At 63.6% G+C, this 67,362-nt stretch overlaps 5 protein-coding genes across 7 annotated transcripts; 3 read left to right on the top strand and 2 right to left on the bottom strand.

Moving 5' to 3' along the window:
• Positions 1–15,421: 15,421 nt before the first annotated feature.
• SAMD11 (sterile alpha motif domain containing 11) lies at positions 15,422–34,888 on the top strand (the record flags this gene model as incomplete). Its single annotated transcript, XM_082834633.1, has 14 exons — positions 15,422–15,938; positions 17,036–17,127; positions 20,644–20,822; positions 22,407–22,457; positions 26,408–26,532; positions 29,520–29,609; positions 29,788–29,922; positions 31,643–31,805; positions 32,757–32,872; positions 33,098–33,176; positions 33,265–33,761; positions 33,986–34,110; positions 34,417–34,527; positions 34,643–34,888. The coding sequence occupies 14 exons, from the start codon at positions 15,422–15,424 to the stop codon at positions 34,886–34,888; spliced, it is 2,526 nt and encodes an 841-aa protein (XP_082690759.1).
• A 131-nt stretch (positions 34,889–35,019) lies between these two features.
• On the bottom strand, positions 35,020–47,342 carry NOC2L (NOC2 like nucleolar associated transcriptional repressor). Of its 3 annotated transcripts, none has more exons than XM_082832923.1 (19): positions 47,282–47,342; positions 46,986–47,138; positions 45,625–45,799; positions 45,420–45,536; positions 44,704–44,824; positions 44,527–44,617; positions 42,733–42,811; positions 42,512–42,622; positions 42,035–42,148; positions 41,149–41,337; positions 40,835–40,974; positions 39,900–40,011; positions 39,008–39,121; positions 38,655–38,756; positions 37,351–37,494; positions 37,132–37,245; positions 36,193–36,340; positions 35,938–35,994; positions 35,020–35,635 (listed from the first exon to the last, which is right to left on the bottom strand). In XM_082832923.1, the coding sequence occupies exons 1-19, from the start codon at positions 47,305–47,307 to the stop codon at positions 35,523–35,525; spliced, it is 2,220 nt and encodes a 739-aa protein (XP_082689049.1). In that variant the 5' UTR covers positions 47,308–47,342; the 3' UTR covers positions 35,020–35,522. The 3 variants fall into 3 exon arrangements, with proteins under 3 accessions (XP_082689049.1, XP_082689050.1, XP_082689051.1); XM_082832924.1 differs by having other exon boundaries at positions 44,704–44,821; XM_082832925.1 differs by lacking the exon at positions 35,938–35,994.
• A 1,568-nt stretch (positions 47,343–48,910) lies between these two features.
• Positions 48,911–53,996, top strand: KLHL17 (kelch like family member 17; the record flags this gene model as incomplete). The annotated part of the gene is made up of 12 exons (XM_082832926.1): positions 48,911–49,023; positions 49,876–50,135; positions 50,223–50,344; positions 50,505–50,726; positions 51,204–51,320; positions 51,501–51,714; positions 51,988–52,132; positions 52,217–52,384; positions 52,804–52,892; positions 52,975–53,048; positions 53,248–53,429; positions 53,768–53,996. The coding sequence occupies exons 1-12, from the start codon at positions 48,914–48,916 to the stop codon at positions 53,994–53,996; spliced, it is 1,932 nt and encodes a 643-aa protein (XP_082689052.1). The 5' UTR covers positions 48,911–48,913.
• A 1,487-nt stretch (positions 53,997–55,483) lies between these two features.
• PLEKHN1 (pleckstrin homology domain containing N1) lies at positions 55,484–62,366 on the top strand (the record flags this gene model as incomplete). Its single annotated transcript, XM_082832323.1, has 15 exons — positions 55,484–55,566; positions 55,666–55,765; positions 58,134–58,280; positions 58,367–58,447; positions 58,570–58,642; positions 58,941–59,269; positions 59,380–59,460; positions 60,229–60,304; positions 60,423–60,571; positions 60,696–60,833; positions 61,030–61,170; positions 61,334–61,465; positions 61,649–61,858; positions 62,120–62,168; positions 62,251–62,366. 15 exons carry the CDS (start codon positions 55,484–55,486, stop codon positions 62,364–62,366), a joined length of 1,905 nt encoding a protein of 634 aa, XP_082688449.1.
• Positions 62,367–63,791: 1,425 nt separating this feature from the next.
• Positions 63,792–66,830, bottom strand: PERM1 (PPARGC1 and ESRR induced regulator, muscle 1; the record flags this gene model as incomplete). The annotated part of the gene is made up of 2 exons (XM_082865696.1): positions 63,792–64,264; positions 64,823–66,830. 2 exons carry the CDS (start codon positions 66,828–66,830, stop codon positions 63,792–63,794), a joined length of 2,481 nt encoding a protein of 826 aa, XP_082721822.1.
• Between the last annotated feature and the right edge of the window lie 532 nt (positions 66,831–67,362).

The raw sequence follows: 67,362 nt of genomic DNA, 5'->3' as shown, positions 1-67,362 counted from the left end.
AGGAAGTGGCGTTTGAAATCGGCATCAAAAGATGAGTAGGGAGCAGATGGAGGGGACTGGCGTCAAAGTGCTGTTCTGGGATGCGGGGGATCCCGCAGCTCCTGGGTTGTGTCCTGCAGGGGCTCTGAGAGGTGGGTCTGCCCAGTCCAGGAGGTGGGTCGGAGCCTCTTCTCCAGCTCCCACACCAGGAAGGAGGGACCGTGTGAGCCGCCCACCTTGTCCCAGGTGTGCAACACTGTGCCTGGCGCAGAGGCAGGCTCAGTGCTAGTTGAACAAATCACGGAGAAAGGATAACTGTGTGCTTGTCCTTCTGGCAGTGGGGCCGTGGAGTTAATGAGTCGGGAAATGACAGGCTGAACGCTCCAAGCAGCACCAGAGAGGCCAGCGGGGCAACAGCAGGGGCCTAGGGGGGCTGCCCGGCAAGGGAGGCCTGAGCCTCTAACAGGGGGCAAGTGCGGGGCAAGTGGCGGGGGCGGTGGAGGGGGGTTCCCACCTGAGATCCAGCCCGGGGCTGGAAGAAACGGCTGCTCAGGCACTGAGCTTCCCAAAGCCACCGACTCTGAGGACAGTGCCTCCCAAACGAGCACTGGGCTTCAAGCTCCCCTAGGGCTGCGTCGAAGCAGCACCCTCCCCACATCGGCCTCTGACTTGGGGTTCCCAGAGGCTCTAGCTTGCTGCTGGCTGTGTTGAAGGTGGGTGGCATTTTGAACTAGGCCCTTTTCCCAGGCTCTCTCTGGGAAAGTTTTACCTGCCACTTAAAGAATGCCTGGCTCCTTGAAGCCTGTGGGTCTCACCCGCCCCACAAACAGAAGAAACATAGCGCAGTTCAAGACCAAGATTCATACGGATGACACCCTCACTTCCCCTCCGCTTTGTCCACCATCCCCACCCTGCTCAGGAAGAGCCCATCCACCTGCAGAGCTAGGGGCCAAGGCCCAGGTCTGCCTGCAGGTCAGACGTCTGCCTCCTCTGGGTACCATGCCCCAGGTTGCTCCTGTGGCCAGAGGGCCAGCCCTAGAGAATCCTCCGCGAGCGCCCCATGTCAGCAGCACCCTGTCCTTGGAGCCCCTGGGCAGTGACAGGCTGAGATCTGAACCCACCTCTGTTTCAGACAGTGTCCACTCCAAGCCAAAGCCTGATGCCGCCAGCCCTGCCTGTGTCCCGTGTGTGACATGTCTGTGTCCATGACCGAGGCTGCTGCTCACACAGTCTACAGAGTGTACTTGCAGGAGATAAGACGAACCAGGGGCTTTCCAAGATTAAATTTCTTCTCCCAGTGACTGTCAGCGGGGCACCGATGACAAAGCTTTCCCCACTGATGGATGGAACCCCGGTCCCGGGCCCACTGGGCTCTCCCCAGAGTGGACTCAGGCTCCGTCCCAGCTCTCGCTGCTGCACGCATGGGGAGCACTTTCGCCTCTAATGTGCCGTGGCCCTCGCTCCCTGCTCCCATGCCCCCCTGGTCCCCATAGTAAAGCCACCAGCCGCCCTGGGCAGCAGGGATGGGCCTAAGGGCCTGGAGGTGGAAGTGGCCAACAGAGGACATGCTGGGGTGCTGCAGAGAGCACGTCTTCCAGGCCCTTGACCATGGAGCCCCCTCTGACGCCCCCTCCCTGGGATGGAGTTCAGGATGTCCCGCCTTTACCAGGCTGTGGTGAACTGGCAAGTGATGGGGCTGAGAGTCTGCTGTGAGGCAGACCGTGGGGCCCAGAAAACGCCTGCCGAGGGACTTCCCTGGCGGCGCCATGGCTAAGACTCCGTGCTCCCAATGCAGGGGGCCCAGGTTCGATCCCTGGTCGGGGAACTAGATCCCGCACGCCACAAGGAAGATCCCGCACACAGATACGAGGATCCCATGTGCCACAACTAAGACCCGGCGCAGCCAAATAAATAAATATTCTTTAAAAGAAAAAACGAAAATACCTGCTGAGAGCCTCCTCTATGCCTGGACCTGTACCAGGTATGGGGCAACTTGTGAGCTCGTGGGACAGGCACTCTGACAAGACAGAGCAACCAGGCCTACTCTCCTGCCAGAACAACTCAAACACCAGGCAAAATACAGGAAACAATGGCCCTCGAGACAGCACATCAGATGTCAAGGGACGGGGAACCATGACGCTGAAGCATCGGGATGAGCCCTTGGGGTGAGCCCTCGGGTCCCCCAGCGCGCTGCCTCCGGGGTCTCCAGCTGTGGCGCAGGCAGGGGACCCAGGCGGGCTCAGGGATGCCCCGGCGGGGAGACACGGAGCTGGGAGGCCCGGAAAGCCGAGGCGGCAAGAGTTCGCAGCACAGAGAGGAGAGAGCCCCAGAGTCTGCAGAGCACGGATCAGCCCGTGCAAGTGAGGATCGTGCCAGAGGCCAGGAGAGACCCACCAAGAAGGTTAAAGGGAGTCGGGTCCAGAGCTCACACGGGCTGTGAAAAGTGCGGGCTCGTTCCAACAGCCGGGCCAGAAGACCTGAAAATGGGGCAGAGGATCAAGTGGGTCTTGCCACAGTAAAATGGGACAGAATTGGCCCAAGACTAAAGGCTGCTCTGGCTCTCCCAGCAAAGCTTAAAAGCAAGACCTGAAGGGACCAAACTGCTACCAAGTAACTTCCTGGTGTCCGGAGCAAAGTGCAAGGATGTTTATGAAAATATTCAGCTCCCAACAAAACTCACAGTCCTGATTACCCAACCAAAAACCAAGAGGCACACACGGAGGCAGGAGGATACAGCCCAGCAACAACTGGGATGAAAGCACGGGTGCTCCAGGACATGGAAACTTTTCCTACAACCGCATCCAGGTGTTCGCGAGGCCAGAGGACACACTAAATGTGTCTGGAGCAAAAATGAATGCTGCTGTGGGGTGGGGCTCAGAGCCAGACCCTGCGGAGGCCGGCGGCACACGTACCCCGCCCCACACAGGCCTGGGATGCCTGGCACAGACTAGGTGCTCAAGGCATATACTTTCATCTTGTTTAATTCTTACTCCCTTTTTACAGATTCAGGCTCAGAGAGGGTGAAGTTTGTCCCAGGGCCATGCAGCCAGTAAGTGGGGGGTGCAGCGGCCCGGGCATGTGGCCTTGGGCACTCTGCGCTGCACACCACTGACCCCCAGGTCTTGCCAACCTGGCGGGTTCAAGGTAGGCTTAGGGTAAGCAAGCCGGGACAGGGAAGCCCATCAGCGTTCAGGTCCAACATTAGCTGGCAGGAGAGAGGTGTCGGTGCCTGCGTCTGATCCTGCCACATTCTCCGTCCGGGACGGCTGGAGCCCAGAGCCCCCACCCCAACTTCAACCTGGCCTCAGCCTCGGCCTCCTCAGCTTGGGGGTGGGAGCCCGGTCTGAGGGTGCTCATTTCTGTAATTCTGTAATTACCATAATTGCCTTAACCACCACTCAGGCTGGAGCACGCTGGGGTCTGTGGCCTCGGCGTTCAGCCCCCACGTCTGTGCACTTCAGTAGCTCCACCTGGGGGCACAGACGCACAGCCCAGGGGACAGCCCCGGGCCACCCCCCTCCCCCGGCTCCACCCCGCCGCGGCTCAGGGCACTTCCGTCAGACCAACCACGGATCTAGACTGTTTTCTCGCAGCCCGCCTGCCTGACCAGGAGCCCAGTGCTGGACACAGGAGGACAGGATGAGCCAGGGGGTGAGTGCCATGCCTGCAGGTACGCACACCTGGGACAGGTGCCTGCGCTGAGTCCCACCCAGGGAGGCACCACAGACGCACCTGGAAGAGGCCACACAAACCCAGACACCAATCCTTCCTTCGCCCTGGGTGGGGCATTGTGGGGAGGGGTGTGGGGGCCTCTGTTGTGCTGGTGATGGTGACCTCGGCACTGACCGGGCAAGTACCAGGGGCCAGGCGTGGGAGGCCGCTTCAGCAACCTCCAGTGATGGGGCTTCGCCGGCGGGGGCGGGAGGGGGGGCGCTGTGTTGAGGTCCAGAGCACAAGAGCGAAACCCCACAGCCCTGCCTGCTCCAGAGTCGGCCTTGGCACCAGCCGCAGACTCTAAGCCAAGGCCGAGGCTCCAGGGGTCCCGCCATTAAGGGAGGGAGGATGAGGGGCCCCCCAGAGTCTCCACAGCAAGCAGCAGCTGAGAGCCAGGCCCAGGCAGGCGGGGGGACTGCCGCCGGCTCCTGCCAGGCCCCTGGCAGCATGAGCGATGGCGGGCTGAGCGATAAGAAACTAATAATTTATGTTTCCAGCTCCCGCGGCCCAGGCGCCGAGGGAAGGCTGGGCCACAGCCTTCTGCTCCCCGAGCGGCCGCGATCCTTTATTGCACAAATTATTAACGACCAGAGAATGAATGACTCTGTAATCAGATCAGTGCTGCCAGCACTTTTCATTTTGTTTATTTGTATAAATTCTGAAGTCAGGGTCTAGCCTGAGCTCCAAAGCCAGCCTCACGCGGGCCAGTGCCCAGGCCCCCACCTGGCCAGAGGACACCCCTCCCTCACCCTCACCCTCACCCAGGACTCCAAGGGGGGTATTGACAGAGCGGGTTGCGGAGGGGGCAGGGAGGGGGGCCTGAGCTGCAGCACGCCCACCGAAACCTCCTCAGACAATGGGTCCCGGGCCAGGGTCAGAACTCTGTCCTTCAACCCACCGTAGGGCCCTCTGCTACCTGTTCTCAGGGCCAGGGCCTTCCCCTGGCCCTAAGGGAGCCCCTCTGCGCCCCCTGTCCTTCTACTCCCCAGGTCCCTGCTCCAGGCCAGCCTCGCCGCCTCTGGCCCCAGCCCTGCGCCGCACTGCGTCAGCTTCTCCTGCCGCCCCCCGCACCGCCCCCCCCACCCGGCGGTGGCGTCGCCTGCCTCCTGGGCTGCTCTCTCTCCTGCCCTTCCTGTTCCTGCCCTGCCGCTCCCCGGGTGCAGGGGCTGCTGGAGGCTTTCTGCGGCAGCGCTGAGGAGTGAGCTGTCCACGGTCCTCTCGCGAGCCCACTTTTAATCTCATTGACCCCTCGTTATACTGCAGCACATAAACTCAGATGTGGAGAGCTTCTGTTCCATCATAAACGGGGCTGGCAGACTTCCGATCAACAAGATAAAGCTGTCTCCTGTGAGGCTGGGGGTTTTATTAGTCTTGGCCTCAGTGCTGCAGGCAGGGGAGGTGGGGTGGGGGACGGAGGTCTCTGGAATCCTCCCGCGCTGTTCAGAGGGGCCTGATGGTTCCTCCTGTTGTCATGGGCAGACCCCAGGGACACGGGCATCTCCTAGACCCCTATCCCCACGGCAGCAGAATGAGCAGCCACTGCTGGACCCCCAGGCTAGGCACCGGAATGTCAAGAGGGAGACCCCATGTGCGCCTAGGCCTGGGTCGGTGTCTGCCTCTCCCCCGTGGTGGGGCTTTGTGAGCCTGGACAGAGCCAGAGTGGGGTTCAGGGGTGGGGGAGGCAGCTGGACCTGCCTGGGCATCCTGAGGGCCAAAGGGCTGGAGGAGGGGCCCAGAGGGAGGGCGTTCAGGCCCCAGCTCCAGAGATATGGTGGCCTGGCACAGCTCTGTCTGCAGGCGCAGGTGCATCCCGCCGGGATCCCCAGAGATGGACATGGGGAGGTCTTGGCATCTATGGGCCACCGTGTACCTGGGCTCCTACTGCCCACCCAGAATTGGGGGTGATGTCTGCTGACCTTGCCTGCCCCTCCCTGAAGGTCAGGTTCTTCTTCAAGAACTCAGTCTCGGGACTTCCCTGGTTGTCCAGTGGTTAAGAATCCGCCTTCCAATGCAGGGGACGCAGGTTTAATACCTGGTTGGGGAACTAAGATCCCACATGCCATGGGGCAACTAAGCCCGTGCACTCTAGCGCCCGCACGCCACAACTAGAGAGAAGCCTGCATACCACAGCAAAAGATCCTACATGCCACAACGAAGAGCCTGCCTGCTGCAAGTAAGACCCAATGCAGCCAAATAAATAAATACATATTAAAAAAAAAAAAACCCTCAGTCTCTGCCAACACTCCCTTCCCCTGCTCCTAGCACTTCTGGACCAGCTTCTGGACCAGGCTGCCAGCACCACCTCTCATTGAAGCCACCCAAATCAGCACCCCCAAGGGGGCACCACCTGACCCTTGTAAGCCACCAGCACCCTGTTCCTCACCCACTCTGGGTTCAGTTTGGTTGGAGCACCTCTGAGCACCCGGGCCTGCCCACGGCTTTGGCAGCACAGCAGGAAACCTGTGGGACTAGGGTATGTGCTGCTGTTCTGGACACAGCGGGGCCCTAACAGGGGAGGAGGGTGATCCTGGGAGGCTTTTGGAGGAGGGGATGCTGCCGCAGGTATTGAAGGTGAGTAGGGAGTAGCAGGGCCGATGTCACCACCAGGCACTGAGGGTATAGCACCTGGACCCCTGGTACTTTTAAGGATCACAAAAACATTTTTATTTTAATTTCCTTTAAAGTCAGAAGGAAAAAAGAATATAATAATAGTGAATAATGAATCTAGCATGGATTATATTCGTCTTTAATGGAGGAGGTGGCCCACAAAGGCAAAAGGTGGTATGCAAGTCGGAATGGGACCCTGGGTGGCTACAGAGTAGTAGTATTGGGAAGTGGGGCTCCTGGACAGAGGAAACCACTCAGCTGTGCTCTGACATTGAGGGAGGGCAGGGAGACCAAAAGCTGGGCCCTGGAGCAGAGGCAGGGCCTGGAGTGCAGGCAGCCTGGGCTGTTCCCCGAGCAGCCCGGAGAGCAGTGTGGCCAGACGTGCCCATCAGGCGCCGGACAAGCTGGGGCGGAGTCTGGGGTGTCATGGAAATAATGATGGGTGAGAGGGGCCAGGTAGGTCACCAGGAGGGAGAGGGATCTAGGCGGGAGCACAGATGAGGCTTGCCACTCGGCTAACGGGGAGGAGTCTAGGGTGGTCTCTGGGTGACTGAAAGCCAGACGGTGATGACAACACAGTGGTGGGAAAGGGGCTCCAGGGACTGTGAAGTGGACACATATGGTGAGCTGTAGACTCTTTAGTATCTGGACTGAAGCTAGATCTGGGGTCATAATCTATAAAGGAAACCACAGAAGTACACAAGAAAGAGAAGAGCACCTAGGGCGGAACCCACCCACCCATCATCCACTCAATCACCCGCCCATCCACCCATCCCTCCATCAGCCATCCACCCATCCACTCATCCAGCCATCCATCATCCACTCATCCAGCCAGCCATCATCCCTCCATCATCCATCCATCCATCCATCATCCATCCACCCATCCACCCATCCCGCCATCAGCCATCCACCCATCCACTCATCTACACATCCACCCATCCCTCCATCATCCACTCATCCAGCCAGCCAGCCATCACCCATCCATCCAGCCAGCCAGCCATCACTCAGCCAGCCAGCCAGCCCATGTTTAAGGAGTGGGTGAAGCAGAAGGATCGGGAAGGAAGGAATGAGGAGTGAGAGAATGGGAGGCTGATCTGAGAGGAGGGTCTCGGGGCATGCGCCCACAAGCGGAGCTCATCTAATATACATTCACCAGCTAAAAGCAATAAGAAAAACCCCAATGTGTCAAGGCCAGCCTGCGGCAGAAACAGGAAGCAGAACGTCAGCCCGGAGCAGAAGCTGACAAGTTTGCTGAGGGCCGTGTTCCTGGCTGAAGGTGGGATGACCCAGCCCAAGTCCTAGGTTTGCCCTTTACCAGTTTTTTGGGGTTTTTGTTCTTTTTAAAAAAATATTTATTTATTTATTTTGGCTGCACCAGGTCCTAGGTGCGGCTCACGGGATCTTCGCTGCGGCATGTTTAGTTGTGGCATGCAGGCTTCTTAGTTGCAGCATGCAAACTCTTAGTCGCGGCATGCTCGAGGGATCTAGTTCCCTGACCAGAGACCGAACCCAGGCCCCCTGCATTGGGAGCACAGAGTCTTCCCCACGGGACCACCAGGGAAGTCCCCCTTTACCAGTTTTCAATCACCTGTCACATCTCTGAGGACTCAGGGGCTCAGGAACCCACACATTCCCACTGGATCTCAGACACAAAATTACTCAACTGCTGACATGGGGCAAACTCTCAGATTTTGACAGTGCCACCGAGTCCAGGCGAATGACCTGTCTGTTCTGGCAAGAGAGTCTGTTGGCATCTGCATGTACACAGAGCATCAAAAGTTGGGCTCCTCTGACCTGGCAGCACAGGAGAACCCCACACTTGGAGATGCCTGCACTTCTCTATAGAGAGGTGCAAATACCTCAAACCAGCCCCAGCCCTGCCAACTGCCTCTTCTCCTCCCACTTCTCAGTGGCCTCTGAGCAGTCTTCCCAGTTCCCCAGTCTGCAGGCGGGAAGCCCCCAGTGCCAACCTGGGACTTTGTTAAGTGCCCTGGGAAAAGTGTCAGGTTGTGGCCTTGGACACAGGCATGGAGCTGCTGCCCTCCCATGTCTGTGGTAGGTCTGGTCTGGCCTCTGCACACGGGCTCCACTCAGGGTCTCAGCTAGTACGAAGCTGTACCCTCCAGCCAACCCACTTCTGGGTGCCGTGCATAACTCCAGGGGCGTGCGCATCCCAGGGCTGCCCATTGTGACACCCCAGACATCAGCACAGAGGACTGGATGGCCTCGTGGAGAGCTCAGCAGGTCACACCCAAACAGCGCCCACAAAGACATCAAGGCGCCCCACAAGGATGTCACTGACTCAACCTGCCCTGGAGGGATAGGATCGTTGGCAATGGGAGTCCAAGACTTGGCCTTGGATGGGGTCCGTCTAAGTCCGTGACCTCAGAAGGCCAGGCTGGGCCAGAGTTGTGAGGATAAACAGTAAAACTCACTGTCCACCTCAGCTTTCCTCTTCTGAAAATCCCTGACGGACAAATCAGTGCTGACAAAGTGACCGTTGGCCCTCCAGGTGACCCTGTGGGCGGAACTGTGTTCAAGAGACTCAGACCACCCACCCCTCCTCCTGCTGCAGTCAGGTGCAGAGCACAGGTGGATGAGTTCCTAAAATATACAGCCAACTGTACGGTGAAGCCCTGTAAATTGTTGGGGTGCAGCTGCGGTTTACGTGATGTTCTTCAACAGCCCTGGCCGCCCTTAATGGCCGTGAGGTGGGCACCTGTGTGCAGGGGGGCGGGGGGGGCGGGGGTGATGTTCTGCGTTGTACACCCACGTGCATGGTCCCATTGTGTTGTGTGCCCATGTGCACTTTGCTATTCTGTGTCACGTGCTACGTGTACCCAGGCCACACTGGCGCAAGGGCAAGTGCCCATGTGAGGAGCTCTACGTGTGTGCTGGGACCTGCACCTGCGCCGCTGCATCCCCACCATCTGTGTCAGGCTCTCCAGGGCTGCTTCTTAACAAGGAGCTCATTACCCAGGACAGAGTGGAGGCCATTTCCAGGTAACTGGCTGTTTTTCTTTATTTTGAGGTTCCACTCTGCTTCCCCTGTGCCTGAGTTCTGCCCTCTAAGGCCCCAGAGACCTTGTCACATGCTCGTGACCCCTCCATGTAGCACAGAGAAGGCACTTTGTGGGAGGAACATGAGGTCAGGAGGCCTCAGGTAGCCACAGCCTGTACCAGGGGTGCAGTATCTCGGAGACCCCTCCAAGGTCTGCATCTGCTTCTTCACGCAGGAGCAGGTGCAAGCCCTTGCCCACTGCTGCTGGGTGGGATCCATCATGGGGCCTCTGTGCCACCCCCAGGTCACCGGCAGGGACCTCGGAACAGACCACCACCCCTGTCCCTGGACTCTGATCTCCCCCCTCAGTGTGGGCAACACCTGCCAACAATCAAGGGTGCCCACCCTGACCCCTGCCGGGAGGGTCTCCCAGGCTCCTGAGTCTTCTCTCTTGCTCTGGTGAAGAGGATGCCTGTGGCCAACTTCTTAAGAAGCTTCTCGGACAGGAGGGTATTCAGAGTCCTGCCTGGGCAGAAGCTCAGCGGGCAGGTGCTGGGGGAAGAGATGAGGCCAGGCTGGGCCGGGAGGGGCTGCGCTGGTGCAGTCCCTGCGGGCAGTCCTCAAACACTGACACGTGAGTGTGTCGGAGGACACACCAAAGCCCTGCTCGCAGGGAGCTCACATTCGGCAGGAAGTCCAACATATAAATGGTCACTGCTGGGCCAGCCTGGACTCCCTGCACAGCCTGGGAGCCTCTCAGAGCTGGGCCTGGGGGCAGTGACTTCCGCCCCCAACCAGCACCTCAGCTCCAGCTCCCCTCGGCCTCGAGGGTCCCTGCCTGGATGTCCTCTCTTCTCCAACTTGCACCAGTGGCCTGGCAGAGAGCCCGCCTGAGCTCACTCTTCCACAGCCCCTTCCTGCTGCCCCCAGGGTCCCTGACTGGTGCCCTGTGGCTGAGGACGGCACAGTGGTGTCTCTGGGGGCCCTGGAGGACTCTATTCCTTCCCTTTGCTTGGCCAAACTTTTGTGGGGAGCCCTCCAGCTTCTGCATCCTGAGACCATTTATAGAGGAAGCATGTAGGGTATGCCAGGCCCCCTCACTGTATGGCCCATTTCACCCTGACTGCTCTGCTCCAAGCCAAAGGGGACCCCACAGGTTTTGAGGCCCTCTCTCACTTTCAGATGGGGAAACCAAGGTCACGATAAGGGCAGAGGGGGCTATGTCACACAGTGGCCGGCCAGGAGGACCCAAGTCTCAGGCCACTGCAGGGTCTGCTCTCTCCACCGCCTACTTCAGCCTCCCCAGCACAGCTCACGCCCAGGCAGGGCCACAGCACCGAGCAGGCTGCCCTGAGGTAGAGCCTGCTCTCTGCCCCCAGTGATGCCAGTAAGGGGGTATTTTCACTCCTAGGGAGGGACCAGGCATGCAGAGCCAGTGGCAGCCAAGAGTCCCACCCATGTGAGCAGACAACAGCTTCCTCTGTGCTGACGTCAGTGTACCCAGTGCACCCTGTGGTGTGTTGAGCACATGTGTGTCACTGCTCGTGTCTGGGGTCACTGCATCTGTCTGGGAAGGTGTGTATATGTCAGCATGTGTAACATAGCCTGTGACTATCATGGCATATGTAACCGACAATGTGTGCCCTGTGGGTGCCCCAAGTCTGGACACTAGGCCCTAACTCTTTGCTTCTTTAAATGGCGTAAGTTAAGGTCAGGGAACAGACCAGCTTCAGAAACACCTCATTTCCTGAGGGAGAGGTGGCATAGCCTGCAGCCAGCTCACAGTTGGCCAAAAGCAAGGCATGTCCCAGCAGGGCAGCCCCTCCTGTGTCTGACCTGGATCCAAGAACAGACACATTCCTGGAGGCTCTGACCACTCTCGCAGGGGTGTCTGATGGAGCCCCAGCTAAAGTGCCACAAACCTCTGACCTCCCAGGCTAACCCTTCCTGGTGGAACAGTGCTACACACAAGACCCTTGCACCAGACAAGCTGTCTTGGACATGACAACTCTATCGATCTGGCATTCATGCTGCAGGCCCGTGTGTCTACGTGTGTTTTGTGCACAGGTCTTGGTGGTGTCTTCGATCTTGGCTGCCATGTTAAGTTAGCACACACACTGTCTGTGCATGTTTGTGGCTAGGATGTCAGCATCTGTGCCTCTGCACCTGTCCTGTGCGAGCAGCTTTGGGAGCTGCTGTGCATGTGTGTGGGTGTGAGCACACGTGTGGGCTGCTGTCTGTGTGCTTTGAGAAGGCATGCATGTGTTGGTTGCCGTGGGTGCTGTGTGGGCATGTGTGTGTGCACTGTGCCCACACCTGTGGGGCCCCTGTGATCCGTCCCTGCATGCCTTCCTGTGTCTGGGCAGGTCTCGGCCTGCACGCTCCCAGCCTTTCAGGCACCCGGGCTGGGCACAGGAAAACGGAGGCTGAGGGGCAGGCCCGGCCCTGCAGCTGTGGCCCCAGGGACACACTGCTCCCCTCTGCATCTCTCTCTTCTCCCACCCTCACCTCTGGGTTTCTCTTCCTGGGGTTTTACCACATCTGGTGCTCAATAAATGATTGATTGGTGAACGAATGTATGAGAAGGGGGCTCCAAGGGTGCGGTCTGGCGAGGAGGTAGGCGGGCACTCCAGGATGGGAGGGACCACCAGCTCTGGGCAGGCCGGGCAGCGCCAGAGGGGCGGTCAAGGCTGGCCGAGCCTGGGCTGGGGGCAGCAGGGTCTGTGGGCCGCCCCCGTGCTCCCCGGGGACGTCTCGGGTCACCGTCTGCACCGCCGGCCGCGCCGCCCCGCGGGTTATTTATGACCCCCTCTCCCTCCCTGGCGGCGGCGGCGGCGGCGGCGGCGGCAGCAGCCGGGGCGGCGGAGGGCCCCGCGCGGGGGGGACCGCGAGCAGCGATGGCGCCGCGGAGGCCGGCGGGCGGCCAGGGGCGGAGCTCCGCCGGCCGGAGGAGGGGCTGCAGCCGACGACCCGACCTGTGTTCTCCGCGGGGCCTCCGGGCCTGAGGGCCAAGCAGCGGTGATCCCAGCGCCAAAATTCTGTCCCTCTTCCCTCTGGTTCCAGTCTGCGGAGTACAGAGGAACGTGCGGGCTCAGGTGCCAGACCTGGACAGGCGGGAGGAAGTGAGCAGATGCTCCTGCGAAGAGTATAATGTCCAGGGGTGAGGATGCCTGGTCCCGTCAGCGTGGGAATGTCACTCTGAGCCCCGTGGGCAGAGGGCTCTATTTCCCAAGAACAGGGGGCAACATGTGTGTGGGGGGTGAACTGCCCTGGTCAGCCAAGACCCCGACAGCCCCTGGAGGGAGGTGTCCTTGGAGTCAGGGAGTGGCCCCAGAAGGAGAGAGCGTCCTGCAGAGAGCTCTGGGCCCAGTCACGGTCTTTTCAGGAGGGAACCCTGGTCCTCCAAAGAGGGCTGGAGCCAGATGGTGGCGTGGAGGTTAGGCTGGGTGAGCTAGGTCAGCCCCCACACCTTGCCAGCTGGACCCCTCCCCTGAAAGCCAGAGTTGGGGCCCCCCATGGCACTCCTTAACCATTGTGGGCCAGTGTGTGATGAAAGAGGCCAGGGGTGAGTGAGGGGTGGTCCAGCAGCAGGGACGGGAGGCCCCCCTCCTCAGGCTCAGGACAGAGGAGAGGCCTGGCCTGACAGCTGCCTGGTATCTTCTCACATCTAGAGATGTGCTTTGCCAACCTCCCCTCCCCAAACCGCAGTGTGAAGGTCAGGGGTTAGGAGGCCTAAGGCTCAACAGACAGATGCAGGCAAACATTAGAAGAGATGGGTGGAGGCTGTCTTTTGGCAGCAGGGTCAGGGCTGTGGCCAAGCAGTGGGCACACAGGCCCACTTGGCCTCCAGCTGAGCCCTGATGGCCTCTCCACACTGAGCTATGACCACAGATTAACAAGAAGGCTCCTCCACGGGCCTTGGCTCTCAGGCGAGGACAGCCTCCTGCATCCATTTGACATGGAGGCATCGCACCTGAGAGCAAGACACAGGCTACAGAGGCTGGGTGTGGGGGGAGCTCCCTAGCTCTCACTCCTGGGGTCAGGTATGTGCAGGTGTCCAGGTTACAGAGAGAGCAATGGGGCCAAGGGTGGTGAAGTAAGGAGGGGTCACTCACATTCACACCCATCTTCCCACCTGCCCCTTAAACTCCCACAGACAGAGATACAAGGAGTAAAGGGGCAGAGGGTCCCAGACACATGCCTGGTCTGAGCCCAGACCTCACTCCCCAGGTTGGTCTTGGGGCTGGCTGGTACCTTCGCTGAGGATGAGGTGGGCAGCACGCATTAGCACACGAAAGCAGCGTGGTCTCCGGCAGTCGGCCACATGCCCAGGTGGTGCTGGCGTCTGGTAGGAGGGGCTGAGGGGGATTGTTCCCTCACTCCCAGCCCCTCCCTTGCAGAAGGTGCGAGCATTCCTATGACCCAGCTCAGCAGCCCCCCCCACCCCCCACCCCCCCCCCGCCCAAGCCTGGTCAGGAAGATGCCCACATGGGTGCCCTACCAGGTGCATCTCAGAGGGGCACGGGCAGGGGTCTGGGAGCTGGCTTGGGATCAGAGGCTACTCTCTAGCTTGTCCAAAATGGCACACCAGAGAAATACAAGGTCTCGCCAGCTACTATCAAAACCACCGAGGTTCTCAGTTTCTCTTCCTAGTTATCCCACTGCGAGGCCACCATGCTGACCTGCAGGGAGGTGTGGGTTGATCCCAGGGGACAGCTGCCCTCATACCAGGCCTAGACCAAGGCTGACCTCTCCCCCGAAGGCACGGAGGTGGACGTGGATGCGTAGGTCCCTCGTCCCCAGACTTGCACATGGCAAGGAGCAGCAATGTGCTCCGGTGCACGGACCCCTATTCAGCTGCCCCTCCCCCTCCCCACGTCCCCCACCCCTAACCCAGATTGGATCTAGCCCACTTTCTTGCCCCACCCTATGGCTCAGATACTGTTTGCCGTGGAGGCAGACAACCTGGATTTGAAACGTCAGTACAGTTACTTGGCCTCTTTGTATCTCACCTTCCTCATCTGTAAAATGGGGATAATAAAGGAAAACTCGTGTTGGGATCATCAGGTGAACTAAGGTGTGTGAAGTGTATGGTGAGGGGGCAATGGTTGATGGAACTGTTATCGTTGTTATTCACACACCACGAACCCTCCCCAACACCTTTGCCGAGGCCACACAGCGCACACCCTGTAGAGCGGAGGAGACCACCCATGCCCTCCCCACTGATGCCCACCACCTACCCAGAGCTGCCGGCTCACACACACCCCCGCCAGGCAAGCGGCGATTCCGATCCCGGATCCGCTCCTTCGCAAGGAGCCAGAGTCCAGGACTCCGGCTGGGGCGCCCAAACAGTGACTCCCTCAGCACCTGGCGCGGTCCATGCGCGCCGCCTCTCGCTGGCATCCGTCCCCCGCACCACCCCCATCCCCCCCCCACACACACCAGTCTCCTTTCCTCCTGTTCTCTCCCACTCGGGAATAGGGCAGAGGGTGCAGCCGGGGCCCGTCGGGTCCCCCCCGTGAGCCCAGTCGGCCGTCACGCACCCCCTGCTGGAGCCCGTGCCGCCCGCCCGCCGCGCCGGGGCCGTTTAAATGGGCCAAGTTGTGGCGGCGGCGGCGGCGGCGGCGGCGGCGGCGGCGCGAGTCTCCCAAGTCCCCGCCAGGCGGGCGCGCGCTGGAGTACGCGGGTGCGCGGCTGGGACGGCGGGGCGGGGGCCTGGGACCCTCCGGCGGGGCGGGGCACGCGGCCGGAGGCTCCACACCTCCTCACTGCCCGGCTCGGCCCGGCGGGCGCAGCAGCAAATCGGGCGCGGGGCCGCCCCGGGGGGCGCGGGCGCAGGTGGCCCAGCGCCCTGTGGAGCCCCAGGGTCCTGGAGCTGCGGCGCTGGGCAGGTCGATCGGGGATCGATACAGCTCTGGCAGCACCATGTCTCAGGCAGCAGAGGCCCCGCCAGCCGGCCGGGCAGCGGTCCGAGGTGGCCCGGCTGGGGCGCAGTAGCGGCGAGGACGGGTGCGCGGCCAGGAGCCTCCCAGGCCCCCGCCCTCGAGACCCAACTCCAGCCCGGGCCGGAACTAGTTGGGCCGGCTGCGGAGAGCCAGGCTGCAGGACCACCCGCCCACCATGCCGGCGGTCAAGAAGGAGCTACCCGGCCGCGAAGACCTCGCCCTGGCTCTGGCCACCTTCCACCCGACCCTGGCCGCGCTGCCACTGCCGCCGCTGCCCGGCTACCTGGCGCCACTGCCCGCCGCGGCCGCCCTGCCCCCGGCTGCCTCGCTACCAGCCGCGACCGCGGGCTACGAGGCGCTCTTGCCCCCGCCTCTCCGCGCCCCGCGCGCCTACCTGAGCCTGCACGAGGCCGCCCCGCACCTTCACCTGCCCAGAGACCCTCTGGCCCTCGAGCGCTTCTCGGCCACTGCGGCCGCGGCACCGGATTTCCAGCCGCTGCTGGACAACGGCGAGCCGTGCATCGAGGTGGAGTGCGGCGCCAACCGCGCGCTGCTCTACGTGCGCAAACTCTGCCAGGGCAGCAAGGGTCCGTCCATCCGCCACCGCGGCGAGTGGCTCACACCCAACGAGTTCCAGTTCGTCAGCGGCCGCGAGACGGCCAAGGACTGGAAGCGCAGCATCCGCCACAAAGGTGCGGCCGCCGTGGGGGCGCGGGCCTCTCCGGTCCCTCCCCTCTGCTCCCCGAGGACCCGTGGGTCCGGACCCCCCTCGTCCTGACACCTGGGAGACTCCATCTCTGCCTAGAGAGGGCGCTGCGACTCCGGGGCCACCGCAGAGACGCCCCCTTCCCCCAAGCACGGTCGCCTTGGTGGACCCGGGCAGAGCGCCCTCGGCCTCCGCGGTCCCCGCAGCGCTGGCCGCACGAGCCGGCGGCTCCTTCCGTCCGGAAGGTCTTTGCAGGATTCCTGGGCCTGAGGCTCACGGGGAAGTTTACGGGAACTCGGGAGAGCGGGCGGGAGGCCGACTGGGCGGGGTACTCCCCTGCGGGGTCGAGGAGCCACCGGTTCTGGCGGGAGTGGAGGGGCACACGTGAGGCGGCCGGGTGCGGACGCGCGCTGGTAAAGCGAAAGGCAAGGTGCAGGGGTGGCGCAGGCAGGTGGGGGGCGCGGGGGCGCGCGTCGGGGCGGGAGCGCGCGCGGAGCCGAGCGGCGGCGGGGCTGGGAGCAGCCGCTTGGGCTCCCGCAGGAGTCTGGCTCCGAGGGCGCGACGTGCGGGCGCCAGAGCGGGCATGCGGTGGGGGAGGCGGGGTGAGCGCCAGGCCGGGGGTAGGGGGTGGTTAGAAAGTTAGGGGCCCGGTCACGCTCGTCGACTTTGGGGCTCACGGCTCCACGAGGTCAAGCGCAGTCCCGGGTCCCGACCGCGCCGCTCACCTGCGCCGGGCCCGACCCTCCTCCGCCCGGCTCCGGGTTCCGGAGGACCGGCTTGGAGAGCGTGGAGCGCGGGAGGAGTGGCGCAGGGGGAGGGGAGAAGGCCGCCCTCCGTCAAGGAGGGGCGCTCACCGGATCTTGAGTTTCTGAGCTCTGCAGATCCCCGCGGCGTCCGCGAGGGTAGGGTGAGCCGCGAGGCCTGGCGGAGGGTTCGGAAGTTGGACGGAGGCGGGTGTTCATAGTCGTGGTGGGAGGGAACCTGGCCTTGACCCTGACAGCGCCCCGGAAGCGTGCCCGCGTGCCCGGCCCCACCTGTGCCCGCCCCGCTCCCTCACTGGTCCTGCCTCGGCTCTCCTCGCAGGGAAAAGTCTGAAGACGCTTATGTCCAAGGGGATCCTGCAGGTGCATCCTCCGATCTGCGACTGTCCAGGCTGTCGAATATCCTCCCCGGTGGTGAGATGTGGGAGAAAAGTTGGGGCTTCGGGGTCTTGTTTCTCCACCGCGGAGCTTGTGCCTGTATTTTCTAGGATCAGTCCTAACTTCAACCCTGCCGATGGGCAGGAGGGAGCCCCCAGGGACTAAGAGAGGAGATGACTTTGGGTGGGAATCCCGGGGCACCAGAGCCCTCACCCCCTTGATGCAGGGCAGGGTCCTGCCTATCCTGGAACCTCTCCTTGGGAGTCTGGGAGCTGCTTCTCCTGAGGTCCTGGGGACAGCCCACAGTGTGAAGGATTCCTCCCTGGACAGTGTCACCTGACTGGGGCTTGGGGACTTTGCCTTGTCACAGGTTGGGAGGGGGTCACCATGTCAGCTGGCCCAGCCTGGGAGAGGGGCCAGTCCTAAGGGAATGCTTGTTCTGGGATGTGACAGTGTGACAGTGTCGGCTGGCCTGGATGTACATTCTGGGGTGGCCACAGGCTTGGATGTGAGTGACGTGCATCTCTGGGTGCCCAGGGCTGGAGCCCTACAGGGCAAGGTCCTAGATGTCCAGGAGTGTCCGGGGATACAACCCAGCTTGGGGCACAGGAGGTGCAGAGTGGGCCTTGGGTGTCAAGAGAACTGCAGCTGGGAGCTGGTGTGGGGCCTCCAACCCAGTGTAGACGTCTCTTGACCCCTCATTAGCCTAGCGGAGCAAGGGAGACGGGGCCTGTGCCTGCCCCTGAAGCACTGCCCTCCCCATTGCATGCCCTCCAGGCAGCAGTGGTTGGAGGGTGAACCTGAAAAGGAAATTTCTCCTTGAGGGGGACAGTTCGAGCCCCTGGGGGAGAGCCCATTAGGGCCATGGCTCCTGGCACCACTCAGTAGCCCCGCTGCCAGGAAGGCCTGAGAGGACCCTGCAGGCCGCCCTCAGCTTGTTTACTTTGGACTGGCGGTAGGGTGGGGGAGGGGATGTCCTGGATTCCTCGTGGGCCCTGGGGGTGGGCAAGCTAGGAAGCCACACGCAGTCCTGTAAAGACACACAAGTTGGGCAGGGGAAGAGGACGCAGCTGAACCTCCCCACGTGCCCACCCCACACACTGTCTGGCATGAGCTCGCCATACTCACAGGCATGCCCGCCCACAGAGCCCCCCAGACAGAGCATGTACACAGGCAGCCCACCTTTGCCCGCTGCCACCATACCTGCCTGGGGCAGGAGGCTGAGCTCTCGCTCCCCTTCTCAAGCAGCTGGTGCCCAAGAGGACACCCTCCAGGCTGGTCTGGGTTTTCTGCCCGGGTGAGAGGAGCCCTGCCTCTCCCATCATCCCCTTTTGAAGGTCTCCCGTAGGAGGGGGGTGGGCAGGTGGCCTGAGCACAGCATCAGCCCCCTCTAGGACATTGCTTGCAGGGCTGCCTGCCTGTCAGGGGCTCCCAGGTCCCTGCCCTGCATGAGGGATGGCTCAGACCTGGGCCTGCCTCTTCTGAGCCCGGTCCCTCCCAGGCCCATCCCTGCACCCCTCCCTTAGGAAGGAAGGAGTCTCATGGACCCCCTTGTCTTTCCAGGCCCCACCTTTTCCACAGAGAGACTGTTTTCCCCTACTCCCCGTGGCCAGGTCCACAGGTATGTGCACACTGCACGGTCACAGAATATGGGTGTGCACACGGCGCAGGGCTCACGCAGCCGGCCTCCACACACCCACCCTCGCTGTCTGAGGAGCCAGTGCGTGGCTGGGGCAGGGGCTTAGCACCCAGTTCTTAAATCTCTGTGCTGAGCAGGGGTGAGCAGCTGAGGTCTCTGGTGTGTGGGGGGGAGGCATGTGAGTTCCCTGTCCTTGGCCAGGGTCAGCAGGGCTGCCCATCCTGGCCCCCCACCCTGGGGCCATCCCAGGCCACCCTAGCTGGTCTGGCCGCACCCCACGTGGCAGCCTTACTGCTCTGTTTCCCTCTCCTCTTCCTTGTCCCACAGATGAGAAGCAGAGAGAAATGCATTTACTTTTTTCCTAAGAGAACAGCTTAATTAAAGCGGAAAGGCAGGAGAGGAGGCCCTTTTGCTTGGGCTGCAGCAGGCTAGAGAAGGGCAGAGCCGAGGGGCCTTTGCAGCTGAGCACACTCCTGACAGGTCAGGGCTGTTGGGAACCCTCCCCCCAGAGCCTGGCCTGAAGAGGCTCGGGGCCCAGATGGGCAGTCCCCCCCCCACCCCGCCTCGCCCGAGCTCTGCTGTCGCTGGTGTAGCACCGAGCCAAGGCCAGGCCCCCTCGTCTTGCAGGCCTACCCCGGCTCCTTCCCCCCCACGCCACCCGTCCCCAGCACTGCCCAGTCCATCTTGCTGAGTGTGTGCTGCAGAGCCGACCATGGGGGGGGCCTCCTGGGTGGATGTGTGAGGGCAGGTGTGGCAGAGACTGGCTCCCAGAGCCTGTCAGGGGCACTGCCCAAATCTGGGGCTGGGACGGGTCGTGTGGAGGTGAGGGTGGTCTGGGTCTGAAGAGAACCTTTCCTCTGGAGGGTAGCACTGTGGTGGCTGCACACCGCGGCCCTTCAGATCCAGGGCGACGCTGTGCGGGGAGGGGCGAGAGCCCCCTGGACACCTTCTTCCCCAAGCTCCTGCGTGTGTCCTGCGTGTGGCGGGGACACGTTGTCCTAGCAACAGGAGGGTGGGGTCCTAGGAGGCCTCGGTCACTGAAAAGATGAAAGAGAATTAGGTAAGCCCCAGGCCCCTGCCACCTCCCTGAACCAGTCACCTGTTATTAAATAAGAAAGAGCCCCCTGCCCACCAGACAATAGGAACTTTTCTTCCCTAGGGTGGCAGCGCCTGCAGGCACTGGCAGGTACCATACCGTGCGGGCCCGAGCACGAGCCACCGGCTGTGCGCGGGCTCTGAGCGCCTCTGTGGGGGCCCTGTGCGTGTGCCCCTGCTCCCCACTCACGTGGCGGTCGCAGGGCTGGGACAGGTGCGCCTCGTTGAAAAACTCCGAATCTTTTAGTTCCTAACCCAGGGGGCAGAGCCCCCCCCCAGGGCCCGTGGGACAAAGGGTCTCAGCTGCCAGGTGACCTGTGAACCAAAGACCTGCAATTTGCCAGGGGTCAGCTTCAGCTCCCCCTGAGCTGGGCTCCATTTGGCACTAATCAGAAGGTGGGCTTGGCATGGGTGGGGGGTTCACGCAGAGTGTGAGGGGGGTTGCCAGGCAGACATGCAGGCAGAGGTAACTGCACGTTGAACGGTGACAGGACCCACAGCGTCCCGCGGGTACTCGCGGCCCCTCTGCGCTCCCTGGAGCTGGGAAAGCCGCACTGGTCTCCAGCAGGCGAGTGCCTGTGGAGGGGCCTGGGCCGAGTGTGGAGCCCCGACAAGGCACTGCCACACCCCAGCCCCCCAGGGTGGAGTGGAAGGCAGTCTCTTCAGGGGTTCCTGGTGGAGGCCTTGCCCCCCTGCTCTTGTCTTGGCCTCTGGCCAGTTGTGACGGTCCTGGAGGCTGGAGGCCCCTCTGCTGTAGGCACCCAGGAAGCTGAGCGACCCGGTTTGTCCTAACCTTCCTCTCCCCACTCCCTGTCCAGAACCGGGGGCGGCTGGCAGACAAGAGGACAGTTGCCTTGCCCCCTGCCCGTGTCCTGAAGAAGGAGCTGACCCCCAGCTTCTCAGCCAGTAGTGACAGTGACAGGAGTGGCCCGGCCTGTGGGCAGCGGCTGGGCTTGAAGCAGGAGGACGACCCGCATGTCCGTATCATGAAAAGAAGGTGCTTCAAGGGCCAGGGTGGGAGGGCACGCGGGCTCTGGCAGGTGGCAGAACTGGGGTCTCCAGGCAGCAGAAGGCCACATCAGGCTTCGGGTGGGGGGCCTTTGCCCTGGGGATAGGGCCCCAGTTTAGCTTGCTGTGTCTCCGTGGACGCTGATAGCTGCCTCGGCTGAAACAGAACCTGGACCCCCGGGGACATGCCACAGGATGGCTGTGAGCCCACCTTGCCCCCGCCTGGGGGCCGAGTGTCGGGCCAGGACTCGGTGGCATCGCCGGGGAGCGGGCATCACCAGCGGTCACGGCCAGAGCAGGCCACGGAGGGTAGTTGGCCAGGAGGCCCAGAGCCACTGGGTGTGAGGAAGGAAGGCGTCTCTAGGAGGAGGGTCTGGCGGCACCGCAGCCAGGCGGGGAAAGGGGAGCTGGGCGGGCCCCACGCTCGCTCTCACCAGAGGGGCCACTCCCCCCGGCTCCTACTGTCCCTCCCAGGCTTGAGGCTACCCTTCCTGACCTCCCACCTTCTCCCCTCCTGACAGAGGCCCCTCCCTCTGTCCACTCACCCCTTTTTCCATCCTTCCATCCATCTGTAGGTCCATCATCTGTCTGTCCGGCGTGTCTTGTGCATCCCCAGAATTTTAGGCCCTTTCTCTTCCTGCTTGGTCTGTTTTTTTTTTTTTTTTGAGGTACACGGGCCTCTCACTGTTGTGGCCTCTCCCGCTGCAGAGCACAGGCTCCGGATGCGCAGGCTCAACGGCCATGGCTCATGGGCCCAGCCGCTCCGCGGCATGTGGGATCCTCCCAAACGGGGGCACGAACCCGTGTTCCCTGCATCGGCAGGTGGACTCTCAACCACCGCGCCACCAGGGAAGCCCCTTGCTTGGTCTTTTAACATGTTCCAGTTTCTCCTACCCTAACCCTAACCGTCCGGGCCACCCGAGACACACACCCCCTGCCGCCCCCACTCCTACCCGTGCTAAGGTGAAGCACCACGTGGGCCTCCCACTGCCCTCCATCAGCCCGAGGGCCTTTTCAGGGGTGCTGCTGGGATGAGAGCGTGGGCACAGGGCAGAGCTGCTTCCTTTCTTGCCCTCGCCTGCCTCCGCTGTGTGATGGTCGCTTTCAGGAGGCAGGTTGGCAGCAGCCGGGACCCAGGGGCCACCACTGGAGCCGACAGTGGCCATGGGGCTCATTCCCTGCCCGGAGCAGCTCTAGCAACTAGGAAGTTGGGTTCAGTCACACAAGTGACACGTGCAGAGGAAGCCACAGCCCCACCCCCAGCACAGCGTGGGGGCTGCTCTGGTTCCACTGCAACAAGAAGCAGAGACTCGGGCTCTCAATTCTGCCCTTCCCGATTCCTCTGTCTGGTGAGGCCAGGAGCTGGCTTCTGCCCCGTGAGCCTGTCCTGGCGGCAGCCGCCGGCCTGTTGAGGGTGCTCTGAGCCAGCCCAGTTCCCTTGAGGCTGGCGCTCCAGGGCAGACACAGGGTGTGCCACACACACACACACACACACACACACACACACACACGTCCTGCTGTCCCCGTGCCGAGTCCTGGAGGCCACACTGACCCTCTGCTTCTCTCTTTGCAGAGTCCACACCCACTGGGATGTGAACATCTCCTTCCGAGAGACGTCCTGCAGGTAGGGCCAGGCTGGGGCCAGGCTGCCCCCACATGCTGTGCATGCGCAGGACAGAGCCTTCTTGCTCCACGTCCCCTGGGTCTGCTTCTAAGTCTCTCCAGCTTCCCTCCCCTCCTCCTCTCCTTAGTCCATCGTCTGTCCGTTGACTTGTGCCTAGGCTGTGACAGCAGCACGGCCGTGGGTGCTGGACTGCCCAACCCTGAAGCCAAAGTGTGCTCCCCCTCGCACATTGAAACCCATCTGCCCAGAGCTAAGGCTATGACCAGCCCCTCCCACCCTCCCAGAGAACCACTGGGATGTGAGAATGGTGATGTGTGAGTGGGGTCTTGAAGGATGCATAGGAGTTCACTAGGGAAAGGGGATGTCTGCAAAGACATGGAGGAGGGAGGGAAGGGGATGTGACAAGGGAGGAGGGGAAGCTGGTAGGCCTGGCTCAACTGGATGCTAAAGGGCCTTAGATGCTGGGACTGTTGGCATTGTCCTTCAGGCAGTGGGGAGCCACTGAAAGTTCTTGAGCAGGGGAGTAACCAGTGTATGTTTTGACAAGGTCCTGCTGGAGGCCCCGCCCAGCAGGTTGGGGGTTTGCTCCAGTCCATGGTGATCCAGGCATGGTGGAAGCAGAGAGGCTGAGGGGGCTGCCAATCCAAGATGTAGTAAGGAGATAAAAATGAGGGAACCTGATGAGGAGGCTGGGGCGTGTTGGGGAGACCCAAGTCCCCCGTTTCAGAAGGGCAGGGGTGGACAGTCTGTGGGCAGAGCCCAGGCTGTGGTGCCTGTGATGTCTGCTCAGTGGGGTCAAGTCTTGGCCCAGCGCTTCCAGGGAAGGCCCAGGAAGGGCCCAACCGAGCAGGCAGTGGGCGTCCAGCACTGAGTGGCCCCACTTGCTGCCTGGCTTTGTGCCAGATGTGTTATTATTTATTTATTTATTTATTTATTTTTGCGTTGGGTCTTCGTTGCTGCGCGCAGGCTTTCTCTAGTTGTGGCAAGCGGGGACTACTCTTTGTTGCGGTGCATGGGTTTCTCATTGCGGTGGCTTCTTGTTGCAGAGCACGGGCTCTAGGCACGCGGGCTTCAGTAGTTGTGGCTCGCGGGCTCTAGAGCGCAGGCTCAGTAGTTGTGGTGCACGGGCTCAGTTGCTCCGCAGCATGTGGAATCTTCCCGGACCAGGGCTCGAACCCGTGTCTCCTGCGTTGGCAGGCGGATTCTTAACCACTGTGCCACCAGGGAAGTCCTGGATGTGTTATTATTTACATTTCTGAGAATGTCTGGGTCCTGGAGCCAAATTACAATGAAAACATCTTTAAACTTATCTCCACCTCATTTTGAAGTTGCCCACTCAACTGATCATTTTTATGAACCGTCATGAACATTGACGACGTTTTATGAGCCTTTTACTTGGGAAGCTACATGATAAGTTTGTCAGCGAAGCCTGTAGGGAAATCCCAGGCTGCTCCTCCGCTGCCTGTAGCCCCCTGCTCACCCCACCTGGCCATGGGATGTGGGAGAGGGCCCAGGTGTCCAGACGCAGGGAGCCCCTAGCAAGAGGCCAGGCCCCAGTGTGAGGGTGCTCCTTCGGCCTGGCACAGGCGCTCAGAGCAGCAGGGCTGATTTTCTGGACTTTGCCAGAGGGGAGACTGAGGGGCTCAGCTAAGAGGACTTACAGCCCATCGGCCTCCCCGCCAGTCCCCCACTGCACACCCCGGCGTCTGGCCAGGGAGGGCTGGCAAGCACACGGCCCAGCAGCCTCACACTGCCCCCACCCCGGCTCTGTCTTTGTCTCTTCCTGGCTCCTTTTGGCCCTGTCCATGTGTCTTTCTGTCTCTAGTCTGCTGTCTGTACTTCAGGCTCTGTCCATCTGTTTGTCTGCTGTTGCCATCCTTTCTGTCGGTCCAGTAGCGCCTGTCCATGTCTGTCTGTCCACCTCCGTCTGTCTGGTCATCTGACTTCATCCATCGATCTTCATCTGTCTGTCTGTCCATCGGTTCCATCCGTCGGTCCATTCTTCCCCGTCCCTCTGTCTGCATGACTGCAGTGAACCACCTGCCTGGTTGGAGCTCCCCATTAGGCCCCCTGCATCCTGGGCAGCAGGCAGGAGATGTGGCCCCTGCCCTCCCGAGGCCCCTGAGCTGGCCCGGAGGTGCACAAGGGCTGGACAGCACAGCAGGCACTGGAGGAACCCGAGGGCCCCTCACGGGGAGACGGGATCTGAGGGTTCACACGTGTTCAGGTTGGCGTGTACAAAATTTGTTCACGGTTCTTTATATAAAGCCTGGCGTGAATGACACCAGGCTTTATGTAAAGTGAACGACGGAGTGACCACACAGGTTTCCTGGGGCCCATGGGGCAGACCCCCAAGGCAGGGAGCAGGGTTTGGTGGGTGGACTGTGGCCTGTCCCCACTAGGCTTCGCCTCCCTGGGGCCGCGGCGCCCCCGTGCCTGAAAGAGCAACGAGAGCACTGTTGGCCACGGGGGGGGGGGGGGCAGACCCAGTCCCTGCGTGGGGCTCTCGACTGAGGATTCATGGGGAGCAAGCTGATGGGGCCTGACCCTACTCCTCAGCCTCTGGGGAGGTGGTCCCCCTCCTGCAGGAGTCCTAGGGACACCAGAAGGGGGTCCCCTCAAGGGAGAGCTCCGTGGCGGCAGCAGCCTCGCCACTAGGCACCCGCCGCCCCTCCCTGGTGCTGAGGACAGCACTTCTCTCTTCCACCCCCCACCCCGCCCCGCCCCCGCATTGATGAGGATGATAGAGGGGGTGAGGATTGCTGCCAATTAATCCCATAAAGTACTTATTCCCACCCCACCTGCCCTCTTGTTTGCACAGCGAGGGCCTTCTCGCCTCCAGGGAAAGGGGGTTGGGGGTGGGAGAGAGCCTGCATCAGGGTCTCCCAGAGGCTCTAGAGCCCAGCCCTGGAGGCTTCGGAGCTGAAACTGATCTGCTTAGGGGCCAGCTCTGGATTAGCGTGCTCCAGCCACCCAGGCTGGGGGGAGGGGTGCTGGGGGCTATTTAATGAGGTTTAGGGTTGGTTCCCAGGTCACTCAGTGGAGGCCCCCCTTGCAGTGGCCCAGACAGGAGGCTGCTCCGTTACAGGTGGGCTGGGGAGCGAGGGTGCTGGGGAGGGAGCGCTGGGGTGTCACAGGGCGGGCCGGGGTCCGTCCCTGCTCCTCTTCTGTCGTATCCCAACTTCCTGCCACTCCTGGCTGCATCTGCAAGGTGGCGAGTGGCCCTTCCCTGTGCTAAGGGAGATGCTCTCAGAGCCCCAAGAGCAAACGGGTTGGGGGACCATTCCCTCCCTCTTTTCTCTGGGGTTCTGTGATACAGGCTTTGAGCTGATTTGACAGTAAGAGAAATGAGGGAACAAAGTTAAATTCGTGTTCTCCCAGGGTTCTTGGCGGGGAGCCCTGGGAGAAGAGCGTCCTGAGCACGGGCACACCGGGGACCACGGTGCGCGTCTGTCTGTGTGTGTCTGCAGGCCTTGGTGAGTGTGCGTGCGCCCCTGTGTGTCCCTGGACACGCGCACACCTCATTGGCTGCAGACTTTGCTCTCAACCTCGGTTTCCTTATTTGAAGAAATCGAGAGTCCATGGGTGACTGCAAGTTTAGCACGTGCACAGGAATGAGTGCTGGGCCCCTCTGGCAGCCTACACCCCAGGAGCAGGCCCCCCGAGGCAGGAGGCAGGGACACCGTGGCCGGTCTCTCTGGAGAGAGCACTGCAGGACAGGGCCAGCCCTGCACTCCAGACAGACCCTCCCTGGGAGCAGCAGTGGGGTCTGAGGGCAAGGCCTCCACGTCCAGCCGACACTCGGCAGGAGCTGGTGGGCCCAGGTGGCGCCTGCGTGGGTCAGGGTGAGAGCCCACACCCACCAGGGAATGGAGATGCTCACAGCGCTCACACGCGAGCTCAGTCAGGAGCCCCACCGGGTCTCACCTTCCCCATCTGCTTCGCTGCAGCCAGGACAGCGACCTCCCCACCCTCATATCCAGCCTGCGTCGCAGCCGCCACCTCGTTATGCCCGAGCATCAGAGCCGCTGTGAATTCCAGAGAGGCAGCGTGGAGGTCGGCCTGGGAGCCGCAGGTGAGGGGCCAGGGCAGTGCCGGGGGTGTGGGGGGGTGGCGGGGGATGAGGACGGGGCTGCCGGAGCCAAGGCAGCTCAGCGAGAGCACGGCCGCCCCACGGCCCTCCCTGCGTCTCTGCCCGTCGGCTCTGGGTGCCGCCACCGCCCCCAGCAGCCTTGGCGGGCAGCCAGGGAGGCCAGCGGAGGCGGCGGGAGGGGGCGAGGCCGGCTGTCCCCCGGGGCTCTGTGTGATGGTAATTGTGTTAATCCCGGCCAGCCGTGCAGACAGAAGGCGGAGGCGGTGGCTCCACCGTGGCTGCTGCTGCAGGGGGCTTGGAGCGGCGGAGGCCCCAGGGGCAGCGGAAGGCAGGACAGTCAGGGAGTGCAGGCCTCACGGAGGCTCCGAGGTGCACACCTGGGAGTGGCTCCCGGATGGGCAGGGACACGCTCTGCACGCACGGAGTACCCACCGACCCCACAGAGCGAGGGGCCCCGAGAGGGAAGGGGGCCACGCCCTGAGAGAAGGGGGACTGGGGCCTGGACCTCTGCAGGGGTGGGGCAGGAGTGTGCTGGCCCAGGAGCTCTGTCCCTGAGGAGGGGCGGCTCTTGGTGACAGCAGGAGCTCAGAGGGAGGGACAACTTGGGGACCCACGAGGCACCACTGCAGAGACTGTGCGGCATGACTGAGCTGTGGCTGAAGGTGTGGGGGGGTGCTGAGAGGAGGTGGCAGGGGTCCCTTGCTGCCCTATGGACCAGGGCAAACCCGCGAAGTTCCCAGCAGTGGCTGCAGCTCTCAGGAAGGCTGGGCAGGGGATGGTCCACCGTCCTGGGACACCTGAGTACCCCCATCAGGGCCTCCAGGTGTGCCTGTGCCTAGGTAGGCCTCTGGGGGAGTGCTGCTTCTGGAGCCGTGTTGGGGGCGGAGCAGGCGGCTGATAAAATCGAATTGCCCCATCAATCGGGGGAGCCTCCGGAGCCCCACAGTGGTTGAGATATTCTGAGCCGCCAGGCCCCCTGCTGCCTGCACACGTGGAGTCCTCCCCATGGTGCGTGGCCTGAGTGCGCGTGTGCGCCCCGGACCCGGCCAGAGGCCTGGGTATCCACTCACGCCCGTGTGACACGCGTGTGTCAGGGTGCCCTCACTCTTTGTGCTCAGGTGCAAGGCCCGCATATGAGCACTTCGGGGGTCCCACGTGGTCTGCATGAGGCACCACGTGTGTCCAGGTTTCGCCCGAGCCCTGCCCTCCTCTCGGGACTCCACTTCTCAGCGGCTCCCACGTCCTGCGGCCGGCCCCTGGGTGGAGGCCTTCGCCCGCCCTCACCTTCTCAGCCCCAGCAGCATGTGTCAGTCCTGTTCTTACCCGGGGGGGGGGGGGGGGGGGGGAAGGGTCGGGAGGAGAGGGCTTGGGGCGGCCCTGCAGACCTCTGGCGACCGTGTGTGTGTCTGCTTCTGGCTGCCCCGGGTGTGCCTGTGAGTAGATGTGGCCTCATGAGGGCCTGGTGAGCCCCAGACCCCCACGGCAGGAGCCCCCTGCGGCCATGGGCCTGGTTCTCACTGTGGGTCCCCCCCACAGTCAGGTGCTCCCCAGCACCTCTCCCAGGCAGAGAGGAGCCCCACCCCCAGCATGGAAAATGGGAAACAGATCGCAGGGAGGTGAGAGCCCTGGGTTGTTCTCTGGGTCCAGGAGGCGTGCGTACAGGGTGGGGTTCGGGCAGCAGGTGTGGACCTAGCCCAGACCCACCTTCCCGTCTGGCACAGCTGGACGCTGTAGCCCTGCTGGCCGGAGACCCTTTGGCTTCCCGAGGGGCCTTGTGCAGGTTGAGCACCCCCCCACCCATCCTGCTAGGTCACTGAGGTAGGACCCTTCGTCTGGGCGGTCCCTCGTCCCTCCCGGTGCAAGGCCTGGGGCTAGGCCCCTGGGCCCCGGCCAGTGGCAGGAGGTAGCCGAGATCAATAAGTTATTAGCACCATTCTGTCAGCTGTAAAGTGCAGATTGATCTGCACGCACTTCCCCACCTGATAAAAATGACAGATTAAAGGAATAAGGAGAAGGCGGGCCCCTCACCCACCCAGAGCCCCGTGAGGATGGAGAGGGGGCCAGGAGCACGGGGTCTGGACGGGAGGCCAGCACTGTGGTGGGTTAGGGTAGGTAACTGTGGTGGGTCCAGGAGACCGAGCCAATTGCTGAGCTGTTCCACAGAAACCTCCCAGGCCTTGGGCTCGGGAGGGAGCCTGGCGTCTGGGTGCAGGGGCTGGGATGGATGAGTATGGCTTGGATGTGGGACCTGAGAGAGGACTTCAGGATGGGGGTGGGGCTGGGGCGGGGCTTGGGCCACGTGAGCGGCTGTACGCAGTGGGTGAGGCTGCTTGGGGTGCCCTTGGGGGCTTAGCCCAGCCGGGCAGGTGGGCATGTGTGTGACAGGCCAGGCCAGGGTGGTGGCTCGGGCTTTCTGGGGGCAGTGAGGGATGTGGCCTGGGGGCAGGGGCCCAGGAAGAATGGGTGTGGCAGGTGTGCCGGGGTCTGTGGCCTCTAGGAAGAGCTTTGGGTACCCTGGCACGGGACTCTGCACTGCCGGTCCTCACCCGTACCCTAGGAGGAGAGGTTGGTTTCCAGTCAAATCAGGGTGCTGAGGAAGGCTCCTTACCCTGCAGAGGAGACTAGTCTGGCTGGTGCGGGCAGCATGGCACCTGTGGGGTCCCGAGTTGCTACCTGAGGCCGTAGCTGTGGATCTCCCATCGTATCTATGCACACACAGTCCAGAGCCCAGGGTCTGGACCGTCCCAGGCCCTCGCCCTGTCCCAGCCCCACATGAGGGACCCCAGGCTGGGCACGGCTTTAACCTGGCCAGGACCCACAGGCACCCCTGAGGAATGAGGGGTGTGGTTCCAGGCTGAGCTGGAGCTGGGCCGGGACTGAGGCCGGTATTGGGGTGGGCCTGAGCTGTTCCCGCCCTGGCCCCTACGAGCCCTGAGAGGCAGGGCGGGGTTCACTCTGCCCTCTCCCAGGTGACCTGTTGGGCAAGAGGCTGGGTCGCTCCCCCCACATCAGCGGTGACTGCCCTTCGGAGAAGAAAGCCCGAAGCAAGTCCCCTCAAGGTGTGAGCCCGACCCCCGGGGGGTGGAGGCACAGGCACTGGAGAGGAAGGGGGACAGCCCGGACCCTCTGCAGGGCAGGGTCAGCACAGCAGCAGGTTCTAAGAGGGGAGCCCCTTGCCTCTCCCCCTCGGCTGTATCTGAAGGGGAAGACCCCCTCTCCTGTGCTTGCCCAACACAGAGGGTCCATTGCTTCCGGAACTAGGGCCCGGCATGGCCCCCGAGGACCATTACCGCCGGCTGGTGTCCGCCCTGAGTGAGGCCGGCACCTTTGAGGACCCTCAGCGTCTCTACCACCTGGGCCTCCCCGGCCACGGTATGTAGCCCCTCCCCAGCATGAGAGCCCACCACGTGCACCGGACTCTCCCTGTCCCGAGAGGTCTCTGCTCACCCTGCAAAGAGGCCCTGGGGTCTCTGGCTGCTGACACCAAGGCTGGGATTGCATGCAGGTCTTTCGGCCCCTCAAACCTCGAAAACCCTTGTAGGTGGGCAATGAGGCCCACCTCCTCCTCCCTCTGCCCAAGCAGCGCTTGTTTGGGTGGATCTAGGGGAGTCCCCCCACAACAGGTCTCCCACAGACTCTCCCAGCTGGGCCTCGAATGGCCACTGTCACTTCACAGATGAGGAAGCTAAGTCTCGGGAGCCCACGCGAGAGTGGGAGGTGGGGGTTTCCCCAGGCCCAGCGCACGCAGGGCCCCGTGGCCCCTGGTCTGGACGGCTCCGTCTGGCGAGTGCCAGGCCCCTCCTCGGGGAGGCCAAGAGCGGGGCAGCAGTCAGCCCCTGAAAGTCCACTGTGGACGTCCGTCCAGAAGCAGGATGGGCGACGGTTCAGGTTTGGCCGCCCGGCCTTCACCAGTGCTCAGAAGGCGCACCGGACAGAGGCGCCATGCCCATCCCACCCGGCTCCCAGATGGGACGCTTGGAAGCCCCCCTGCCACCGCGAGGGCACAGTCCAGCACCCTGTCCGGCTGCACCCGGGCTTTGCAGACCCCAGTCCGGGGGCTGGGGCCGGGGGCTTGCCTTTCCTGGCTGGAACTGGGTGAGAGGGTTCTGGGAAAACGGGCCGGATTTCCTCTCCTTACACAGGCACTGTCCCCCAGGGCAGTCAGGCACCGAGAGCCTGAATAATTCATCAAATGTTAATAATTTAAAAATCTTCCTTTTTAATTGCTTTCCCTGCCCTGCCTGGGGCCGGCTCCGCCGGCCTGCGCGGGGAGGGGCGATGGCCGCGGGGAGCGGCGCGGAGTCGGGCTGTCAATCAGGCCCCCGCCCGCCGCCCCCGCCCAGAGCCGAGGGTAAATAACCCAGGCCGCGGGCGGGCGGGGGCGCGGGGCCCTGCAGGGATCGGGATCGATGCGGGCGGCCGCGCCGGCTGGGCTCTGCGGCCTGGCACCCGGCCCCGGGCAGGACCCACCTCCGCTTTTCGGGTAATTAATTTATAAACAGGCGGTGGCGGCGGAGCCTGCACAGTGGGGGGGCTACGGGGGGGGACTGTGAGGTCCGGCCCTGAACAGGACAGAGGGCCAGGGGTGGGGAGCAGAGTGCGTAGACCGCACAGTGGGCCCGGGTGTTACCTAGGAGGGGGTTGGAGACCCGCCCCAACTCCTGGACAGGTCCCACTGCCCTCACTCTGGGGCCTTTGCACGACCCCTCCCCTCACGGGCCCTGCAGCCTTGCTCTCGGCAGTCTCAACTCTGGTTCCTGCACCACCAGACTCCCTGCGTGAGACATTTCCCTCTCTCCATCCCAACCACTTTCTTGTTTCTGACATCCCCATATCCCTTACAAATGCCCACTTGGCCCCCCTCCCAAGACCGGTGGGTGCCACCAGCGGGTCTTGCGCTGGGATGTCTGGTGTCGGCCCTGCCCCATGGCCTTCTGCTCGTCTTTCTGTCCCGGTGACGAACCAGCAGGGTCGGTGGGAGAATGTGCTCCGGGTCTGCGTGTCCTTGGCCAGTGTACTACAGGGTGTGGGGGACATGAGGGCCTGGTGGGGGCTGGCCTCTGGGTCACTGCTGCTGCTGCCCCCTCCTCAGATCTCCTGAGGGTCCGGCAGGAGGTGGCAGCGGCAGCCGCGAGGAGCCCCAGCGGCCTGGAGGTCCACCTGCCCTCATCCACAGCAGGTCAGCGTCGGAAGCAGGGCCTGGCTCAGCACCGAGACGTCACCGCCCCAGCTGGCGCCCCGTCCTTCTCAGAGAGGTATCGGCGTGCCTGCATTTCAGAGAGACCCCTACATTCCCTGTGCTTGTTTCGGGGCTACAGAGCTGCGGTTGGCAGACCTATCACCTGGTTTCTGCATGTGAGGTCCACAGCCCGCACTTCCCCTTCGCCGCTGTACAGCCGCAGGGTCCTGAGTGAACCGGGCACTGTGCTCGGGCCTCGGTTGGTGGCAGCCGGGCAGAGGCCCAGAACACTTCTGGGGTAGAATGTGTGGGGGTGACCATCTCTCTGGGTGGGGTGTGTTTCCACGGAGCAGCTGTGGGGCCCGCTGAATCCAGGTGCCCCTGAGACAGCTGAGGGCTTTGCTCCCCCAACAGGTAGGTGAGGGGGCTTGAGGCAGAGGAGGGGGGGCAGTGCAAGGTCTGGGAACCCCAAAGTCGGAGGAGAGCTGGGGGCGGGGAGAGCCCCCCAGCAGTACCGATTCAGACACCGGAGCCGCTGGCAGCACAGGCGAGGCCTCCGGGGCTTGTAGGGGCCGGAATACCCCAGGAGGGGGCTGGGGCGGAAGGACTTCGGAGGCTCCCCGCCCCTCCCGCCGGGAGGCCGCCCTCGCGCCCGCGCCCGCGAGTTTCTGGCTGCAGCCGCCGCCTCCCGGACCGCGGCTAATTGCGCCGCGTCCGCGCAGGGTCGGCTAGGGGCAGGGGCCGCGGGGGCGGGGGCCCCAGCGCGGTAATTACCGCCACAGTCGCCGCCGCCCGCCGGGCCAGCGCCTCCGCGCCGCCGCCGAGATTAATTGGCGCCGCCAGCGGGGGCGGAGGCGACCCGAACCGCGGCGGGCGCACATCGACCGCCCGCAGGGCCGGCAATTAGCAGAGGCGGCCGGAGCTGGGGGCCGCGGGGGCGGGGGGCGGCAGTTCCGGGAAGAAGGGGGCGCGCGGGGAGGGGGCCCGAGGCTGCGGCTCGCGCGGCTCACCACCCTGCTGTCCACAGGGAGTTGTCGCAGCCGCCCCCCTTGCTGTCGCCCCAGAATGCCCCCCACATCGCCCTGGGCCCCCACCTCAGGCCCCCCTTTTTGGGGGTGCCCTCGGCACTGTGCCAGACCCCAGGTGAGGAGTAGGCTGGTGCGCGATTCTGTGCCCCGGAGGTTGGGGGGTGGGGTGGGGCTGTTGGTGCGGGGCCAGCCGGGTTCGTCTGTCACAGACCGCGTGTCCATCAGTGCTCCCGGCGAACCCGCCCCTCCCCCTATGGAAGCCAAGGACAGACCAGGGCGGGCTTGGGTGGCCCTGGACCACTCGGCCACCCGGCCTCGTGGTCTGTCCCCTTCCCACCAGGCTACGGCTTCCTGCCCCCTGCCCAGGCGGAGATGCTCGCCCGGCAGCAGGAGCTCCTGCGGAAGCAGAACCTGGCCCGGTAGGTGCTTCACCGGGGGGTGGGGCGGCGGGGCGGGAAGTGTCACTGCCGAGCTGGCTGATACTCTGCGGTCTGTCTCCACGGCCAGGCTGGAGATGTCAGCAGAGCTGCTGCGCCAGAAGGAGCTGGAGAGCGCGCACCGGCCGCAGCTGCTGGCACCCGAGGCCACCCTGCGCCCACCCGACGGTGCCGAGGAGCTGCAGCGGCGCGGGGCTATGCTGGTGCTGAGACACAGCTCTGCGCCCCTGCTGGCCCTGCCTCCCCAGGGACCCCCGGGCCCCGGTCCCCCCACCCCGCCCCAGGAGCCTGCCCGCCGAGCTCCTCGGAAGGGGGGCCCCAGCCCTGCCTCAGCCCGGCCCAGTGAGCCCAAGGAGACCACAGGGGCTGGGCTCTGGGCACAAGACGGTTCTGAAGATGAGCCCCCCAAGGACTCAGACGGAGAGGACCCCGAGATGGTGGCTGCTGGGGGCCAGGGCCCAACTGGAGGGGCCAGCTCTGAGGGGAAGGGGCTTGTCTCAGGGTCCATGCTGCCCCCTCCACTGCCCCTGGGCTTGCCTTACACGGTCAGCCCCTACTTCCACACAGGTGGGCACCCCCGCCATGCCTTTAGATCCCTCCATGGGGTGGAAGGAGACCGTCCCCCATCCCCCACCCAGGGTCTCAGGGAGGGTGTCCACCGGGAGAAAGATCCCTTTCCGTCATCAGTCCAACATTTCTGAACAATTAGGGCGAGCAAAGATCAGCAGACAGGGGTGGGAGCATAGGAAAGAGCTGGCCAGAGTCCTAGTAACACTCTACCCCCAACCCAGGCGCCACGGGGGGCCTCTTCATGGATGGGGAGGGGGCCACAGCGCCCGAGGATGTCAGCAAGTGGACAGTGGACGACGTCTGCAGCTTTGTGGGCGGCCTGTCCGGCTGCAGAGAATATGCACCGGTGAGGGGACCCGCCCAGGATGGTCTGAGCACCCCCGCTACCCAGTGCTGCTTCCCACCCCAAGTTTCTCCTCAAAGACTGCGGGGGTGGGGTATGCACCAGTGCCCCCAGTCAGTGCGTGCTGTCAGTGCTTCCGCCTCCAAGGTGGGACACGTGCCTAACACACAGGAGACTTTCATCTGACGCTTCTTCCTGCAACTGCGCCAGCCGCTCCTCTTGGCTCCGCTTCCTCTGGAGAGCTTTGAGGCCACCCCAGGACGCACGGCCCTGGCACTCATGCCCTGACACTGTGCCCCCCACCCCCAGGTCTTCAGAGAACAGGGGATTGACGGGGAGACCCTGCCCCTGCTGACAGAGGAACATCTCCTGACCACCATGGGGCTGAAGCTGGGGCCTGCTCTCAAGATCCGGGCCCAGGTGAGCGCCTGCTGGAGGCAGTGGTCTCCAGACAACGGAGGGGTAGCACTGAGGCTCTGCGTGTGGCTGCACGGTGGCAGCCCCGCAGGCCCCATCCAGGCCCGTCTCTCCACAGGTGGCCAAGCGCCTGGGCCGAGTCTTCTACATGGCCAGCTTCCCCGTGGCTCTGCCGCTGCAGCCACCAACACTGCGGGCTCCCGAGAGGGAGCTCAACTCGGGGGAGCAGCCCCTGTCCCCAGCACCGGCCCCCTCGCCCTATGGGGGCGCGCAGCCCCCTGCCAGCCGAGCCTCACCCAAGCAGGAGAACGGAACCATGGCTCTGCTCCCAGGGCCCACGGACCCCTCCCAGCCTCTGTGCTGAGCTGGTGTCAGACCCCCCATCCTTCACTGCCGGCTGCTCCCCGGCAAAGGCCCCCAACCCCACAGCTTATCCTCCTTTCGGTTTTGGATGCAAAAACACAATTTTTAAAACGAAAACACATGATTTAAGAGGAAAAGAATGAGTTTCCAAAGACTGTCTGCGGGTGCCTGCAGGGCCTGGTGCAGACCGCGTGGGGACTGAACCCAGGCACGGGGCGGGGGCGCTGCATGCTGGGTGGCTGCGGACAAAGCAGAGATGGAGAAGGCGCAGGCGCACCCCAGGCCCTGCAGCGTTGGCCGTGCGCACGGCATGACCGCGTGCCAACGCCGGGCAGAGCCCCACTCCAGGTCGGCACCTTCACGGGGTAGGTGCGTCTCACCCGCCACCATAAGCTGCGGCAGGAGGCCAGCCCCACGGTGGTTTATGGCCGCCACTCCAAGACTTGGAACAGCACTTGGTCCTTTCTGGTCTCTTATGTTGTAAAAATAAAGCCCTATCCACCATCTACGCCCTGCGTGGGCACAGACCCCAGGGCCTTGGCTCAGCCGCAGCCGGGAAGCAGCACACCTGACTGCCTAGTGAGGTTGGGAACGCCATGCAGCAGCCCCCCCACAAGGCTCCAGGCGGGCAGCCCTCAGTCGTCCTCGTCCTCGGAGAGCTCTAGATCCTGCAGCTCATCCTCCGGCCCCTGGGCCAGCCGCCACGGCTCCTGGGGGTCCGGCCCCGCCTCTGTGTCTGGGTTTCCATCTGCAGGGAGAGCGCACACCTACATAAATTCTGCTTTATCAGGAAGAAGCCAGCCTGGGAGGTTACTCATCACTAATTAATCACAGCACTAATTAATTTATCGCTGCTGCTGTTGCTGGGGGCCAGGGCCAGAGCCAGCGGGGATGGAGCAGCTGGCCCAGTGTGTGGGGGAGGGGGGGAGGGCGTGGGCCCAGCTTAGAGCCGATGGCCCTGCCCACCCACCGGATCCCCCATGACAGTCTCGGTCCCCAGACAGATGGGCTGAAAAACCACGGCACCCCACGCTCTCAGGAACCATTTACCCTCTGAGCCGCTGACTTCCTCCACCCTCTGCCAAGCTCTTCGGGACCCAGGCGTCCCTGGGGACCAAGCACAAGAGCCCATGGGGGTGGACCCACCAGCAAACGCACAGAGGGGCAGCTAAGGCAGGACGGGGGCCGGGGCACAGCCCTGGACCCCACTTTCCCTTAGGTCTCCTCTGTTCAAGTGGGAGAGGACCCAGAACTGCCCTGAAAGGTGGTGGTGGGAGGGGGTGACACAAGGCCTGGGGGCCCCACCTCTCTCTTGGAAGTCGGGGGCGGCGTCGGCGTCCTCGGCGTCCTCAGCGACGTCCAGATCAAAGAGGTCCTTGAATTCTGCTCTGTCCTCACTCTTCCTGTCCGCCACCTTGCGGCGCTTTACCTCTGGGAAGTTCAAATCTTCCAGCTGGAAGGACAGGGACCCAGAGCTGCAGGTGAGGGTGGGCTCTCAGGGCTGCCTGCCCACTGGCCACAGCCCAAACCACAGCCCAAGCCCGACTCACATTCCAGACCCAGTCCTGCACCCTCCTACCCCGTGAGGCCCTCCTCTAGCCTCCAGCCCCCACCCCCATGCAAGGACCCCGCTTGGCCACTTCTGGGACACTTGGTCGGCATCACTGGGTAGGCTCCCTGGACAGCTGCCCTACCAGGCCAGTGAGGAGGCCGCTAAGTGACATCAAAGCTGCAGGCTCCAACCATGCTCCTTCCCTAATTTTCAGCCATCACTCCCAGAACAGATGGCCTGCCCATACTGACACCAGGACAGGGATGCAGACAGTCATGCCGCTTGGCACGAAGCTGTCCCCTCAGGTCACAACGTCATGTACCCACCGATCAGGCCCAGACCCAAAGACAGAGCTAGAGCTCTTCCTGTACCTCCCTGCTGGCCCTTCTGGTGTCCACAGGCTGGCCTAGGTGACAAGGTCAGCCCAGCCAGCACTCACTCCTCCAAAAGCCCCAGCCCGTCAGGCCTGAGGGGTAGCAGCCTCTGCCCCAGCACAGCCCTGGGGCCTCTCCACCTGAGGGTCATGGGAGAAGGCCCCAGACTCTCCCCGGTTCTGCCCGCCATCCGCCTCATCAGAGCATCGGCAGCGCCAGCACACGGTGCAGCTAGGGTGGCTGGGGGCAGCACCCACCGACCCCTGCTGACATCCTCCCAGCCGTGCCCACATCCCCGACAACCCACCACCACCATACCCGCTCTTTGCCACTGATCTCCAGCTGGATCTCACGGTCCCTCAGCTTCCGCCACTGGCTGTAGAACTTCGTGAGCGGGGTCCCCTCCTCCCGGGTTCGCTTCTCCCAGGCATCCTGTGCAGGGAGATCCAGGGTCATGTCCCACCCCGGGCAAAGCCCCAGACCTCAGCCACACACTGACCAGTGGCCCCCGGGCCCCGGCACCAGCCCCCAGCTGACCACTGCACGCTGGTCGGACACGCCGAAGGAGACCCTCTGGCGGAGCCTGCGGATGTGTTCTGCGTTCTCCTGCACCTTCTCGAGCAGCTGGCGCACCTGACGGCAGTAGTTGGCCACCTTGCACTCCCGGAGGAAGGATTTCAGCTGCAGAAGAAGGGGGGCTCAGCCTAGCCCCAGGCACAAGGCTACTCTGCACCCTGCAAGCGGTGACCACAGGCAGGCGGGGGCGGGTCATGGGTTCGTGTGTCTCAGAGCCCTGGGGGACACACCTGAGGTTGGGGGGAGCCCCAGTGCAAGTGTGGGGGGGGGCGGAGGGGGGTTGGGTGACTCTATGGCCCAGCCCTTAGGGACCTGTGGGGGTCGAAGGGCTGACGGGAGGATGACCACCAACCCCGTGGGCCAGGCAGAGGGGTGGGCAGGGGCAGGATGGATCCACCCTCCAGGCCACATCCCGCCTGCTGCCTGTCTAAATAAAGTCGTGCTGGCTCACGGCACACTCATTCGTTCCTGCGTTTCTGTGAATTTTTTGCACTTCTGCGGGCAAGTTGAGCGGATTGAGAAACCCCGTGATTGCAAAACCTAAAATATCTACCATCTGACTTTTTACCAAAAACGTTTGTTGACCCTCTTCTAGACCATGATCCCCAAGACTCAGAGAGAGGACGACGCACACCTATGTCTGAGCAACCCTGCCCCACTCACTACCAGGGCCAGACGGGCACAGGCCTCCCTGAAATGAGAAACCTAGGCTGAAAGTAAACGGATCTCCAAGGGGCTTCTGAGAGGAAAGACACCCCCCATCCCACCCCGAATGTCACCTGAAGAAAAGCTGAGGTGGGCGGCCAGGGCTTCCTGTGACCCCCTAACGTCTCCTACCTCCTCACCCGGCCCAGGAGCACCTGGGAAAGCATGCAGTGAGACCAGCCTGACCCAGAGCCGGGGGCCGGTGCAGCCTGCTGAGCCCCAACACCCCCAGGAGCCCTCACGGCTGGTCCAGGCCCTGGGCTGTAGCACGCTAGAGCGGGGCTGACAGGTCCTGGGGTCCTCCTGATGCACCCGGGCCAGCGCCCTCCTCAGGCTCCCAGGCATGTACCCCAACACCACGGCCCCGGGGACCCAGCTGCCAGGTGATGCCAGCACAGAGACCCCAAGCTGACCAGGCCCTGCCACTGGCCCTGTGCGGCTGTGACAGGGCTGCCCTGCTCTGGCCCCACGCGAGGGGCGCCAGCCCGTCAGGAGGCGGTCTGGTCTGCTGAGGGGTTGGGCCCACGGAGGGACTCGGGCGGGGGGCAGCGGGCACACACCTGCAAGACAGCGGGCAGCGCCAGCTCGGGGAATGCAATGCTGTGGGCCTGACCGTGCAGGTACTCCAGGCTGAGGTCATACAGCTGCTCCACCAGGCCATCCTGAGGCAGCGAGGGAGCGGACAGCGTCAGGGCAGAGGGGAGCTCAGACCTCGGAGCCACACTCGGGCTCAGGCTCATCAGGCTACCCAGCCCCGGGAGGCCCACGAGGTTCAAGCCTGGAGGGCAGCGGGCCTTCTCCCATCCACACTCGTCTACCTCCAGTCGCCCCGCACGCTGACCTCGGTGCCCCGTGACATCCTGCCGTGACCCCGCCCAGGGCGTTCCCGGACCCCTTTGGAGGCTGGGCTCACCCGGTACGCCTTCTCCTGCAGGTTGACCTTGGACAGCTTCAGGATCACAGCAAAGTTGATGGGCCTGGAGCTCATGCGCCCCGGCCTCCTGTTGAAGTCGACCTGCTGGAAAATCTGCCCCAAGGACCCGTCAGCCTAGCCTGCCCACCCCAGTACCCTGGGTCTCTGGACACCCATCTTGAGACCAAGGACAAGTGCAGTGCCAGCCCCACGGCCTCACAGACACCAGCCCCTCCCCGCACAGCTCCAGATCTCTGGTCCCCAAGGGAGTCCCTCTGCCCTAGAGCAGGGCCCTGGTCAATGGGGCAGGACCAGGCCACACCCTTACACACTGCTGCTGTCCCCCTCCTGAAACCGGGCCAGAAAAGCATGAGAACCAGTGTCTGGAGACAAAGAAGGGTCCCTCCTGCACAGGGTCACCATCACTGCAATTTCCTCACCCACGATCACATCCCCACAGCCTGGTCCCGGCCCTAGTGGACCTCTAGCCTTTGGACTGAAGCCTCTCCCTACCTAAGCTACGTGCACACGGATACACACGGATACACACGCACAGAGGCAGCAAAGGGAACACAGCTTTGGAATCAGACGGGGCTTTCAGCCCAGCTCCGCCGCTCACTCTAATCTTGGGGAAACACCCAGATCGACCCAAGTCTGTGCCTTAAAACCAGCGCCCTCGGGCCAGCCCAGCAGAGCAGCTGTACTCACCTGCGGTGCCACTCTTGCCTATCGGGCAGGCACCGCACACAGTTAACACCCTCACAACCCGTGTGCTATGGGCAAAGAGCCAGCACTCAGGAGAGCTGCACCGAGTTGAGGAGTAGTCGGGCCACATGCGGCAGGAGGCGTCTTCCCTCCCGCACCCTCCGCCCCACCTCGAGCACCTGCTCACCTCAAGGATGAAGGGTAGCACCGGGATGAAGGTGCCTGTGCTCTCCGAGAGCAGTGTCAGGGTGCGCACGCAGTGCATGCGCAGCGGGTAGAAGCGGGCCGTGGGGACCAGCCTGGGGATGTGGGAAGGCGGGAGTGAGCAGAGACCCCAGACTCAGACACCCCCAAACCAGCCTCACCTGCCTGGCCCCGCTGCCTCTGAACTCTCCCCACCCACTGGGCTCCAACCTCAGGAGGGGCTCCTCCCCGGCAGGGTCAGCAGCCACACCAGCCTCAGACAGATAAAAGCAGGACAGAAGGCCCCCACCGAAGGCGCAGTTCTAAGGACCTGCCGTCTTGCTCAGTTACAGGGGCAGGCACCCCACCCCACCTGGCTAGCAACTCAATTTCATTTTAACACGTGAGACAGCAAAACTGTTCTTTCTTCTCCCTTCAGGAGAACAAGGATGCCCTCTGCTGGCCACACGTGGTTCCGCCCGTCTCTGCCCCCACAGACCAGCACGATATTCATAGGCAAACCAACCCCAGCCGTGCCTCGTCACTCCAAACCTGCTCTGTCCAAGACGTCCAGGCAGATAACCCCAAATGCCTTCAAACTGCACACAGTCCCCTCTACCCCGCGTCCCCAGAATGCACGTGTGTGCGGCATCCTGGACTAAGGTACCAGGTCACAGGCAACCAAGAGGCCCAGCTGACAACGATTCTGGGATACCGGGAACAAGGCCACGGACAGCCTCAGCCCAGACCTTCCTCAGGTGCTGCCAAGTCACAGACACCACACCTGGAGGCCCCAGCTGCCAGGGACACTGGCCAGACCCTCTGTGAACAACCCTGACCCTACCCTGACCTCCAGGACAGCCTCCTGTAACCTTCTCCCTGTGTAGCCCTGGCCCCACCTCCTTCGGCCCTCGGGGCAACCCCCCAGCCACGACTCACTTGATGCAACCGATGACAACCTGGGACAGGGGGTAGATCAACGGCTGCAGAGCTTCACTGGGGCAGATGGTGCTGAGGGCGCGGCCCCACAGGTGGAGGCAGTGGACGAACTGCCAGCTGTACACGGACTGGCGCGTCTCCTGGGCAGAGCGCAGTCCCCCCGGTCAGCCCCGCCCAGGTGAAGGGGTCCCCTGCACCTATGCCACAGCCCCCGCCAGCAAGGGCCCTGGCGCCCGCCGCCAAGTGGCTGAGCTGCCTCTCGCAGGAGGCCAGGCCCCCACCCCCGCAGTGGGTCGGGCCCCGCCCCCACCCACCTCCTTGCGCGTGGTCATGGCATTGCGCAGGTGGATGGCGAGCTGGCGGATGTAGAGGAATGCGTGCTGATAGGCGACGCCCGCATCCAGGGCCAGCAGCTCTGTCAGAGTCCGCTGCATGAAGTTGACGAGGGGCAGGGTGCTGGGGGAGGTGAACCTGCAGTTCCTCACGTACGTGATGTACATTTGCTGCCGGAAACACCTTAGTCAGAGCCACCTCTGAGCTCCCAGGGCCGCATGCCCCCACCACCCAGCTCCAAGCCCCCTGCAGACACCCGGGCCTTTCCCTCAGAGCTCGCCTCAGCAGGAACCACGGCCCAGCCACGTGTGCCGCAGACCCCCCCGCCGCACGGCCCTGCTTCTCAAGGCCCCACTGCTGCTCAGCCCACCGGCCCCGGGCAGAGTCTGCAGTGCCGAGGGGAAGGGTCTTACGGGGAGGCCTAGACACCCAGGAAGGAGGGAGCTGCAGCATGAATAACCGTGCGAAAGGGCAAGAGCCGTGGACGGACCAGAAGGGAAGGAGGCAGAGAAGCCCCAGCTGCCCGCCAGGCTGATGCAGGGCGCTTCTAGAGGGTTCTGTGCAGGGCAGGCCACCCCAGGCTTAGAGCCAGGCAGCAGGGTCCCCGTCCTTCTCCACGTCTGATGTCCTCGTCCACTGAGGGGAGAGCTGTGCAGGCCACTCCATGTGGAGCCCCAGGGGGACCAACGGCTCCTGTCCCCATGCCATCCCGTCCCCCACTTCTCTTGGAGAAAGCCATGACGAGGACCTGGGTCTGCCCAGGGTCACAGCACCCGCGAGAAACACCGACCACAAAGGCAGCCTGCCCAGCCCTCAGGTCAAGACTTTCAACCCGGACCCTAACGGAAGAGCCGGGGGCACCACTACCTTGAGGACGGGGCTCAGAAAGACGTCCTTCTTGTGCCGGCAGACCTTGACGAGCACCAGGAAGGCCAGCACACGCAGCGTCTCCTCACCCGTGCCCCACAGGACCACCATCCTCTGTGGAGGCGAGTTGTCACCGCCTGCCCCGGGCCCCCCACCCCCCACCCCGAGCCCGGCCAGAGACAGCCCTTCCCACAGCACCCACCCCGGGGAACTCCCCGAGTTAGGGCTCAATCGGGGAGGAGCGAAACCAAAGCACATCACCCCTCCTGAAGGCCGTATGGTGAAAACTGACCTCTGCTGTCCAGCGCATGTATGCACGTGGGTGCCAGAAAGCTGCCCCCCGCCCCCCAGGGGAGCCCGTCCTCGCGTGACTGGGCTGTGCTGCCTCGAGTGTGCCCCAAAAACAGAACCCCATGGGGTGGCACAGATGCCCCCTGCACTCCAGCCGGCAGCTGGGCTGCCCTGAGGCCAACACACCTTGAGCAGCATGCGGCACTGCTTGGGGAAGGTCAGGTAGTAGGGCACGGAGCTGCTGACGTGCTGGAGGACGGCCGCCGCTACTGTCGTCTCTGCCACACAGGCCACCAGCTGGGGAAGCAGGAGAGGTCAGCGAGGCCCGGGATACAAGGAAGGATTGGACCGGTGGATGCGGCCAGGCCCCCATGTGACCCGGCAGGCCCCGCCCCCCAGGACTGCACCTGTGTGACGGAGCTCAGGTAAGCCTTGATGTCTAGCCGGAGCTTCCCCCACAGCGGGCTGCTGGATGGCTGCCGCACCCTGCAGGGAGACCGCGCCCTCCAGCTCAGACACGAGGCCACAAGGAGGGCACCAGGAGGCCACCAGGAGGCAGGGGTGTGCCCCAAGCCACGTCCCATCCAGGACACACACAGTGTCCAGGACGCAAGGGCACATGGGCCCTGTGGTGAGACACCCCGCCCCCCATCTTTCCCATGAGTTCAGGGACCTTTCCAGCTGGATAGACGCGAGAGACACACCAGGACTCTCTCAAGGATGGCCCACAGCTACACCTAAGGAGGAGTACCACCAAGCCCCAAGCCCCCCACAGGCCACCCCACCCGGCCAGAGGGCTGACCATCCTTCCTGTCTGAGCCCAGGGCCAGCCACTTCCCCCAGAGCCCCCAGACAGACCCCTGGCCTCCAGCTCCCCACACCTCTCAGGCACCCACACTCCGCAGTCCCAGGTCTGACCCAGGCATCGCCAACCAGCACAACAAGCTGTCTTCCTTTGGGCCACGTACAGTTTTTGTCGTTGTTGTTAGCCTTGCGGCTTACGGGATCTCAGTTCCCCGACCAGGGATTGAATCCAGGCCACGGCAGTGAAAGCACCGAATCCTAACCACTGGACCACCGGGGAACTCCCCGGGCCACATACGCTTTACAGAGACCAAGTCATTTACACCTTAATTTCAGCAGCAGTGACTGGTGCCTAGGAGGTTTCTCAAAGGCATCGCCTCTCAACACTTGCAGAACTCCGCACGTTAAGTGTCTGTTAACTCTGCTAACGTGTGCAAAAGAACCAAGGACAGGGGCCCCTGTTAGCCTCCCCATGGGCTGAGGCCGGCTGCTGGGCACCTGGAGCCACGACCCAGGCGGCGCTGCCGCTTCCTCCCAAGCCCGCTGTCCTCCATGGTGACCGCTCTCCCCACTGCAGCAGCCCCCACGGAAGCCCGCACCCAGCCAACGCCAGCACCACTGAGCGCTGCCTCTTTGCTGCCCGCTCACTCACTGCCTGTGGCCCTCCACTCTCGCCAGCAGCCAGCTGCCCTGCCCCCTCAGGCAGCCACCCCTACGCGGCCGCATCAGTCCAGCCCCGACCATGCCCCCAGGCCCAGGTACTCCCAGCCCCGAGTCCCGGCCTCTTCCTCCTCCCCCGCCAGGTGGTCCCGGCGGACCTCTCCCTGGAGCTTCCTTCTCCCTCTGAGCAGTGTCGGGGTGAGTGTGACCCTCCAAGCCTTTCCTGCCTCCGGGTCACGTGGCTGCAAGCTCCTGGGAGCCCCAGTGGAGCCCGCAAGCTGCCAAATGCGGGCTGCTGCTCCGCCCCCTCTGGAAACCTTCCAGGGCCTTCGCTCAACTGACCTCTCACACGGAAGTCAAGGTCCTCGAGCCAGCATGGATGGGGCCCCTGCCTAGACACACACACTCGCACCAGCCAAAGAGCAAGGAGAGCGGACAAGACTTGACTTGTCCAAAGAGAAAAGAGAGAATCCTGACCAGGAAAGCCAGGGGAGCAAAGCCCAGCACACACTCTGTGGCCCTTGAGGAATTCTGGGCAGGAAGGAGGAAGGACAGGGCTACCCCCATAGGGCCCTGAGTGTCCAGCCTCTCCCAAGAGCCCCACAAAGAGCCTGGCTCTGTCCTCCACATCCCTCTGTGCCAGCTAGGCCTAGAAGGGGCCCCTAGGTCCCAGAGCCCCTGCCTTCCCCAGTGCAGGGCCCGACCATGCCGCCCCATGCCATCCTCCTCCCTCTTACCTGCTACTGTCCTTCGGGGCTTTTCTAAACAGCAGCTCCTGGAGACAGCCAAAGAGATCTCTGATGCAGAAAGTGACCAGAGCGTTGAACACTGCAACGAGGCAACCAGAGATGCCACTCTCAGGACAGAAAATGGAACACAGAGACTGTATCCCTGGTCCCCTCACCCCAGCTCACCAGCACTGTCCGTGACCTGGAACTTGCTGGTCTCAGTGCCTTCCTGTTCTCCTTGGGCGGTGGCCACGGCTGCTCGAAACGCCTGCACAACTTCGTGGAATAGCTTTGGAGTGAGGTGCTGCTAAAAGGGCAGAAGGACCCAGAATGTTGGAGGAGCAGTCAGCTAGCTGGGGCTCCAGGAATCTGCTCTATGAGAGGAAGGCATCCTCGGCCACATCCTCAGACCAAGAGCAGAGGTGGGAGCAGCGTTACGGAGCCATGTGCAAGGAACAGAAAGAGTCCAGCATCCTCCTGGAAGGGCCATGAGGGAGGGGCGGAGGAGCCTGAATCTAAACAATGGCTAGCTCCAAGTGGTAACTGGAGTCCTCCCTTTCCGGCCTTTCTTTTCCCCGCAGAAACCACTGCAAGGCCCTCAGAAGGGCCCTGGCTCCACCAGCGAGCAAAGGCACAGAGACTATGTCCTGCCCACAGTGGACTTCAGAGAGCCCTGGAGAAAAACAGAGAGGAAAGGAGAAGGCAGAGGCCCTAGTCTCTGAATGAAGGAGAGAATGCAGTCCTGAGCCCTCCTAGCATGCAGGGAAAACTGCGAGATTCTCTCTTGTGCTGAACGGGATCAGAGGGGGCTCCTCCCACCTGCACTGCCCCAGGTAAGTGAAAGAAAGCAGAGGGACGGGAGCTGGGGCGGGGTCAGCGGCCCAGCCCAGGCCACTTCTCACCTTCGCCGCCTGCGTCCATCTCTCAACCGTGGCGAGCGTCACAGAGGCAGAGCCCCTCCTCCTCCCCATAGGCCCTCTGGGGACCCCGTCCTCCTCATCTTCCTCCTCGCTCGCCTCCTGCACCAGACACAGTGGGCCCCACTGGACCAGATGCAGAGGCCACAAACACGCCCCCGCCCCCACCCAGCTGTGCACAGGCTCTCACCTCCAGCGCGTCGGGCAGGGAGTGGAGCTGCTCCTCCTCGCCCTCAGAGCTGTCCGAATCACTAAAGTTCAGCAGGCTCTGGTCATTCTCCTGCAGGAACTCGTAGAACTCAGGGTCTTTGTCCTTCAGTCGAGAGAGCTGGTCCTTGTGCTCAGACGCACGGCCCTTACGCCGGCTGAGAAGGTGGGGTCATCAAGTCTGACCGGCTGGCACAGCCAAGGCCAAGGGGGGAGGGGGGATCAGCCTTCCTGTCCTCCTCAGAGAACCTATGAGGCTTCGTCTGCTCCCTCCACAGCAGCTGCTAACAAACAAGGCAGGGAGCTTTCCAGAGAGCAACTTTTCAGCAGATCTCTCTCTCCCCCAAACTCCGGACTCACACGTCCGGCAGCCTCTGCACACGTGTTTCAAACCCAAGGCGTGTTTCAAAACAACGCTGAACTTGCAGCTTCCCCCGAACTTACTCTGCCCACACGCTGCGCTACCTTAGCTGTCGCTAACTCCCCCTTTCCAGGTACTCACGTGAAAGGTAAACCCTCTCTGTCTCTCACACCCAGCACGCACTCTGCCACGAGATCTCATCATCAATACTTCCAAAAGTCTCACGACTCCTCTCAAACCAGCATCATCTCTCAATTCACTTGTCCACTCCAGCCCCTTACAACCTGCTCTCAGCACAGCAACCGGAGGGACCCATCCTGTTACATGTCACGCGACATTACTTCACTACTCAAAACCCTAGGATAATTTCCAACTGTACTGAGACGCCATATAAACGGTCTACGAGATCCAGCCCCATCACCATCTCTCCAGCTTCACCTCCTACTACTCTCCTCGCATTCCTGCCACAGCCATGCTGAACTCTGCGTAAGGCTCACTCCCAACTCAGGACCTTTGCTGTTCCTAATGCCTGAAACACCCAGACATTCTTCCCCTACTGCTGCAATTTACTCCCTCAGGTTTCATAAAACGGCCTTATCCACTCCACCTAACGCTGCCGCAGAAGCTCCCACCTATGCTCCCTATTCCTCCAGCTCCTTCTGCTTTTCCTTCCTGTCTGCAGCACTTATTTCTTCCACCGCCCTACACGCTGTAGTTTATCCAAGGCCGAGTAAGCTCTCCTGGACCAAAAATAAATACTATTCTCCAGCGTTTCCCAACACCGGGATGACTTGGCACAGAGCAGTCACTCCGTAAATACCGGACGGAAGAATAAACAAGTCGAAAGGTCTGGGGGAGAGATCAGAGGTCCCTAGGCCTCAGTCCTGAGGCCCCAGGAGTGGTCAGCACCCTTCCGGTGGGGCGGGCCAGGACGGTTAAGTGGGTTCTGCTTACACACGGCCCGTAGAAGACGCTCCACTCACCTGGCCAAGGGACTCCCACCTGGCCCATCCGGGCTCCGGGTCGCTCCGCGCGCCGCCCGCGTCTCCGCCTCTGGGGCTCCTTCGGGCTCCGAGTCGGACTCGGAATCAAAGCCCGAGGCCAGGAACTCGTCCACCGTCAGCTCCGCCAGGCGCCTGCGGGCCATGCCGTTGGAGTCATGACTCCCCGCCAGCCCGATGTGCCCCAGCCCGGCCGCCCCAGGAACACAGAGAGGTGCAAGAGGAACCTCTCTGGATGCAAGCGCCCGCCGGGAGGCCTGATCGGAGCCTCAACTCACCGCTTGCGGGTCCACGCCGCCGCCATAACTGCAGGCCCGTAGCGTGCGCCCCACTTCCGGCCCCAGCAGGCCTTGCGCCAGGCGCACTTCCTGCAGGCAACCCCGCCCCTGGCCCCGCCCCGCCGCGCCCCGCCAGGTGGCTTTAAGGTTCTCCAACCTTGGCTGCGGCGGCATCCAGGCGGGAGGGCGCGTTCGGATCTCTTTTTGGGCGGGAGGCGCTCGGCCTCCCAGGGTGGCACGCGGGATGAAAGCTCCCTGCGCAGGCCTGGTTCAGTCACGGCTCCCGCTCGTTTCCGCTGAGGGACAGACTGCGGAGCTCCAGCACCCGGCAGGACTGCGTAGGGCGGAATCCCGCCATTCCGCTCACAAATCTGTGACGTTTACCAAAAAAGGCACTAGTAACGACACCGACCTGGGGGAGGGCCGGGCCGGGTCACCGTCGCCCAGCCCAGCCCACAGCACACACACACCCCCCCCGCCCCCTCCATGGGTTCCGTGAACACGTGCCTGTGAGGATGTCAATGCATTGACCACGGAAAAAATGCATGGGGGGAAACATGTGTCAGAGAGGACTTCTATACAAAGAGCTCTTAGAAATCAATAATAAAAAGCCAACAATCTTTAGTAGAAAAAACAGACGAAAATAGAAATGGTGATGCTATAGATGAGCTGTTTGCGAATTGATAAATGACACTCTGATGAGGATCAGAACGATGAGAGCCGTTTCCACTTCACTGGACAGCCCCATAGCACCTGCGCTGGGGGAGCCAGAGGGGTGAGACAGCGGACAGACCCGAGCACTGTTACTGAAACCAGGTTGGCCAAATCTCCCTGAAAGAGGATGGCTGATATTTCAGTCCAGCGAGTCCTCTACTGGGAATTCAGCTACGAACACATCTGCCTAAGTACCCAGGCCGGCCCCGGCGGGGACAGCCACTTTTGCTCTGCCCTATCTGTGGAACAGCCTGCAGGTGCAAAGGCCCGGAGGCTGGAAGGTTGCCTTGGGGAAGGAAGGAGGTGGGGAAGCCAACCTATGCCCTCCCCTCCCCCCACTCGTCCTAATGGCGGAGGTCCGCGGGCCTGGACAGCCAGATCCCAAGACAGGGGACCCCACAGCGCCCAGGGCGTGCACCCCACCCCCTCTCCCGCTCTGCAGCCAGCGTCCAGATCAAGGCCAGACGGCAAAGTGGCCTGCGTGGGGTTGGAGAGAGGAGGGCAGACGCGGCCCCCGGCTGGCTCAGGTCCCAGGGGCATCACGTGGGGCCATTCGGCCCCCCAGGAGATGCGGGGCCCCGAAAGGGGAGAGGGGTGCTTCTTGAACGAGTTGAGGCGGGCGGAAGGTCCAGGAGGTTTCTTGGGGATAGGCGGCGGGCGGGGCCCGGGGGGCTTCCTGGAGGAGGAGGCGGGCGGAGCGCTGAAACATTGGGAGGATTCGCGCGCTACGCGGCGCCCCCGAAACCTCGGGGGAGCGCGGGAGGCGGAGCGGGCGGCGCCGAGAAACAGCGGCTGCGGGCAAGCGGCGGGAGCGAGGAACGCAGAGCCTGCCGCCACCGCCGAGCAGCCCTCCAGCCGTTCGGCGTCCGCTTGTCCGAGCGTCCTCCGCGGATCGGCGGCGGGCCGGCGGCCGAACCCATGCAGCCGCGCAGCGAGCGCCCGGCCGGCAGGACGCAAAGTCCAGAGCACGGCAGCCCGGGGCCCGCGCCCGAGGCGCCGCCGCCGCCGCCGCCGCCGCAGCCGGCAGCGTGAGTGGGCCGGGGGCCTGGGGACCGTGACTGGCCAGGGCCGAGGAGGAGGGGGGAACGAGGGAGGGAGGGAGGGGCGCGCCGACCCTGGCAGGCTGCCGGGAGGGGGCGACCTCGTGCCCCGCAGGCTCGGCCCTACCGCGGAGGGTCCAGGTCCCCTGCGTTACCCGCGCACACATTCGGCGCGGGGCAGGGCGTCCCGAGGAGTCTGCTCCCGGAGGCTCTGTCCCCTCCCACCGCCCTTGAATTCCGGCTGCGCCGTTCAAAGACTCGGGCGGCCTGTCTGAATGATGGGGGGTTGGCGGTCAAGAGAGGTCACACTTGCTGGTCGGTGTAGGGGTCTGCTTCAGAGCCACCGGTCAGTACGGACCGGTTTCACCTCGTGCACTTCCCTCATGCCCTGCCCGTGCCGAGAACACCGGACTCTGATGGGGGCACGGGAAGGGTTGCCAGCGATGGACAGAGAGCCTAGTCGCGAGGAGGGTCTAGAGAGCCGGGTTCTTCACGGAGGCCCCCGGGCGGAGGGAAGTGTGGTGCTTGATTTGAGCAGGGGTCGCGGCAGAGGAAGATGTACAGGTTCAATGACGGACCGGGGTCTGCCATGGGATCCGACCTCATTCTGGTAGCAGGTTGGAGCAGAGTCTAGTTGGGCTCCCTGGATGCGAGGGAGCAGAGTGCGGTAGCGCCTGGAGAGCAGGGGAGGTCCCGAGGGGAGTGGGTCCTTGATGGAAACCTGGTTCGGGCTGCTGGGGGCGGGTGGCCTCCTGGGTGCCCAGGCCCTGCCCAGGGTCTCAGGGGTGGGTGAGCAGCTCCCTGCAGAGCACACCGTGACCAGGCACTGCCCACCTACAGCCCCGAGGCAGAGCGTGCCCGGCCCCGGCAGGCCCGGCCCACGGGCCCCATGGAGGGTGCAGTGCAGCTGCTGAGCCGCGAGGGCCACACCGTATCCCACAACTCCAAGCGGCACTACCACGATGCCTTCGTGGCCATGAGCCGCATGCGGCAGCGCGGCCTCCTGTGTGACATCGTCTTGCACGTGGCTGCTAAGGAGATCCGGGCACACAAGGTGGTGCTGGCCTCCTGCAGCCCCTACTTCCACGCCATGTTCACAAGCAAGTACTGCCCCATCGGGTCCGGGCACTTGGGGGACTCTGCAGCTCTTCCAAGGTGGGGACCAGCCTGACCTGCTGTCCCCACAGATGAGATGAGTGAGAGCCGTCAGACGCATGTGACGCTGCACGATATCGACCCTCAGGCCTTGGACCAGCTGGTGCAGTTTGCGTACACGGCCGAGATCGTGGTGGGGGAAGGCAACGTGCAGGTGAGGCTGCCTCACCTCTCATGTCCTGTACCGCTACCGTGCTTGTGCCTCCGCTCTCCCCACGCCCCCAGCATCCCCTGTACTGCTGCCACCCCTTCAGTCCTCACGTCCATTTCTCTGTCCCTGCTCCCCTGGCCCTCTCTCCCACCTTGCCCCATAGACTCTGCTCCCGGCCGCCAGCCTTCTGCAGCTGAATGGGGTCCGTGATGCCTGCTGCAAGTTCCTGCTGAGTCAGCTCGACCCCTCCAACTGTCTGGGCATCCGGGGCTTCGCCGACACACACTCGTGCAGTGACCTGCTCAAGGCGGCACACAGGTACGTGCTGCAGCACTTCGTGGACGTGGCCAAGACTGAGGAGTTCATGCTGTTGCCGCTGAAGCAGGTAACGTGGCAGCTGGAGCACAGCCTGGACCTTGACTCGGACCCCAACCCTGACCCAATCGCCAGACCCCAGTACCAGCCTTGGCCCCCCGGCCCCCATCATCTGGGCCCATAAGACCTGGTCTTTTGCCCCTTAGTCTTTATCTCCAGTCTCTGACTGACGTTCCAACCCCGCCACCCATCCCCTGGGAACCCCCCACCCCCATTTTCTAACCCCACACAAGCTATCACCATTGATACCTGACACTCTCCTCTTCTGATTACACACCTGCCCACAGTCTCCCGTGCCTGGTTCCGTACTCCCAGGACTGCTCTGGAGCTAGGCCCCTGGGAACTGGGTCTGTGACTCCTGACCCTGCTTGGGTCTTCCTCATAGGAACACTGGGCCCCCTTGGACTCTCCCTCCCAGGCACCTTCAGGGCTCCATGGGTCCCCAAGCCCCTCCCCAGATCTCAGGTCTGAGGGTCCCCACCCCCAGGTGCTGGAACTGGTTTCTAGCGACAGCCTGAACGTGCCTTCAGAGGAGGACGTCTACCGTGCCGTCCTGAGTTGGGTCAAGCACGACGTGGATACCCGGAGGCAGCACGTTCCTCGGGTGAGGCCAGGCGCTGGGGGGCCTGCGGTGCGTGGGAGGGGATGCAGTGACTGAGGATCAGGCGTGCCTGGGCCCTTCTGTGTCCAGAGATCTCACAGGGGTGATGCAGGCATGTGTCTTGAGGAGGGTCCAGGACACATGAGCAGGCCCGACCATAGCAGGCGTGCTACCACACCCCAGCTGATGAAGTGTGTACGCCTGCCCCTGCTGAGCCGGGACTTCCTGCTGGGCCACGTGGACGCCGAGAGCCTGGTGCGGCACCACCCAGACTGCAAGGACCTACTCATTGAGGCCCTCAAGTTCCACCTGCTGCCTGAGCAGAGGGGCGTCCTGGGCAGCAGCCGCACCCGGCCCCGGCGCTGTGAGGGCGCTGGCCCTGTGCTCTTCGCTGTGGGTACGCCCACCCGTCCCGTCCGGTCCCCCATCCCTGCCCTACGCCCTGTGTCCCTACCCACAAGCCCAGCACAAGCCCCCCCACCCCGTGCCGAGGCCACCCTGCGCTCACCCCACACCTGCTCTTCCATCCACCGCGGTGTGACCTGCTCACCAGTCACTGGCCCCACTTGCCCTTGGAGCCTCCAGGCCCTCAGCCTCGGGCTGTGCTAGAGCCTCCTAGCCCACTGTGTCCCTGGCCCCTTGTCCTGCCCCATCACCTCCCCCTGCCTAGGTGGTGGGAGCCTGTTCGCCATCCACGGCGACTGTGAAGCGTACGACACGCGCGCTGACCGCTGGCATGTGGTGGCCTCGATGTCCGCGCGCCGGGCCCGGGTGGGCGTGGCGGCAGTCGGGAACCGGCTGTATGCCGTGGGCGGGTAAGAGTGGGGGCTGGGCTCGGGTCAGGGGCTTGGCATGTGCCCACTGGGCCAACCCTGACCGGCAGCGAACCCCTCCCCTAGTTACGATGGGACTTCAGACCTGGCCACCGTAGAGTCCTACGACCCTGTGACCAACACCTGGCAGCCTGAGGTGTCCATGGGCACAAGGCGCAGCTGCCTGGGTGTGGCTGCCCTGCACGGGCTCCTGTATGCAGCCGGTGGCTACGATGGGGCCTCTTGCCTCAACAGGTAGTGGCTGGGGTCAGGGCCGGGTGGCCTTTCAGGGTTGGCTTAGCAGGTGTGGCTGCACCAGGACCGCAGAGGTCTTGCCTGAGGGGAACCAAGGGGGACCCTGCCTGAGTCAGGTCACCAGGGTCCCCTGTGCCTCTTCATCTGGGCTAGCCCAGTGGCCCCTTCTTTCCTCTCTGGCATCCTTCCCACCAGGCCAGGGGCTGGGCCCAGGTGGACACTCGCCCAGCATTATCCAGGTAGCCTGTGGCCTGTGTCCACCCAGCAGGCCCTGCTTCCTGCTCCAGTGGGACTCTGGGGTCAGCCTCCCTGACTGCCTAGCACAGAATTTTAGTCATTCCTCGGGGGAGGGCAGGTCGTGGGGCCGGGACTGCCTTTCTGCCACTGCTCAAGGTCAGCAGCCGTCCTGGTGTCTACAGTGCCGAGCGCTACGACCCCCTGACGGGAACATGGACGTCGATCGCCGCCATGAGCACCCGGAGGCGATATGTGCGCGTGGCCATGCTCGGTGGGTGACTGCTTTGCATAGCTCCCACCCCAGGGACCCCCGCACACAGCAGGTGCACCATGGGTGTGTTGACTCTCTGCAGATGGGAACCTGTATGCCGTGGGCGGTTATGACAGCTCGTCACACCTGGCCACTGTGGAGAAGTATGAGCCCCAGGTGCGAAACACCCCAATCACACATTCCCCTCCCCAGAGCTACTTCGGGCCATCACTCTCTGGCCACCCCCATCCCCCGGAGGGTCATCCCTTTACGTCCACCCTGTCCCACAGACATCCCACCCTGGACTAGAGTCCTGCACGTGGAGACGGAGGGAGGCTGGTAGTGGGTCTGCCCCCAGCCCGTCCCTCCACCGCAGGTGAGCTCCTGGACGCCCGTGGCCTCCATGCTGAGCCGGCGCAGCTCCGCGGGTGTGGCGGTGCTGGAGGGGGCCCTCTACGTGGCTGGTGGCAATGACGGCACCAGCTGCCTCAACTCTGTGGAGAGATACAGCCCCAAGGCGGGTGCCTGGGAGAGTGTGGCGCCCATGAACATCCGAAGGTGTGCTGGCCCCCACACCTGTCACCACCACAGCGGTCTGCACCCCCGACCCCGACAGATGTGTCCCAGGCTCTCACCCCTGCGCGGCGTGTGCCCCCACCTCCTTCCCAGGTCTCTCCCTCCAGGGCCCCGCCCCCACTGCTCCAAGGCTCCGCCCCCATCATGCCAAGGCCCCGCCTCACCGGCTCATTTCCCCCTCCCATCCGTCCCGCCCCCATGATACCTCCCAAGGCCCCGCCCCCTGAGGCTCCTCAGAGGTCTACCGCCCCAGACCCGGCCCTGCGCCCTCCTCACCCCCAGCCTCGCCCCTTACCTCTCCCTGTCCGCCCTGCCGGCAGGAGCACACACGACCTGGTGTCCATGGATGGCTGGCTGTACGCCGTAGGGGGCAACGATGGCAGTTCCAGCCTCAACTCCATTGAGAAGTACAACCCGAGGACCAACAAGTGGGTGGCCGCGTCCTGCATGTTCACGCGGCGCAGCAGCGTGGGCGTGGCAGTGCTCGAGCTGCTCAACTTCCCGCCGCCCTCTTCGCCCACGCTGTCCGTGTCGTCCACCAGCCTCTGACCCGTGGTGCGGCTGCGCAGAGACCCGCCCGCGGCCTCCCACGTGCCTTAAGCCCCCTGGGCCCAGCGCCTGCCTCCCCTGCGCGTGGGGCGGGGCTCGGCCCCCACCAGGAACGTCCGGGGCCGTCTGTCCAGTCTCCGCGCGTCTAGGCCGCGGTTTTCTGTGTTCCTTCCTCAGTGTTTGTTAGTGTGTGCCGTTTATTTATTCACTCGTTTATTTATTGACTGGTGGTGAGCAGGCTGCAGCTGCCAGTCTCTCCGTTTACTTTTAAAGTGTCCTGTCTCTGGGACCAAGCTGCCCTCCTGGGTGTCCTCCCACCGTGCTAGGGGCACTGGGGAGCGACAGGGTGGACACTAGCGTTGCCCGTGGGTAAGGGGCCAACTTGGACTCTCTAGACCTGGAGGGACCGAGAGGTGATGCAGAGCACTTATGGGGGGGGACTTTCTGAGCAGGTGCAGACCCCCAGCCTGAGCTTTGCACACCTCCTTGCCTCGCCCAGCCAGGCACACTCCCGGCGGGGGCGGGCACGAATCGGGCTTCCTTCCCGTGGCTGTGGTGTCATTTCTGGATCCTGCACTGAGCTGGGCACACGTGCACCGCAGGCCACATACAGCAATATGAGCCCCTTGAACAATAAACACATTTCCTGGGCTCTGTGGGCCTGTGGCTGAGTGTCCATCTCTGTCTTCCAGGGTCCCGCCTGGGGTGACCAGGAGGGCCTGGGGTGGCTATGAGGCTGGGCCGAGATGCTGTGTTGGCACCTGGGGGCTTGGAGGCCGCACCATCACATCCAGGGGCAGGGCTGTGGTGGCCGGTGTGTTAACTCCTGGCTATGCGTGGCATTCCCCCTCACCATGGCTGTCCCAGGCGCACCTGGGAGGGTCATGACCTCCCTCCTGGATTCTGGTTAAGCCTTGGGGACCCTGACCTTGATCTGGGGTGAGGATTGGACTGAGGCAAGAGAGGAGGCTGCGGGAGGGTCCTGGCTTCCCCTGACCCAGTTGCAAATTCCTGCTTCAACAGCTGAGAGTCAGCACACAGCCCCCTGCAGTCACTGGTGACTCAGCAACAGGCATTTCGGTGGAAACAGGATGTGTGCTCACACGGTGGGGAGGTCTGGAAGGGGATGCCTGGGCTCACGGAGCTCCAGCTCTAGGCACCCCCAGTCTGATGCAATCACAGTCTGGCCTGTGGGCCCCTTCCTGTACAGACTGGGGACTCTTCACTGGGCGGTGAGAGGAGGGGAGCCTTCCCTGCCCCCCGCTGGCTGGCTGGCGTGTGTGGAGGACCCCGGGCAGGGAACTGAAAGGCTCAGCTCAGCCTCAGGTGGGGGCCAGGTCCCTCCCAGAAAGGCTCCGCCTCCCCGGCCCTTGGGTACAGGGCAGGCCGCCCCAGAGCCCCGCCCCAGGAGGTGGGGCAGGAGGCTGGGGACAGCGGGACCCAGACCTGCCGAGCTGCTCTACTCGGGCCGGCCGCCGCCGCTGCCCATGGGGAACAGCCACTGTGTCCCTCAGGCCCCTAGGAGGCTCCGAGCCTCCTTTTCCAGAAAGCCCTCGCTGAAGGGAAATAGGTGAGGCGGGGCGGGGTACAGCCGCGGCCACTCGGCCACAGGATCTCCCTCAATCTGCCTCGGGGGCCAGGCTGTGAGCACCCCTTCCCTTGTTCCCAGAGAGGACGGCGCCCGGAAGCTGGTCGGCCTGTTTGGCACCGAGGCCAGTCCGGATGGGGACACCACTGCCGACAAGATCTTCCGCTTCATCCCTGGAACGGTGAGCAGCCGGCCAGTGAGCCCTGGCTCGAGGGGGCGTGGCAGTGGTGGTCTGCGTGTGACCGCGCGTGTGTGTCCTGCCTGTGCTGGGCCCGGGGTCTTCCCCGTCGGACCAGGGGAGTCAAGTCCACGGCACAGGGAGGAAGTAGGTGCAGCCCTGCCCTGGGAAGCTCATCGGCCGAAAGTCTGAGCAGAGTGAAACTGAGGCCCGGCCCTGAGTCAGTGGGGCGGTGGGGCGGGGCCTCCACGCCTCGCCACGTGCCAGCCCTGCCTGGGGGCCCTGGTGTCCGCCCCCCGCCCCGGGCCCGGGCCCAGGACGGCGTGTCTGGGCACGTTGGAGCTGGACGAGCACGCGTGTCTTGGCTGCTGCCGTGTGGGCACGGGTGTCAGGCTGGTGACAGGGCCATGAACCGCCACGCCCCCCTGTCACTCCGAGAGTTAGGGGCTTCGGGTGCACAGTGAGCCGGCCTCCCCCCTACCCTCGGCCCCGGTTTCTCCAAGGGGTGTCCCTTCAGTGTCCACCGCTGCCTCATCCCACAGCAGCCCCTGCGCCCCGCCCCCAGGCCCTGCCACAGGGACATGGCTCCCAAGCGCACGGCAGGCCACCCCGAGCTGAACGCCACCCCCAAGCCCCTGCCCAGCTGGCCGAGGGGGAGAGACACCCGCCCTTTAACCCAGCATGGCAAGGGGCGGGGCAAGGCTCTGCTGTGTGCAGAGGCCCTGGGGTGTGAAGGAAGTGACCCCCCAGGTCCTTGCCCCAGACACAGCTGCCCTGCGCCCCTCGTCCTCACAACAGCTGGTGTGGGCTCCCAAGCCAGCTTCCCACACTTCCGACAAGTCCCAGGCGGCATCCCTCTGTGTGGCCGCATCTCACACCACAGCTCCCTCTGTCCAGGCCCCGCCTGGGCCGGGACATAGCAGCTGGAGAGGGGACCCGGCTTGCTGAACCTCTGGGAGTGGGGCCGGGGGAGGAGCCAGCGCTCCGCGAGCCCTGCCCGGGTGTGGGTTCTACACCCACACGAGAGCCTGCCCAGCCACGGCCCCAGGGCTGAGCCCAGGCCACAGGGCCAGCTGCGTGGCCCTTCCTGCGCTGTGGCCTGTTTTGCATGGGTCCCATTCGGCATCATTCCCCGCACTGGGTGTGGGTGCAGGAGGCCCCACCCAAAGGCAGGGACGCCAGCAAGCTGTGAGTCTGTCTGTTCACATTCCTGGGCTTGCCCAAGGGGTGCCTCAGCTTGGTCAGGGCACAGCAGCCCCTGCCAGCTCCCCAGCACGCCCTGATCCCAGACCTCAGCCCCTCCAGCCCCAGTTCGGCGCCCATCCCAATCTGACTCCATTCTGACAGTCAAACCCCTGTTTATAGAGGAGTCTCTGTGTGCCAGGGTCAGCTGTTGGTGGGCGCTCACCCTCCCTGTCTTCAGCAGACAGACATGGAGCCCCCAGCACACTCCAGGCCCGTCCTAGGCCCTGGCCCAGCAACGGCCCCCATTCTCGCACCGTTCTCACCCCATGGCCGAGCCAGGTGATAAAACAAAGAAGTAAAAGACAGAGTAAGCCAGATGTGGCTAGCGCTGAGCAGAAACGCACAGGGGGACCAATGCGCGGGGGCCAGTGAGGCTAGAATGTTGGACGGGCACCCGGACAGGGGCTCGCAGAGAGGGGGTCTGAGCCAGGCTCTGGATGGGGTGAGAAGGGGCTGGGCTGAGTGGTCCGAGCTGAGTGGTCCAGGCAGAGGGGGCAGCAAGGCCGAGATCCTGAGACAGGCACGTGCCTGATGTGAGGGGAGAGGACCCCTTGGTCATTGTCAGGACCTTGGCCTCCGCTGAGAGGGAGATTGGGGGCGGATGGCAGTGTGCTGGTGGCTTGAAATGGGCTGTGACAGGAGTACTTACACCAGGGAAATTGGCAAATACTACAAATCAGCCCCCCTCTTTCTTGGTAAAACCAAGTTTTAAAATGTTAGTAGCCAACCCTGAGGTGTGGGAGGGATTCGAGTATCGTCTCACCTGGACACCTGAAAACCCTTCTGACCAACAAGTCTTCGGAGGTTGAATAACCAAAATGAGGGAACACGGTTAGGAAATAACGAAGCTAAGGTTGTATCTGCGTTGAACTGAAACCTCGACGACTCCAAGACTAGCGCACAGAGTTCTGTGACCAGCATGGAGGCTGTGTGTGTGTGTGTGTGTGTGTGTGTGTGTGTGTGTGTGCTGCGTTGTTTGCATGTGAAGAGGCTGTGAGTGTGGACAGGGTTCTGTACACATGTGTGATGCTGCGTGCGCCTTCTTAACCTGTGTATTGTGAGACTGGGGGCCAGGGCTGCTGGCCGCTGGTCAGGCCCCCTCGCCTGAGCTCTGCCCCCACCCCAGAGCATCCCGAGTCTGGAGAGCCAGCAAGAAAACCTGGAGCAGCCTTTCCTGAGTGTGTTCAAGGCAGGGCAGCGGAGGGCGCCCGTGAGGAGCCTGGGCACGGTTGTGCACTACACCAAGGTCCAGCTGCGTTTCCAGCACAGCCAGGTGGGGGCCGGGCCGGGAGGGGCATGCTTGAGGGCCACCCCGGGGCCTGCCCCCAGCCCTCAAACCCTGGCCCCACTCTCCCCCAGGACATCAGCGACTGCTACCTGGAGCTCTTTCCCTCCCACCTCTACTTCCAGGCCCATGGTTCCGAAGGACTCACTTTCCAGGTGAGGGGACATGGGCAGCGGAGGAGCTGGGGGAGAGGAAGAGAGCAGCCCCTTGGGGGGCACGCGGCCCAGTCCTGCTGGGCCCAGTCCCCCAGCCCTTCCCTCCCGCTGTGCTCTGGCAGGGGCTGTTACCACTGATGGAGCTGAGTGTCTGCCCGCTCGAGGGATCCAGAGAGCATGCCTTCCAGATCACAGGTGCGCAGGGGCACGGGGGTGCTGCCTGTGCTGACCTGGCCCCCAGGAGGGCGAGAGCACTAAGGCTGCTCAGTGAACCTGGCTGTCGACCGGCCCCAGGACCCGGGCGGGGCTCGGAGCACGTTGAGGGGTCCTGGCCTTTCCTCCGATGGGCACACATGTGTCTGCCGGGCTGGGGCGGAGGGCAGTGGGTCGGGGGCCTCCAGAGCTGTGCGTGTGGTCATCAGTGGCTCCCCCCAACCCTTGAGGAGCCTTTCTTGTGGCCGCTGGCCTAGCCTACTCTGCCCCTCTCCCGCAGGCCCGCTGCCCGCCCCCCTTCTCGTGCTCTGCCCCAGCCAGGCCGAGCTGGACCGCTGGCTCTACCACCTGGAGAAGCAGATAGCCCTCGTGGGAGGGGTGCCGCGCCGCCACCCAGCACCGCCGCAGGTCAGTGCTGGGAACCCCACGCCCCTTTCCATCCCCACTCTCCTCCTGCCCTTGAACCCCCTCTCCCAGGGCCCCCCTGAGAACGAGCTCCCCTGGACTCTGCAGCGCAGGCTGACCCCGCTGCGGACGGCATCAGGGCTCCAGGTGGTGGGCACCGCCATCTGCGCCTCGAGGGTCAAGCTGCAGCATCTGCCCTCACAGGTGGGTGGGGGGCGCAGAGGTGGAGGAGGCGGGGGAGGGGTGCAGGCGGCAGGTGGGGGCCCTGGGTGTGTGCCGGTGGAGCCCCTACTCTGCCCTGTGGCCCCTCACAGGAGCAGTGGGACCGGCTTCTGGTCCTGTACCCGACCTCCCTGGCCATATTCTCCGAGGAAGCAGATGGGCTTTGCTTTAAGGTGGGTCCCTCCCCACTGTGGACCCGCCCCAGGGACGCACCCTCTGCGTGGGGGTGGGAGGGGGCAGCAGCTCAGGAGGAACCTGTATTTCGGGGCCTGTTGGGACAGATAGCACTGGCCCCACCCACCCAGCCCGCTGCCCTGGTCAGTCTGGTCTTAGCCTGACGTGGGCAAGGAAGGTGGGTGCCCTGCCTCAGCATCCCGTGTCATCCTAGAGGGTCCTCAGGCACCAGCAGACCCATCACCTGGGGTGGGTGGTGTGGGGGCCCCTAGTGCCCCTAAAAGGGGCCTATACCTCTGAGCAGGCATCTTCCTGGTGCCTGAGGCCTATGCGTGTGCGTGTGCACGTGTGGGCCTGGGCGTGGGTGTGAAGGGTCTTCGGGGCCAGAGCGAGTGTCATGTGCATCAGGGTACTACATTCTACTCTGGGGGTGATCATGGCTTTCAGTCACTGAGAAACACACAGAGGGCTTCCTCGTAATCCCTTCCCACCCACCCCCATCTTAGCGGGTGGCCCAGGGGACCAGTCCCCGACCAGTCCTGTGTCGGCCACTGGCTGGCGAACGCCCCACCTGGAGACCGGGGGTGAAGGCACCCCCCAAGGACAGACGGGGAGTGCCTGGCCTCCCACGGGGTGTCGGCCTTGGACCTGCCTTGCCCTCTGCCCGGCGTCCGAGTGCCCACCCAGCTCGGGAGGACAAGACGGGGCAGTGGGCACAAGGGTTGCTCCCCCTAACTAAGGCCTCGTCCCCCCTGGATGCCCCGCAGGGGGAGCTCCCGCTCAGCGCCATCCACATCAACCTGAACGAGACGGAGAAACAGATCCGCTCTTTCCTGATCGAAGGTGGGCAGAGGCCAGGCCTGGGAGAGAGGGTGTGAGCCTAGCGCGCACCCAGCTCTGCACCGGGGCTTTGCAGGGGGCACCCTGCCCGCCAGGCCCCCTCACGGCATCTGTGTGCCAGGCCGTCTCATCAACACCATCCGTGTGGTGTGCGCCAGCTACGAGGATTATGGCCACTGGCTGCTCTGCCTGCAGTCGGCCTGCCGCGGGGACAGGACCTCCCCACTGCCCGGCCCCGAGAGCTTCCCGGGGCTGCGGGTGCCCCCACAGGTGAGGAGTCAGCAGGGGAGGTGCCGCTGGGCAGCGGTGAAACAGGAGGGTGGGCCTGGGCCCGGGGCAGTGGGGGGAGGGGCCCTGCCATCCGGCTCACCCTTACCCACCGCCGGCTGCCCAGGCTGTGGGCAGTGGCCGAGGCTCACTCTCCTCTGATGGACGGACCAGCTGGGACTCGGGGTGCCCAGCACACGCCTCCAACCATACCAGCCACTCCACGCCTGAGTCCACTGGAGGCTGCCCTGCCCGGCCCGCACCAGTGAGTATCTGGGGGGAAACGGGCAGAGGAAGGGGGCGGGGGACACTGCGGCGAGTTTGTGTTGGGGACACCACTGCAAGTAGGGCCCTAGTTCTTCAGAGGAGGGGACTCAGACCGGAGGGGCTCTGTGTAGTCTCAGAGGGGTATGTGGGAGAGGGCCCCGGGGAACATTCTGGAAGGCCCTTGGTCCCCACAGGAGCAAGCCAGCCCTGGCTGCACCAGCGTCGGTGGGCACAAGGCAAAGCTGAGACGGGCCGGCAGCAACCGATCACCCAGGAGCAAGGCCCAGGGCAAGGGGCCCGGCCCAGCCACCCCACTGCACCTGGACCTGACCAAGGTGGGCCCAGCACGCTGACCCCGGCTCCAGGCATGGCTCTCCCTCCCGCCCTCCATCTCCCCGGCCTCCTCGGTCCTGGAGCCACCCAGAGGCTTCTTGCACAGAGAAGGGAGGGCTTGGACACTTCCAGCTCCAGCGGTTCTGTCCTGTTTCTTGCCTGTAGTTGAGACTGGAGGATGGCCCTGAGGCCCCAGACCATTCTCTGGAGACACCGCACTCCCCGCTCTACGCTGACCCCTACACACCACCTGCCACTTCCCGCCACAGGGTCACAGACATCCAGGACCTGGACAAGGTCAGTCCCCTGCTGGGTGACAGAAAGAGCTGGACGTGGCCACAGCCTGAGGTTGAGAGGGTGCCTGAAGCCTGAGATCTGCTCAGGCTGCCACGGGAAGCTAAGGGGGTTTCTGGGGCAGGGGCCCCTCAGCTGCACGGAGGTCCCAGCCCAGGGCCTCAGTCACCAACGCTCTCCTGACAGTTCCTCAGTGCGATGCAGAGCTCACTCGGACCTGAGCCCTCGAGCCCATTCCCCTTTGGCCCCGTGTCCGTGCCTGTCTCTGACCCCAGCTCTGGATTCTCCGGCCCCCACTTGCTCTCCGAGAAGGGAGTCCCGCAGGCCCGAGCCTCTCAGCGGCATCGCGGGTCCATCAAGGGCCGGGGGTCCCGGCCCCCAGGCTCCCCTCAGCTTGTGAGTAGCAGCCCCCACCCCGGGCAAGGGGTTCTGCAGCCGGGGGTGGAGAGGAGACCGCATGGGGCCTCCTGGGACCCTGAGGGAGCAGGAGAGACGGAAACGGGGGAAGGGAGGATGGGCGGAGACCAAGGACGGGAGCAGCGGCAGTAAGGGGGTGGGGGCAAGAGGAAAGGTGGGGGTGGGGTCCGGCAGGTCCCTGAGCTGGCCGCCAAGCCGGTCCGAGGGCCCATCCCTCAGACTTGTCGTTGGGGTCCCCAGGTCTCTCCTGCGAGGGAAGTTGCGCCCGAGCCCCCGCCACCTCCCCCAGGTGAGTGAGGGCCCTGCCTCTTCCTGGGAAAGCTCTGGGTGTTGCTTCCTGAAAGCACATGCACCTCTGCCCTCCCCACCAGACGGCCGCCCCCCAAGGAGCTCCAACAGTGCCCGGGACAAAGCTCTGTCACCTTCCCACCAGCGGTGGCCTCGAGGAGCAGCTGAGGCTGAAGGCGGGCTCGTGCAGTGGATCTGATGGCCACCAGGAGGCTGCTTCTCGGGACCACCTGCCTGCATCGACCCTGCAGGAGGGGCTGAAGCAGGACCTGGGGCTTTTTAGTGGGGCCACAGGCACCCAGTATCGAGTCAGGGTCTGACCCCAGCAGGTGGAGGGGGCCTCCAGAACCCTGAGTTACCCTGGGCTCTTGAGGGGTCAGGAGGGCCTCATCCTCAGGACACCTTGGCCAAGGTGACTGGACGCCCAGAGGGGCCAAACCTCGGCCTGCCTCTCAGGGAAGGAATGAGGGAGGGGACTCGGGGTAGGGGCTTCAGCTGGGAGAGGGGGGGATGGCACAGGTGTAAAGGTCAGAGGGCTGAGAAGGTCAGTTAGCGAGAGTCAGAGTATGTGAGGCCAGAGGGCACAGGGTCTAAGACATCACAAGCAGGAGGCAGGAAGGTGGCCTGGGCGCATGTGAGCGTGAAGGTCGGGAGAAACCGGCAAGAGACTAAACAAGAAAGAAAGAGATTTTATTGGTGCCGTGTGTCCACGCGTTCTGTCCTGAGCAGCAGGAGTCTCCTGCGTCCTGGGGACCCTGTATGTGCTGCCTCGTAGCTGGACGCCCCCCCAGCGCCTAGTCTGGCAGCCCCCTTGCTCCACTACTGCCCGCACCCTGTCCACCTTCCTGTGTCACCTCCGGCTCCTGTCAGCTCTGGGCGAACCCAGGTGTCCCGTCCCTCCACCTGATACCCTTGCCTTCTGCCTCTGCACCTCCTCCAGGGCTCCCCAGAGGAGGGGCTCCAGGCTCTGCCCTACAGACCCCCAGCCTGCAGGGCCCCTCTGGGTACCTGCTCAGCATCTTGGGCGGGAGCCGAGGAGGCCTTGACCACAGACCCCTGGGGTTCAGGGGTTAGAGAGGCCTCAGAGGCCTCCAGCGGCCCAGCCCACTTATAAACAGGGCAGAGGGTCCCTGGGACGCCAGCCCCCAGCCTCAAGGCCCTCTGCCCAGATCTCCAGCTGGGGCCTCGCTGCTGCTCTGAAGCCCCATCATGCCCCTCCCTCCAACAGGATAACCTCATAGGATTAGGACTCCAGTTAACTCTGGCTTCAGATAAACCACAAATAATTCCTTAGCATAAGTAGGTCTCAAACTACTCCAGTTTCGATGGACACCTTTGTGTTTTTTGTTGCTAATCTGGCACCTTACTAACGCCCAGCTCCCTGCTTGGCCTACCCTCCCAGCCTTCCAGAATCTCCCCACTCCCAAGTGTGGAACACAGCCTCGGCCTCGGCCACTGGCTGGACCCTCGGGTGGAGTCCAAGAGAGCCAGGACCAAGGACGCAGGCTCCTTCCTAGACGCCGCAGAACGCAAGGGTCAAAGGGCGAGGCCTGAGGGCAGCACCTCATCCTGAGCACCTGTGGACATTTCCTCATCCTGCGTCTTCCTGGGCGGAGCCTGGGTCTTAGGAGCTGGGGCTGAGGCGCCCCCGCCCCACCTGCCAGCGGAAGTACCGGATGGCGGAGATGGTGCCGATGTTGGCCAGCAGAACTGCAAGAGAAGTACAAGACCTCCTGAGTGCCGGCTCCATTCCGGCCCGGTCCCCACCCTCCATCCACACGGCGGGGTTCTCAAAGGATGGGAGGAGGCCAGCGGGGCGAGAGTGGGTCAGCAACACAGGAGACCCGTCAGGACAGACACCTGCGCCTCCCCATGTGCCCCTCACCCCTGCTGGCCCAGCAGCTGGGACACTACCACTGCCCCTCCCTTTGGCTTCTAGACACCAGACCCCCGCCCCCCGGGCCCACAAACCTGTTTTCCAGGCATCTGGGGCATGCAGGTCTGATGTTCTCACAGCCCAGGTAGCGAAGGCTACAAACACCAGGCACATGTCATTCTGGCTGAAGGTAAACGAGGTGAGGGGACCCCGGGGTACCCCTAGGAAAGAGAAGCATGTCCTGAGCTCCTGCCGTTGTCCCACTCAGACGCACCTGCCCTGGGACATGTCTCTCCTGGCCATGTCTGTCCTGAGACATGTCTGTCTTGAGTCACATCCTCCCCGTGATACAGGATAGCGTGTGGCATAGTTGAGTCAGGCTGACTTGGGCGAGTACGTCTGGGGCACCGTTTCCTGGTTTGTAAAATACCGTCCAGGGGGAATGCGAGCCTGCTCTGGCAGGCGGCATGGCCTGAGCTGGAGCTGCCCCAACGCCTGCCTGCTACAGGCTGGGGGCAGGCACTGCTGTTACCTGGGCCTGAACACAGGGCGACAGTCAGTGTGGAGCCAAAGCCCTGCTCGACTGGGGCTGCCCCACCTGGACCGGGTCCTGGGGTGGCCAGGAGCTGGTCCTTCCTGCCCAGATCATCCCTGAGGGCCCCCACCAGCTCGCAACCCAGGGTCCTGGCTTGCCCCTCCCCAGTGGCCCTCTTGGCCCAACTCCCTGGACAGTGTGTACCCAGGTCCTGGACAGGCCATGGGGTCCCCGCAACACACACCTGCTTGCCTGATGGCCGGGGCAAGCTGCTTCGCTGAGGCTGGGCTGGGCCCTGGTGGGGTGCCGGTCCCCACGTCCCAGGGGACTGACCTGGGGGGCTCCGTGGCCTGCATCTGGAGAAGCACAGCCGGCCCCAGCATGCCCCCTGACACGTCCTCCCCGAGGAAGTGTTCGTAGGCCTCGGGGATGGAGATGGGTGTGGGATCTCCTGGTGGAGGGGCCCGCACAGGCTCAGCCTGGAGGGGTGGGGCCTGGGAGTGGCCTTCCTGGTGCCTCGACCTCTGGGTTTGGCCATCTTGGAAGAAGAACTCGCACATGTCCGGCCACTGGACTTCGGCCAGAGCCTGGCTAGCCTCTGCTTCCTCCTCAATGTCTTCATCCTCTTCCTCGATGGTGTCACAAAGGAAGAACTCATAGGCTTCTGGGAGGGTCACCGCAAAGGAGCAGCTGCGCCCAGGCCCCGCTGAGGCAGAGGGGGCAGGGGGAGGCAGGTGCTTCGGGATCCGAGGCTGGGGGGTCCGGGGCCCAACTGCCACAGTGTCCCAGGCTCCAGATGCCCTGCGGCCCCCAGCTGCTGTCCTGGGGTCTGTGGCTGGGAAGGCTGGGCCTGAGGCCTCTCCTGACCCTGGCTCCTCGGGGCTGGGCACAGCCATGGAGAATCGCACTTTCTTCTTCTTGGGGGCTTGGATAGGGCCTAGCGGGGGCTCCCCAGTGCGGTGTCCAGGGGCACCTGCTGAGGGCTCCCCTCTGAGCTTCTGTCGGCCCCCCTCTGGAGACCGAATAGGGCTCAAACCCAGCTTGGCCACTGGGGCAACCTCCAGCTCCGCCACGTCAGGCCCAGCCTCGGGGATGGGAGCAGGTGTAGACACACCCACATCAGACCCAGCCTCAGAAACCAGGTGAGGCAGAGCTGTACGGGGAATAGCCTTCGAGACAGGCGTAGATGAACCCACCTCCAGCTGGACCCCTGGACCTGGCACAAGCAGGTCCACATCCAGTCTAGGCTCGGAGGCAGGTGTAGACAGAGGCTCATCGGGTTGAGGCTCGGAGGTGGGTGTGGACAAAGCCACGTCTGACTTAGCCATTGTGACATCTGCAGAAGCCTCCAGGTCAAGCGTGGATACAGTGCGTGGCTCAGTTCTGAGGGTCATTCCGATTAGGTCTGTACCCTGCTCAGTGGTAGGGACAGATGTAGACAGATCCACACCTGGCCCTCGCCTGGCCACCTGCTCAGGGGCTTCTGGAGACTCTGGCCCCAGCTCGATCTGCCCAGCTCCTGCTGTCTGCCCTGTGGTCCCCACCCGGAGGCCCTTCCCCCTGGACCCAGCCAGGCCAAGGCCGTCCTCGGCCCCGGCCTCAGTGAGCAGTAGGGAGCCCAGCTGGGTGGGAGCAGGGCCTGGGTCACCCAAGCGCCCACCCACCTTGGTGCCTGCAGCCCGCCTCTTCTTTTTGCTGGGGCTGCGCAGCGGGGCTCCAGGGCTGCCAGGGGGCCTCTGGGGGGCAGCGCTGCAGCCGGTGGAATCGGGGCTCCGAGCGGGCTCACCCGTGAGAGCAGGGGCAAGACCCCGGGGGGCTGCCCCCTGCAGAAGCCTCTCCCTCTCGCCTCTGGAAGACACTGGCCCCGGGAGGGATGAGCCCTGGACCAGAGGGGCAGCGCCAGGGCTGAGGGGCGGCTGAACTCCTGGCCGCACGGACACGCTGGGCGTCTGCTGACCGGCCTCCGGGGCCAGCACGGGCTCACACCAAGACCTGCTGACCAGCTGCCGGGCGGGCACCTTCTCCCCCTCAGAGCCAGGCCGGTCACTCCCCCTGGGAGCCAGCTGCCCCTCAGGAAGGGGCAGGGGCCCTGGGGGGCTGCTGCCACTGCTGTCCCTTTGGTCAGTGTCACTGGACAAGAGCTCATGCCCAGAGGCCAGGCCGGCCCGCGGGAGGCCACACTCTGCGGCAGCGGCTGAAAACTCAGCCCGGTCCTGGCCGCTCAGCTGGACGCTGCACTGGAAGCTCTCCATTCTGGGTCAGCAGAGGCACGTGAACCACAGACCAGGCTCTTCATGGGCCCAGGCCCGGGGCCCTGGCCGGCACACACTGCCCACACCCCACCTGCCCCCTGGCTGCTCCCTGGCTCAGGGGCCAGCACTCCATCTCCGTCCTGAAAGAAAGCAGAACAAACAGAATCCAGAGGGAAGCTGTGCTGATCTCAAACCTGATGGCTTCCTGGAGCTAGAACATCCGAAACCCACCTTCCGTGCTCCCAAACTGGCTGCAAATGATAACGTTACAGTGACGTATTGCTGCAGTCCTGCATTCAGGTTAGTGAAGTTCACTAAAGAATAGGGTTCCTCATGTTTGAGTTTTCATCCCCAGGAGGAGCTTTCCTCCACAACGTTATGCATTTTCTGTCCAGCTGGGTCAGCCTCCAGCTTTCCTGCAGAGGTGTTGGTACCGAGGCCAACTCTATATACCAAAGCCCATTTCAAGGACCACCCACCAGGGCTCAGTTTACCTGGGCGACAGTCAGCGCCGGACTATCCCAACATGCCT

The sequence above is a fragment of the Leucopleurus acutus genome (assembly GCF_964270905.1).
Source record: "Leucopleurus acutus genome assembly, chromosome: 2".
Taxonomy (NCBI): domain Eukaryota; kingdom Metazoa; phylum Chordata; class Mammalia; order Artiodactyla; family Delphinidae; genus Leucopleurus; species Leucopleurus acutus.
This window is presented reverse-complemented; position numbering and strand designations above follow the sequence as displayed.

Excerpts from the sequence above, each read along its gene's own strand:
- NOC2L (XM_082832923.1), bottom strand. The coding sequence starts at position 47,307 with ATGGCGGCGGCGTGGACCCGCAAGCG. Across the intron at positions 45,800-46,985 it reads GGTGGGAGTCCCTTGGCCAG|CCGGCGTAAGGGCCGTGCGT; the intron begins GTGAGTGGAGCG and ends CCACCTTCTCAG. Across the intron at positions 37,495-38,654 it reads CGCTGCCCGCTGTCTTGCAG|CTGAAATCCTTCCTCCGGGA; the intron begins GTGTGTGCCCGC and ends CTTCTTCTGCAG.